The sequence below is a fragment of the Zeugodacus cucurbitae genome, chromosome 6 (assembly GCF_028554725.1).
Source record: "Zeugodacus cucurbitae isolate PBARC_wt_2022May chromosome 6, idZeuCucr1.2, whole genome shotgun sequence".
NCBI lineage: Eukaryota > Metazoa > Arthropoda > Insecta > Diptera > Tephritidae > Zeugodacus > Zeugodacus cucurbitae.
In genome coordinates this window covers 55,520,263-55,592,351 of record NC_071671.1, presented here as the reverse complement: position 1 = coordinate 55,592,351, position 72,089 = coordinate 55,520,263, and the positions used below count along the sequence as shown (strand labels likewise).

At 34.8% G+C, this 72,089-nt stretch overlaps 1 protein-coding gene and 1 long non-coding RNA gene across 2 annotated transcripts; both read left to right on the top strand.

The window, feature by feature from the left end:
• Positions 1 to 34,939: 34,939 nt before the first annotated feature.
• Positions 34,940 to 43,261, top strand: LOC105217300 (SET domain-containing protein SmydA-8). The gene is made up of 7 exons (XM_011192233.3): positions 34,940 to 35,149; positions 39,160 to 39,467; positions 41,519 to 42,089; positions 42,160 to 42,332; positions 42,398 to 42,520; positions 42,672 to 42,865; positions 43,025 to 43,261. Exons 1-7 carry the CDS (start codon positions 35,132 to 35,134, stop codon positions 43,243 to 43,245), a joined length of 1,608 nt encoding a protein of 535 aa, XP_011190535.2. The 5' UTR covers positions 34,940 to 35,131; the 3' UTR covers positions 43,246 to 43,261.
• Positions 43,262 to 43,266: 5 nt separating this feature from the next.
• LOC128922772 (uncharacterized) lies at positions 43,267 to 45,564 on the top strand. The gene is made up of 2 exons (XR_008471954.1): positions 43,267 to 43,340; positions 43,399 to 45,564. It is a non-coding gene; the product is annotated as an uncharacterized LOC128922772 (long non-coding RNA).
• The last annotated feature ends 26,525 nt before the right edge of the window (positions 45,565 to 72,089 follow it).

Here is a 72,089-nt window from a genome sequence, read left to right as displayed (position 1 = left end):
CATTACTTATTTAAGTTTAGACTTCCGTTTAACAATTGCGTTCGTAAGATTTAAGGTTCGGAAAATGAATTCGATATTTGAATAGTATAATGTCAATGTATCAACATAACTCAAATGAACTTGCGTCATTTAAGGTCCTAAGGTCCGATTTTACTTAGATATTTGAGGATCATTTAACAGATCCAGAATATTTCATTATCAGATTCCATCATGAACCTTAGGTTATATCATATACATATATATCAAATAAAATCTGTTAAAATGATACCATGAAGTGTACTCTTGTTAAGGTGTACTTTCAGCGAGCTCCAAAATCCGGAGTTAGTATTGTTTTCCTGGAAGCAGAAACGAAATAGCTTCTCAGATGAAACCAGAACTGTTAAAAAAATTGTGGTCGCTTAAAAGAGGTTAGAAAAAACATGGTATGGGAACTTTTGAGAAATTCCAGCTCAACGCTAATCGATCATCAAAACGTATTTCGGGTCCTGGTCCACACTTTTTTATACTCTAGCAACAAAAGTTGCTAAGAGAGTATTATAGTTTTGTTCACCTAACGGTTGTTTGTAAGTCATAAAACTAAACGAGTTAGATATACGGTTATATATGTATATCAAAATGATCAGTATGACGAGACGAGTCAAAATCTGAAAGTCTGTCTGTCCGTGCAACGGATAACTTGAGTAAAAATTGAGATATCTTAACGAAACTTGGAACATGTATTCCTTGGCACCCTGAGGAGGTGCCTTTCGAAAATGGGAAAATCGGACCATTGCCACGCCCACAAAATGGCGAAAACCAAAAACTTATAAAGTGTCATAACTAAGCCATAAATAAAGTTATGAAAATAAAATTTGGAGCATAGGATCGTATTAGGGAGGGGCACATTTGGATGTAATTTTTTTGGAAAAGTGGACGTGACCCCGCCCTCAAATAGGTTTTTTTGTATATAACTCGCAAACCAATAAAGCTATATAAACCAAACTTTCTGCCGTCGTTTCTTTTAGCCGTTTCCTTATACAGTCCAAAAAGGAAAGAAATCGGATAATAACCACGCCCACCTCCCATACAAAGGTTAGGTTGAAAATGACTAAAAGTGGGTTAACTCATTAACGAGAAACGTCAGAAACACTAAATTTTACAGAAGAAATGGCAGAAAGAAGCTGCACTCAGATTTTTTTACAAAATGTAAAATGGGCGTGGCGTCTCCCACTTATAGGTCAAAAACCATACCTCAGGAACTACTCGACCGATTTCAATGAAATTCGGTATATAATACTTTCTTGAAACCCTGATGACGCATGTGAAAAATGGATGGAATTGGTTCATAACCACGACAACTTCCCATATAACTCAATTGTGAATTCCATCTGATTCCTTCACTTTATAATGTATACATAAGGAACCAATGAAGATAGCGGAATAAAACTTTACACAAATAGTACATATCATCTCTGCCTTCACTTGAGAAAAAATTGTCGAAAACGGACTATAACTTTTCAAGGCCCTTGTTATCGAACATGTTGAACTCCTCGCCTAAGGGTAAATTTTTACCGAAAATATGGATAAATCTCTCTGATAATTTAATGTAATTCAGAGGAAATTGTTTATTCTAATAGTGTGTCTCGGTTCTAAAAATTATTAAAATCGGATAATAAAATCTCCTAGCTCCCATATACCTAATTATAGGCTTTTCAAAAATACGGTGGGCTTTATTCCGCATATCTGTATTGGTTAATATGTTAATATGTGAGGTATCTTAGCGAAATTAAGTGAGTGTATAGTCTTGGATATAGTGTACCTTGCTGGTGAAAATGAATGAAATCGGTTCAGGAATTTCCTCAGCCTTCATACACTATATAGGACGATTTTCGTTATTCTACTAAACTTTGTGCCGAATTTATAGGTAAATTTGGGTGTTATCTTAATAAAATTTCTTCAATAAATTGCGAGAGTACAAAATGTTCGGTTACACCCGAACTTAGCCTTTTCTTGCTTGTTCTATATTAATGTTATTGAGGATGTATCAAGGATAAATGGGCTATTGGCTGACGGATTCATAGAACGAGTTTCAAAACCATCCTCACCAAAAGGGTATGTTATATCTATTTTTAGACTGGTCAGCTACTTCTCTCACAGGACCTTAGTTTATTCAGTGCTTTCTATGGGACGTATGTGACTTAGAAAAAGTGGACGTTTCGAACGATCAGTTACTGGTGGTGGTACAGCTGTTAGAATATAAAACCATACTATACATTTTATCACTGAGAAATCGACAAATCCAGCAAGTAATCTACTGATATTATTAAAAAAAAAAGATTTTATGCTGATAATAATAAAATTTTAATGGCAAAAATCATAATGAATTCTAGTTTGTAATAACACTTATCACATAAACATATCATACAAAGTTGACTTAAGCATCTATGAAATCATAGCGATTTCACTTCAGAATACATATTTGTATAATTATGATTTTTTTCCTATATAACGCCATAAAACAAAACAAAGATATTAAAATTGCCACTTTTGATTAAATTGAAAGTCATAAAGCACCGTATAAAGAAACAAGAAAATTATTAAACAAACAAAAAACACAAACAACAAACACTTTAAGAAATCGTTGAAAATCATTGCAAAATCATAATAAGTGATTGTTTTTGCTTTTGGTACAATGAAAACAATTCCATAAGAACAAAACAAAGTGTATGGAAGAAAAAACGGAATAATGTAAATAATTCTGAATCAAAAGTGTGTTCAGTAATCTTTTCGCACTTAGAACCTGAAAGTCGTTGAGTTGCTGAGTATGATTTAATAACTTAAAGAACAATAACATGAAAACCAATTGCAAGTGTTTTTGAAATCTCCAGCTGAAGTGATGGGCAGCTTATGTAAATCGTAAAATGCCGAAATAAAATGGGAATTAAAAATGAATTTATGGTGCTAAAAATAAACATGTTTTTGTGATGAAGTTAGGGGGACTCATAGTTTTGAAGCTCTCTCTCAGTATTCAATTCATATCATTACATTGTTTGATTTTTACTCAGACCCTTACTTCTAATTACGTCCAACTTAACAATCTTCTTCCTGCTCATTTTATCATTTGAAAGCGAAATCGTAGCCCTCTGACCATCAATACATCATTCCTGAGAAGGTCACAGAGAGTATCCCAATATGTCAATTGTCCCTCTCTTCTCTTCAGTTCGAAATGAGAAAAAATTCTCTCTTTGTAAAGAACTCTATAATTTTCAGATATACCGTTATATCTTACTTCTAATAAAAATAATATTTTGTTTTTGGGAAATTCTATAAATAAATTTCTTAATTAAAAGATTTTCCAAAACAAAAAAGCCGATGAGCGAAACTAGTTTTCTCTTCACTTTTAATTTTTTCCTCAAATGAGGAAATGTAAACCTAAATGTCTAAATCGCAGAGTTTTATTTGAATTCAGTGGATTTAGAAAAAACTTACAGCTGCTTAATTGCACATATAAGGAAATATTCATACGAAAACTAGCTTGAGGCTATATAAAATACCTGTACGGAGCACTATAAAGACATGTTCATTTGTAAGACTCATCCAAACAGTTGAAATGTATATCAGTGTAATTTATCTTCGAGAATTTAACAGAGTTCTATTGTTTATATGTATGTCGATATGAGAGTTTGAAATCGTATGCGCATTAATGCTTATTTTTAATCTACACGTGCACATGATATTGTAATTTATTTTATATTGCCATTATTAAGTTAAATGCGCGCAAACACACACACGAACACACACAGACACACCTTCATAAGGCTAAAAACTCATTGTTTATGCCGAAAAAGCGTAGAGAAAAAGGTGTCATGTCAGTGGGTATCAAGTGGAATGAGTCGATAATTCGCAACATGAGTAGATGATGTGGCTAATTGATTAACATACACACAAACACACATTCCTACATACACACCGTGAATGAATTGGTCAGTTTTGCGAAAGCGTGTGATTTATACACTTTTTTCACACAATGCTTTTAGCCACAGTCAAAGTAATTCTGGCAATTAAATTATGAACACAAGTACATGGATACAAACATGAATCTGTATGTATTTATAAATATAAATGAGCGTATGTATGCAAACTCAGATTGTTTGTGCGTAGAGTGCGTGTCTTGGATAGACAATTACATTAAGTACTCGAATGCCACTTGAAACTCAAAACTTACGAAACTTATGAGGCCAATAAAAAGTTCTACGTCGTTCTTTATCCGTTAATTAACCCTTCGAGTAGTTGAAAATTAATACTTTTTAATTTTTTTGTAATTATTAGTGACTTTCAAAATCATTAGTTATTTAAAGAAGATTTTATTTTGTTTTATGTTATTTTAGTTTATTTTATTTTATTTTATTTTATTTTATTTTCTTTTCTTTTATTTTATTTTATTTTATTTTATTTTAGTTTATTTTATTTTATTTTATTTTATCTTATTTTATTTTATTTTATTTTATTTTATTTTATTTTATATATTCATTTTATATTATATATTCATTTTATATATTTTATTTTATTTTATTTTATTTTATTTTAATTTATTTTATATTATTTTATTTTATTTTATTTTATTTTATTTTATTTTATTTTATTTTATTTTATTTTATTTTATTTTATTTTATTTTATTTTATTTTATTTTATTTTATTTTATTTTATTTTATTTTATTTTATTTTATTTTATTTTATTTTATTTTATTTTATTTTATTTTATTTTATTTTATTTTATTTTATTTTATTTTATTTTATTTTATTTTATTTTATTTTATTTTATTTTATTTTATTTTATTTTATTTTATTTTATTTTATTTTATTTTATTTTATTTTATTTTATTTTATTTTATTTTATTTTATTTTATTTTATTTTATTTCATTTTATTTTATTTTGTTTTAATCCAAATATGTTTCAACATTCTGAAAACCCATATTCCGTCATTTTTATTTGCGACACATCATTCCGACTGACAGCTTGTCAAAATAAAATAAATAAATAATTGACATTACTGTTTAAAGGTGTAACGGGCGAACGTTCCGTTACATGTTGATCATTTTAAGTGCTTAGATGCAACAGTACGTGCGATATTTATATGATTTTCCTATTACCCATTAATTATATATAGAATATTATTTACTTTATTATTGAATATTTTATAAATATGTAGTTTATATGTATTAATCATAAGTGTTAATAATAAAATTGTGTTCTATTTTTTATACTTTATTTATAACATGAACCATTCATTAAAATTCTGACATTCAATTGACTGATTTTTGAAAAATTTGCGAAGCAATTAGTCTAATAGTTTCAGAAATATTTATTAATCCTATTTAAACTCAAGTCTGCGAAAAAGTATTCTAACAATATAACCATTCCATTTCCTCGAAATTAGTCTATGTGGATCTCAATTTTAATTCAAGAAACCTCATATACCAATCCCATTTATTTTGCAAACATTACGAAAGCTTCCAATTCTTTATCACATGAATATTATTGTCACAACTTTCTTAAATTAAAGATTTTTAACTGATCACCAGAACTGGGAAAAAATAACCTTTGTAGAATTACAGAATATTCATTGTGGTTTGAAACAAGAATTAGATGCAGTTTGGAATATGCAATTCCTAGTCTAACAGAAAGGAAACTCTGTCTCGTTTATCGTTATATTTGTCTCTCCATTATTATATTTTAAACGAGGTTTCTAGTAAAATATCTCCGCAAGAAAATAATATGTGTTTATGATTTAATTAATAGCTATTGTAGGGATAGATATTTGCATCGGAATCCTTACCTAAATTTCAGATTTTTTTTTCAACATTTCTTTAGTTATTGGATCTGCTTTTATAAAGCCTAACAATCTTAAATCTATTTAAAATCTAGACAAGCTCAATTATTGAGCTGGCTAGGTGACACGTAGCTCTTTAGTATGCAGGCATATCTCTTCTTCAGATGACGATAAAATTCTTCAATAAAATAATTTTTCAGATTTTTATATGGAGATCCAAAGGATTACATTAACTCTATCGGTATATCAGCTCCTTAGAATGCCGAGAAGATATCTAAGTAAACCTCGCTTGGATTTGCTCTAAATTAGATAAAAAATATATAACATTTTGGTGCCAAGTCAGAATAATAGACTTTGACTTTGATTTCAACTGTAGATATAAATAATAACATTAGACAAATGGGAGAACTGTTCGTGCATATTTTATAAAAAATAGTTAATGGTATATGTTTCTGAAAACATTTGAATGTCAAATTAAAATATATTTAAAAGTGTTTTTAAATAGTAATTAGAACATATAACAGTATTTTAACGGCATCGCTACTGTAAGTCGGAACGCCTACACCTTCTAATTAAGAATAGCTAAAACAGTTGAAAGCGATACAAATTTTACTGTACTCTATACTTGTTGGATTTTGCGAAAATACTTAAAAACTGGCAAATAAATAAATCACTGAAGAGTTAGGGTAATAAATTTCTCAAAACATTGTTTAGATTTATACTGCAACTCACTGATTTATTCAACAACTAACTGAACAACTGAGTCACAGATGACAAGGGCGCGTGAGTAGTCAGCTGACGGAGGGTGTGTTGTGCGCAGCAGGTGTGCTGGAAGAGGACAAAAGTGAATGACTTCTAAACTATCTGCTAAATGACCGCAGAGTAGTGATACGTTTATGCATAAATATATGGAAAAACTATAAAATAGGTAAAGTAGTTAGCTGGCGTATGAAGTAAGCAAGTAAGGTTATTAGATTAGGAAGTCAGCGGCTATTTGGTTAATTGGCAAAAATATAAGAGAAGAAGTAGTGACAAAGCTGCACACCTACATTTCAGTTTCTTCCGCTTTTAATTAAATTGCCAACGCGTGACACACAGACCCAGACTACTACTAACACACTGAAGACACGATATCAGAGAAGTTGCGCGTAACCACGCCTAGAAATGCGAAAAATGCCGGTATTGGGTTTGGTCCTAAGAGTGAAACAGTGAATGCCTCGTTTTTTATGCGAAATACATAAATAAATGAATCGCGAAACTCCCTGGGATTACGTAAGTCTTTACCAAGAGCGTGCGAGTAGTTGACTTCTACAAGAACAATACACACACACCCACAAATAATAATAAATATACAACAATATATGCAAATTTATTCTCTATCCAATAGTATTGTTGTCACTGACCAGCCGTTTGCTGGCGCTATCACTTCGAAGCGCCTCCATGGAGGAGTTGCTGTCTCTGATGTTGATGGATGTGTTGCGCATGTTGGTGGCACATGCAAATCGCTTATAAAATACAAAAGCAATATTTATATTAATGATTTCATAGTGTTTTTATAGTTGTTCTAGAAGGATGTGATTTTAGCGCTGTCTCCAAGGACATCCATTGCCTTGGGGGTGTGTATGTGTGAAGGAATGAAAAATGAAGTCAGGAAAAAAAGCGGAAAATTAAAAGTGAAAAATTACAAATCGTGCATGTGGTTAGATTTTATCACAACGAATCACATTTAATGAAGAATTGATAGTACTTCTGTTATTAATTACAATGTTACAGAAGAAAGGATTAACTGTAACTAACTTTTTCTCTCGTTTAGTCACTTTGACTACAGTATGATTTTATTGTTGGATAACGAAACGGTTGTCTCAATTTTACATTATTTATTTGATTACTCGTCTCTAAAGGTTAAGAAAATGATAATGATATCCTGATAGCCCAACTACGAAAAATCAGTTGGAAACGGAAATGTGACCCATTATGGACTTAGGTTGTGAAATTAGATCCGCAGAATGATCTTCTAAGATGCAGTCGAAAATAACTAATATACGAAATGCTATAAAGAAATCAAATCAAAATCCTTCCAATCCGTCTCTCTTTAAACACACAACAACTTATTTATCCTATCTTTAATACAGTGGAACTTCTCTAACTCGAATCACCACGATCCACGAAAAGACTTCGAGTTATAGAATTTTTATTAAAACATATAGATTTACTCACAGTTTTAGTCATTTACTTCGCATAAGGTTTTATATACATCCGTTAAAACTTGTATTCTGCATTTTTCTTTGTTGTAATTTGCTATTGTATCCCATGCCTTTGTTACATGATTTATGCAATCCAAAAGTGTAATATCATATTTTTTGTTCGCCTTCGTACGATATAGAGGGACCCTTATAAGATTCTGCGTCGATAGTAAAATTTTAAATTTTTTATTATGCCCTGACCAAAAACTTCGATTTATGGAAGGAGATTTATATGAAATTTGAGATCAATTGCCAATTCAAGTGTTCGAGTTATGGAGATCTTCGAGTTATAGAAGTTCGAGTTCCACTGTATTTATCATATCCTTTATCTAAATTTAATATATGAAATAGAAAGATAAAGACGGGTCTAGGGAGCTCTTTTGCTCTACAAATTTGTCATATTATATTTGATTGAAAAAATATTATTTTCAATAGCGTGTTACTTAAAATGATGGAAAGTTCGCTAAACAGCTTATGTGGGAAACCAACAATTTTATTCCTCAACTCTACAAATTTAAAACTTTTTATTTCGTACACAGTATTATTTTCTTGTTTTCTTGCAAGAAGAATCATTTAATATAATATATTATATACTATTTATTTCCTGGGCGGCAGCGGGTTAATCGCATCTGCTTTCAGTGATATTCAAAATGTATGGCACATATGTGAATTCAACAGTTTGAAAATTACTGTACATTGTCTCTCACATTTAGTTGCGGTTGTGAACTTTACTAATAGTGTCTTTACTTAATTGTGTTAACTTAAATAAATTGCTGCTTCGCTTTCTGACACACAGAGGGCGCCATATGCAGTTTTCATATAATGCTGCGAACTGGATATTGCCAAGTTTATAAAAAATAATTAATGATTTAAATTACAATTTTAAAATAAAAATATTACAAAAACAATTATTAAGTTTCATATCATTTAAACTCGACTGTCTGTTTGGAATTAGTTATTACATGAAAACGACTTTTTCAGTCGGGTCTTTGTAATAATTTGCCATTTATGGATTTTTATCTGGCCAAAGGCCGAATTCACATACAACAACAACAATCACATATCATGGAATTAATTTTATGTAACACAAAAAACCGCCACCGTTTTCAAAAATAGTTTTCTGAACAGTTACCTTTGAGACATGTGAAGAAAGTGGTTTCGCCAGTTACGTCACTGGTTCCCCCCATATGCCAAAAATAAAAAAAAATGATATCAAAATATGTTGACAAAATGTAAACGAATTGTCTTTAAAATGACCAAAATTGTATACAGTAAAACAGTTAAAAAACAGTTTTTTTTAAAGTGCCTTAATTCAGTAAGCAAAACCACCAGAAAACTTAAATTTTATCGTAAAGATGGTATGGAAAAGCTGCATTAAACTTGGCATAAAAAAATGGAAAATGGGCGTGGCGACGCCCACTTATGGGTTAAAAACCATATCTCAGGAACTACTTGACCAATTCCAACGAAATTCAGTTCATAATTTAATACTATATTTAGAGTGTGGCATCGCCGGTGTAAAGATCGCCGTAATCGGACTATAACCTTTCAAGGCCCCAGATATAAAACATGAGGGCCTCAGTGTTTTTGGCTAATTCGGTAAATCTTTCAGATACGAACCTTCCTTACTTGTTTTTAATTTTTTTATTAAATATCTGATTATAATGTGTTATTAACAATCCGTTTATATATAGATAATATATATATCTTATTATATTAAGAATTTGTATATGAATATATGTAAAGAAGTTGGCGGGCGAGAGGTAACCACGCCTTATTTTCCTCCATATATTAATATCTCTGTTATTACAATAAAATGAGACAGTTTAAAACCGAAAATAACAAAATTATTATATTTTTTTCCCAAGGGAGCTATAGGATGTGGCCAATTTGTTTGTAATATATTTAAACTATTTTTCTAGATTTTTGGTGAAAATTGTATAACGACATCTCAACGGGAGCCTCCAGCTCTTGTCAATGCATTATTATTATAATTTATATACATTTGAACATTCGATATTTTCAACGGAGAAATTTTTACACATCTTACCAGAAGATATTTTAGGGATTATAAAAAAAATATAATAACATCTTTTAGGGGGTTAAGGTCGGTTTCAGCTTGAAATCTTTTTAACGTTTTTTTTTTTAATTTATACAAACATATATTACATTTAAATAATTCAGCATATCAAAGATACGTATTTAAATAGTATTTTGGGAAATTTTTATTTACAAATTCAGAAAACTCAGCTGTTGGTACTTCATCTCCCACGGCGTGTCAAAAAAAAGGTCTTGCCATGGACAGCATAACTCATCATTGGTCCATCCAAAAAAAAACAACGAAAATATGTCGATATACATTATAAAACTAGTGATTGAACGAAGGAAAAGTGAAAATATTGAAATTTGAATTTTTAACAGAATTTTAGCCAAAAAACTCACTTTTTTGTCAAATTTTAGCCATATATTGGTTCAAAAAAAAAAAAAAAAAAATGTTACAATAAAGATATAAAAAAATTCTTCTTTCATTAACTAGATAATGTTATTCAAAAGAGGTGTGCACAATTTGAACAAAATCGCTTCATAACTTTCGAGATATCGTCCAAAGTGTATAAATCTTAGAATATTACTCGGGTCGATTTTATATTTTGGGATAATAATTTAAACAAATGTATATTAATGTATTAAAAAGTAATAAGGCAAACAAATTTTAAATTTTGAAACCGCCCTAACCCTAGGAATGAAATTGGCAGTATTTTATGTTTTGAATAATACCATTTCTTTTTGCCTTTAGAATCTTTGGATTATATTCATCTATACTACTATTGTTGTATTATAAATAGGCAAGATTTGTATGTATGTTTGTATTGATTAAACTCAAAAACTTGCGTGCCGATTTCAAAAATTCTTTCACCATTGAAAGCTACATTCACCCCGAGTAATATAGGATATATTTTTTGCTAGAATCTCAACTTTAATATATGTGTATGGGAGAGTGTGTAAAAACTCATCACTTTTAGAAGTGCGAAGCCGGAGCGGTCTGCTAATATGTAATAAAATGATAGATTGAATCATTGGTAGAGTGCAGATTCTGCATGGTAGATATATAGAAATCAGTTTATTTTCATTGAATTGTAATTGGTCAATGATAAATAGGCTTCCCTGGAGTAAATTTAACTTAATTTAAAATTATAGAATTTATCGATATACTATATTTAATATTATTCGGAAGTACTGCGACCTATGGATCTCTTAAGACTATTTTAGCAGTATACAAGTTCCCTAAATATACATAAGTTGAACAATGCTATAATAAGAATTTCTGCACATTTTATTGAAATAAACAACTTGAACAAATTCAAATCCAGACGTATTTACTTTATCACAAACACATTCAGCATTCAACTGTTCACACATTGATAACAAAGCGCATATTTTATTTGTACTTTTGCTCATCATCCCCCTCAAAGCTGCTACTCGCACGCAAATTAACCTCCTAATGTTTCTCGGCATTATTGTTCCTCAAAATCCACTTTTATTAATCACTGTCTTATATCACTTTTCCAATTATGTTGAGCTATTGTTTGCATTACCGTTATGCGGGAGACATTTCGAGCAGAAGTGGATGCTTTTGAGAAGAGAAGTGGAGACTCAAAGGATTTTGGCCTGCTTTGATTTTACGTAAGCAGTCAACAGCTGCCACCCAGTCCAATAGTTGTCACAAGTGAAAGAGGGAAGGGGGAGGAAACAGTGTCACTCAATGTTGTTGACACGAACACTTAAGCCCGTCGTTGACGCTTTATGACACGTGTAATGCGATACAAAGTATGCAATTAAACAAAAACTTTTGGCTTAACACACTCACGATTGCGAGAGACTGTGTGTGTGGCCCGGTGTACCACGGGGGTGGGGTAATGTCTTACATTCATTTTAAATGAAATGAGTAAATATTACAGAGAGGTGGTAGGAGTGTGCTGGAGTCTCCGTCGCTGTCAAATTGACGTTGCATGCAACAGTCGAGTTAACGACAAAAATATTCAAATAATCGCTATAAAAGCGAGCAGGTCGCAAAGTGTGATGGAGATGAGGAGAGAAGAGGAGTGGATTTTGTGCAACAGCAGTCAAGTCATCTTAAGCAACATTTTGAACTCTTACAAACACAGCGTTTCTGCTGCTAGACAAAGTTGGTTGAGTTGGTGAAAAAAATCAGCGCTGACAGACACCAGACTGTGGCCTCAACCAAATTTTGTTTATTTGTATGTTGTTGTATTGTTACACATATGTACTAATACATATATATTTATATCCACTTATTTTGGTATGAATGAGATTCATTAAGCATAACTTTTTAAAATGACACCAAACAAAAGTGTAAACAACAAAAATACAACAACAAAAGTACTTATGACAAGCAACAAAAAATAAAATATGTTTGTATAGAAAGACAATGCCTCAAATGAAAAGGAACAACTTTTTGAGTACATATGTATGTATTTGTAAGGATATATAAAATATATACACATATCCGACAAGGAAAGTCTGCCACATACGCAGTGGAGCATCTTAACTGATGCTTACCTCAGAAATGTGTAGCTCAGTTTAAGACACTTTGCGGGGTTAGAGGTAGTCAGGATTTTCAAAACATCAATTTTTTCAATATCTTACAAATATTCTCTGAAAATTTGAAGTTGATCGGATAATTACTTTTCGAGTTATTCGTCAGATAACAAAGAGCGTTCGGGCACTCCAACACGCTAGAGTGAAACTTTAAATACGTTTTTTCTCAATAATATGTTTTTTGAACTGGTAACAACTGTAACTCGAAAACCGCTCAGTAGATTTTAAAGAAATTTCTACAACTTTTACAATACATAATTATCCAGGGCCGGACCGAAGCTTTTATTTTTTTAATCGATTTTTTAAGACCAACTGTCGAGTTTTTTCTTGAGGCGACCTCATTTTGTTAATTTTTGGTTGAAAGAAAAGAGCTCCGATCCTGCCCAGGATTATCTATTTATAAAACAATTTTTTTTTATCCGACTACAAGGACTTATGATTGTCACCGCAAGCATCTTTACAAACAGCTATAGCTTTAGAAATTACAGAATTGACAAGTTTTTGTTTCCAGAAAAATACTCCTTGAAATGCCGGACTTTGGACTGGGATAGTTGCCTTATAAGCCAAATGATTGACACCCGGATTCATAGATAATGAAAAAGTTCCATTTATAGTTAAATCTCGCTTTTATTATGGCTATGTTATCTTTTTGTTAGGACCACCATTTATATTTCGAATAATTTTATTGTATAATTTTCAAAAACTAAATGTTTGCAATTTTGTAAACATTTTGAGTAATAGTTTAGTTTCAATATACTCCGGATTTGATACAGAAACCTAAACAAATCAGTTTGTTTTACAAATACACTTAAGAACCTTCTGTAAGTAGTGTATGCAACTTGAAAATAGTCAGAGAGGTTAGTAAATCAGCAAAATTAAAAAAAAAATCCATTATTATACTCTCGCAACAAAGTTGCTAGAGAGTATTATAGTTTTGTTCACATAACGGTTGTTTGTAACACCCAAAACTAAACGAGTTAGAAATAGGGTTATATATACCAAAGTGATCAGGGTGAAGAGTGGAGTTCAAATCCGAATGTCTGTCTGTCCGTCCGTCCGTCCGTCCGTCCATCTGTGCAAGCTGTAACTAGAGTAAAAATTAAGATATCTTGATGAAACTTGGCACACTTGTTTCTTGGCACCATAGGAAGGTTGCTTTGAGCAAAATCGGACCACTGCCACGCCCACAAAATGGCGAAAACCGTAAACACATAAAATGTCATAACTAAGCCATAAATAAAGCTATGGAAATAAAATTTGGTATGAAGGATCGCACTATGAAGGGTCATATTTGGTTTTTTTTTTTTGGGGAGGTGGGCGTGGCCCCGCCACCAATAGGTTTTTGTAGACGTTTTTTTAGACACTTCTTAACACAGTCCAAAAATGAAAGAAATCGGATAATAACCGCGCCCACCTCCCATACAAAGGTTAGGTTGAAAATTACTTAAAGTGGGTTAACTCACTCGAAAAGCGTTAGAAACACTAAATTTCACGTAAGAAATGGCAGATTGAAGCTGCACTCAGATTTTTTTTGCAAAATAGAAAATGGGCGTGGTGTCGCCCACTTATGGGTCAAAAACCATATCTCAGGAACTACTCGACCGATTTCAATGAAACTTGGTTTGTAATAGTTTCCTTACATCTCAATTATATGTTGTGAAAATATATCTTATATACCAGAACTTTGAAGACGATCTGAATCGTTTACATTACAATATATAAAGTAAGCACTAGTGAAGATATCGGTGCAGAACTTTGCACAAATACTATGTTTATTGTGTGGCAGCCCCATTCTAAAAATCGCCGAAATCGGACCATAGGTTTTTAAGGCCCCTTATATCGAACACGAGGACCTCGGTGCTTCTAACCTAATATTATGGTTTCCAACTTTCAATGGACTTTATACAATATATATGACGAATATGTGGGTCAAATTGTGTATTATATAATATAAATAAAGTTAAATAAATAAATTGCGAGAGTATAAAATGTTCGGTTACACCCGAACTTTGTCCTTCCTTACTTGTTTTTCATAAATTTTAATTCAGTTTCTTAAGTTCACGCTTCAGTGCTTCCTATTCTATAATTTATTCTACTTTAAAATAAGACTTATCGAATACGATCTTCAATATGTTTCGACCAAGGAATCGATAATATTTTAAGATGTTGTAATAGAGATATATGAATTTCATCTCAAGTTCAAAGCAGTAAAAAATCGCTATTTTACTGTGCTATGTCAAAATGTGGTTTACTGTTTTGAAAGGATTGGCGATTTAAAGTAAAAAATTGATATCAAATTTATCGTCTGAGTCTTCTTAGAAATTTTAAGGAATTATTTAAATTGTTTTAATCCCTCTACTTTTTCTAAACATTTTTATATCACATCATTTCAAAACTGCTTGCCAGTATTTAATTATACTAATACTATTATACTTCTTCCTTCTGACTTTGGAGACATTTAATAATTACTATTATATTGGACCAATTATTTTATATTTAATTGTACTTTTTCGAAAAAAGTATGGCTTATAACGAATCTACCGTATATTTTCCAGAAAATTTGTGAAAGTAGTCTCTTATCTAAATACTTCTTGTAAGACATTTATTTAGCTTCGGAGTCTATAGTTAAAAAAGTAATGGTTATTGGCGAAAAAATCGTAAATCTAAATGAAATTATCAACTATATAAATAATATATATTACATCTTTAAAAGCGTTTTCACACAGCCAAATTAATTGTTCAATTAAAATTTTTATTGAGAACCCCGTTTTTGCTTTTTATACTGTCGGCTACTCGATTACCGATCAGCCGTTATACATTTTTGTTTTTGCTTTGCATAAGAAGTTGGTAAGTTTCATCAGCTGATTGATATTTTTAGCAGCGACATCTACCGTATCAAAAAATTCAGCCAATCGCAGATAAAGAACGTATATCGTACGTCTTTGTCGCAGAGTTGCATCTGATTATCAAGTCGATTAAAATTCAATTTACTTTGTATTGTAAATCGACCTTCATAAGCATTTTAATCGAGCAGAGGCCGGTTAATTGATCAATTAGCTCCTGTCTTAAAACGCTATATGGACGTCCTGACCATACCCAGTAGACAAAACTATTCACACTTAATACATATTATTTTAGGGTGTTTTGAGTGACATTTCCGCGCTTGCGTCAATAAGATTTTAATCAAACGGCAGCAATCTGATTGAAAAAATATACTCATACATCCATATAAATAAATATACATAATATGTTGTTATGTAAGGCCTACATCTTGGCGCAACAATTAAATGTGAATTGCTTGCTGTTGTTGGTATTGTATGCTTGCTGGCAAGACGCATAAAAGTGGTAAGTGACGTGCGTTTGACCTCCCACACAAACTAGTGAAACCTTTGATAGTCTTGTAAATGTAGTGCACTGTGGGGAGTCATCAACAGAGACAGGGTTTTCCTTTGTTCATCAGCTTCCCATTTCTCCTGCTAAGCTTTGCTGTTAAATGTAACCGCTACTTACAAGCATTTGCTTGTGACCTTTCTTACTTTTGTCTTCGTTTGTCGGATACAATAATGCTATACAACCGACAATTGTTGACAATTTCAAAGCGTTGAGAGTGTTGCAGAAATAAATGCACTGAGAAAAATATTTACTTATACTATTTTCAGTAATTTCAGTCTTTATATCAATATTTAGGACTATCAGAGTAGCCCAGTCGAAGGCTATATGCGAGAGAGTAATATCATCAACATTTGAAATAGACGAGAGGTATGATTACAGATAACGAGGACTTATTATGGTATTTATAATATGAGACGACAGCTTTGATGATGTGGAAGGCATTTTCCACCCCTCCTCCGATAAAAAAATAAATATATATACATATGAAGAAAATCTGTTGATCTTTATTTATAAATTTAGAAGTAAAGTATCTCGAATATGATCGGAAGGCCCTATTCTATTATAATTCCAATTAAAACAAGGAAAACTAATGTTTTAATATCAACTTCACTATGGGAAGATCTGGATCTATAAGAGATGTTGATGGATCTTATGGAATTCTTATACTCACTTTACTGTTGACCTATTAACTGGTGAAGGCGGTCAACTATGGTAAGTATAAATTACTGAGGCTGAATTTCTAAGACGTGCTCAGACCAACCATACATATGTGGCAAGTCACAGCAAGATGGAATATCTAATTCAGTGGAATGTGGACAGCGAAGCCAATATCGGACCTCAGAAAATAGATTAAGGGAAAATATGAACCTGAACGGGAAATTGACAAACTCAGAGTGAATCAAGTAAAAATAATTGGAAGGATGTAGTCAACTTCGAGGAATACTTTGTTAAAAAGTTACCGAAGAGTAAAATAATTCGAAATTTTTTCAGAATGCCGTTTTCGGTCTCCTGTCCCGAAGTAATAAGATAGTGAGGATGACGATCCTTATATGCGAAAGCATTTCAATAATGATTCAATTAGCTCTTTAGGACCTCTTTTTATTTGAAGCAGGCAAATGAAGCAGTTTGTTCAAGCTTGTTAGTAAATATATATATTTTTTAAGATTTTTGAATGAATTTGAGAGCATTTGGAGGAAATAATCCAACATATTTTAAATATAAGACCCTTCATGATTTTTCCAGTGCACTCAGTGGCATTAGTGGAACTTCATTTAAATGCAATCAACAGGGTTAACAAAAACAAAAAAGGAAATCACCAGACACTGTGTAGCCGGCAAAGTGTGGCCCGAGTGCTTTTCATCAAAGCTCAACGACGCGCCGCACACACATTGTTAAATGGGATGACAGGGAGCTTCCTGTTTAGTTTTGTTGAACATACACCCATCGAGATATAACTAAATACAAATTTTGCCACTTTGTTGTTTCATTTATTTGCGCTTTGTTTTGTTGCAATAATAGTTAATAGTCCGCGATAGGGCGAGCACAGCGTGTGAGGCGGACGAACGGTTGGGTGGACTGACGACAAAATGGGTGAGCGGCCTGTTGGAGTGACACAAAAGATTTTCGCTGCTGTTACGAGTGATGGATTAGTGTGTTGACACGCTGTTGCTGTGGTTCAACTTGGCGTATGCCATTGTTGTTGTCTTTGTTATTGCTTTTTAGTTTCACTACTTGTTGTGTAGTTCCAATATCATGTCAGTGGGTGTTGGTTGGTGTTTTTGTTTCATGTCCACCCACTGACGACTTGTTAAAGGATTAGTTTGACATTGGTTGTGTCGTCTCTCAGCGCTTGATGATGAGGGTAACCCAGGCGCATTTTGTTGTTGGTGCGGCATTAAAATAGCCTCAAATGTGTCAGCAACTAGTTGCATGCGAAGATGAATAGTTTTGGTTGTGAGATGATGAAATTGGTGTGGGAAAGTTGTTTATTTTTACTTGGAAATAATGCGTGTCAATCAATAACCATATTAAAAATTCATATTAAATTTATGATTTTCACTAAACACGCTGCTTCTTCCAGCCATTTTATCCACTCATTTGCATGTGTGCTTGCATAGTTCCGGGTCACCTAGCCAGCCGCCACAAAATGCATAGCAAACATTTACTAAAAGCCTGGCATTGCTTTCAATTATCTCGCAATAACGCTTGGCATTTGTTTGTTTGTGTAATTTACTGTTAGTTGCACACACACACACATTTCAGTTAATGTGGCAAAATACACAAAATTTCCACGTTAAATGCTCCATTTACCTAATTCGACGTTGGCAATAAAATTTACCGCCGCTCGAGCGCTTGTAATGCGTTTGGATGCGTTCATTCAGCTCATTACATGGAATTTTTGCTTTTCGAATAATTTTCATGTTTATGCGTATGTTATGCGAAAGCATGCGTTCGGACCTACACTTAATTTATCTTTTACCAGCAACGAAATTCCAGCGTTGTTATTTTTAGTATGTGTGGGTGATAGTAACAATTTCTATCGATTACGATACATTTTGCTCATAATGTACCGTAATTACATTCTGATTTTTTGCTGTTTGGGTTCAGGGACTAAAATTGACTATTATATATCAAACGAACTTTGATAAACGATTTTAAATTAGGATAATTCGACTATGGAAATGGCAACAATTTACGGCATTAGAGCTTTAGACGTTGAAAGCTCTGTGCTGAGCACATGTGAAAGCTCTATATTATGTGAAAAGCTTTCGCTTTAAATAGTGACATTCTATAAAATCAAAACAAAATTATTTGACATATTCCATTACTTGTGTTAATATTTCTGCAAAATCTTAGATGAGGTTGTGCCATAGCATTGAATTCTGTGAATCCTAGACTTCTATAACAAGACCTATTACGTATTTAATGTCTTTGTTTATTTTCTCTGGTCTCAGTTTAGGTGAAATGAAAAGTTGGAAATTCATTTCTAAGAGAAATATGTTGTTTAGATCTATCCAGAGTCTGGAGCTTTTGCCAAAATAAAATCAATGTTTTCTTTCTTGAGCGTTCAAATATTATAGCCGACTTATAATTTCGCAGTCATGAAAGAGTTTTTCAGCAAAATTAGAAGTCTGAAAATTTGTTTTAAGGATCTCAATTTCTTAGTAAAGGCAAATATTACAAATTAACGGAACTAGATGTCAGGAAAGTTGTAATGGTCAACCGGAAATGTTTGTCTAAATTTGTTCTCATTTGTTAGGAACAAAATCTAGAAAGAACGTTGAGCTACTCGGAAACCATAATCTTAAAGAAACAAGTTAGGTTCTTCAAATGATCCCATGAGATCCTAATGTTGATCCAGTTTTTATAAAATATGTTTTGGGTGTTTGTGACTGAACTTCAAGAAACCAACCATATCGATTCAAATCATCTTTGGAATGATGATAAGATAATATTATAGTCTTCGATTTACATGCTTTTTGTCGAAAGTATAGACATGATTTTATAAAATATTAGAATATTCCGGTTCTGATTGAAAAAAACTCTCGTACTTATAGATAATATAGAATTAGAACTAGACAAATTTGTCATTTTTAGGATACACTATATGTTGGAGTGGAAACTGTCGAGAGTTCTTTAAGATCCCAAAGGTTTTCATGAGAGGTTTATAGTATCTATTAGGTAAAATTGATGGGCAAGAATGCTGAGACTTATCGGACAGACCGTATTCTTATGAAAAAATTCTTTAAGTAAAATATACCAGTTTGAAGATATATAAATTTTGGTTTTATTTTAAACTGCTTTTCCCGTAAAACTATTAGGGATATAATTCTGGATTTAGTTTTCATTGGGATAGCACAAAATATATTTTTCAAAACGGATATTATATGTATTTTGAAGTATTTGAGAACGTTACCAATATTAACATATTTATATTTTAACTCGACTCAAGCTATCTTTACCATACGATCTATATATTATACAGTCGACGTTATAAAGCGATTGAAAGCTTGAGTTGAAGGTTCAATACCCATCAGTCAACGTCTCGATATAAAAAAATCAATATTTCAGCCGAAAAATGTGCGGATTAATTTCAAAAATAATTTTGAAAAGTCAGTAAGGATATGGAACAACTTTCAAGCACCCCAAAACTACCATGCGCTCCTTTGCAAATTCACCAGCGCCGAAATGGGTCGCTCCCCACACTAAACGATTATTTTGTTAGAAAAGTGAAAGTACAAATGTACAAACACATGTAAATGAGAGAACATACGAGTACATGAGTACAACATTGTCGAACACGAGCCACAGTCATAACAACACCGTATTACACGTTGCGGTCATGTGGCGCTTAATGAGTTTTTTGTTGCGGTTTTTAACCGATTTTTGTGCGGTTTTCAGTTTGGTATTTGTTTTTGTGGCCGCGGTTCGCTACAGTTACATACGTATTTTTTGAATTTTCGAACAAAATTGGTTTTGATTTTGAGCGCACAAAGTTTTTAAGCCTCATCACTGCGTGGGCGGGTGGGGGCGTCAGGCAGGAAAGGAGGAAGTGAGCAATGTGAAGCGGTCAAAAACTAATCACATAGAATTTACACAATTGCCCACAAATGTAGCCGCAATATGCGTGGCATATTGTTGTTGTAATTGTATATATGTTCGGTTATATTATGAACGTCAGTGTTTTGGCAGCGGCTGCCACGAGCAAAGCAAATTTAAATAAATCTAGGAGGGTGGATAGTACGGTGGGTGAGAGGTTGTGCCGCGGCTCAAGTGTTTGTTTGTTGCTTTATTTGTGTCACGTTGTGACCGAAACTGTGCCTAATTATCGGTTGGCGTTTCGAGTCGGGACTTATGTAATGTGAAATATGGTAAGTATTGGGATTTTGTTAGTATTTATGGATGCTACACGAGATTGGGTATACAGAGTCATTCAACAAGGAAACAAAGCCATCGTATTGTCGGACATATATTTGCATCGGAGAACGTATCCCTATAATTAGATTTTTTAAGTAACTAGACCACAGCACTACCTATTGGGCGCCAGATCTTTGGGTATTACTTAGCAGATGCGTGTTTTCTGAAAGAATGAAGAAAGTCGAAGCATAAATATGTAATCTATAATTAGCTCGAATACTGTGCCATCTAGCGAACTGACTAGTTGTAAATAGATTGATCGTCATAATTCAGAGTTGGATCGGTTTGATGTGTAGTATACCATTGAAACTGCATTTTAATAGAATGTTGGACTTATCGATTCATCAATATGGCGTATTATAGGCAAGTTCTCTATAAATAAAATGGCTTCACAAAAACTCATATTCGGTCGAAATTTCAATGAAAGCGGTTCCCCATCACCTATAGTTCTTGGATTCGCCAACCAGTCATCTTTTTTCTGAAGCTAAGAGTATGTTCGCTGGAAAGAAATTAAGACACAAAGAAGAGGCGGAGAGAACTGACACCGAAGACTGGTCAACCATAAATTTGGGCAAAAAAAGTTTGATTGTGAATCGATTTTCCACAAATATGTATTTCTTTAAAGCGATACGTAGGTTTGTCTGGTATATTCTTTACTTTAGCTATTCCACAGTTCCAAAACGTTAGTTCGTCTTCAGTAGTTGTTTTTCCCAGTGCAGAGTGGCGCTGCCGGGATCAGAGAACCCCTATTACCTTTACCGCAGATTTGGACTACATCGATGCCGAAAAAGTTATAGGGGTAATAGGAAATCAACCGTAAACGATGATTCTAAATATCTAGCGACCTCTATATCGTCGTATACGTAGAGTTCATCGTCTTCTTCAACAGCTTCTGTAGCTGTAGCGTGCCAATGTTTTCAGAAAGAGATTTCTTCTCTATTTTGGGATTACTATAATGATGAATTGCAAGACTAGAACTCAGTAGGTCATGAGTGAGTAGTAGTGAATTGTAAGAATGCTTACTTATGGATAAAGCTTCTTCAAATAGTGATACAGAAAGGAAAAGTGATTCATGACTAAATACCTAGCAATGATTAAGACCCAATTTAAAAGAGGAACGATTGAGTTTGATTAATTTCTCAAATGAATTTGTAATCAGACTGATTTTTGATCTCTAGAACCATTAACCTTAAAATCTTGAAACCGCGCTTTAGTTTACAAAATAGCTTATATATGTATGAAACTCACTCTAATCTTCATTATTTGCTCCACATCCCAAACGTAAAGGTGTAAATTGTGCAATCATCGGCAAGCTTTACTTCCGCGTTGGCTTCACATAAAATGCAAAACCAGAGTGCAATCCATTGTAATGCGCCTATTTTTTACACTCCATGCTGCATTGTTTCATTTGTATTATTGTTGTTGGTGTTGTTGTTATTTGTATTGCTGCGGTTGTGCTCTACATTCCGCACAACGGCCACCTTAATTAGGTTAACGCCTCAACCAAATGATCAGGTTTACGCTTTGTCTCTGTTGTCTCTGGCTACGCGGCGGCTATTGGCTATTGACTGCTGTTGTTGCTATTATTGTTATTGTTGTACAACTCCCGCATTCTCCTGCCAACTAATGTAATTTTGTTGCGGATGTGTGCGGCAGTGCCGGCGTTGTTTGTGGTGCGGCATTGCAATTGTAATGCATTTGTGTAGTGGTTGTTGTCGTTGTATTCATTGTTGTTGCTTCGGTTCGGTCCATTCATGTGGCGGCATTCAATTTAAATGCAATTATTCAGCAGTTTAAACTAATTTTGCCGCGTTCATGTTGTTTGGCGTTAATCGATTTTTAAGTGGCCACATTTTATTGCCGCCATGTTGTGGAAAATGCGCTTACATTTCTCCATTCACCGTTTAACGCGGCAAAGTGGCGAGAAATATGCGCAAGGCAGGTAAGTAACTGACCAAATGGATTTGCGTTAAAGATAATAGCGAATAGAGTGGAAAATGAAGTAATAATCGGAAAATAAAGTTATTAAAGAAAATAAAAATTTATAAACAGGACATAACGGTAGAACTGCATATACAGTACTGCCAACTGTGATAAGCCAATTTTTTCGGATGAAAATCATTGAACTTCCTTACTGGACAATTGCATTATTGAGTCCAGGGCTTTTAAATTGGTCTCTCTAAGGGATAATTCAGCAAAGATCTTTTCGTGAGATCTAAGTCTCTCTCCATGGAGTGATTTTAACAAAACTATCAACAATGAAATTCTTTTGTTGCTCGCTTTTCACAGAATTTCTTCAGTAAATAGCAGATATATTTTGTGTTCCTAATGTGATATTGTAAAGGACTACCAGGAACTACTGACTTAAACTTCAAGAAGTTTCAAATTTGCTTGTCTATTCGTAGAAATCAAAGAAATGTGATGTGATTATATTCTTAAATGAAGGCTTCAAATCACTTGGTCGAACCATAGATTATATGGTGATATAGTTTTAAGATCGCTGTTTTCCGCAATAATTAATGGTAATACTTAACCCTAGAAAAATAGTCAAATAATAATAACATAATTGTTACCTTACAAGGTGGCCTAAAAAATAAGCGGTTTCAAATGAATCATGTAATCTTTTGACCAACCTTTCTAAACAATAACAACAATTTTAATGAGGCGTTAAGTATCTTCAGTGATATTTTATCCGAGTTGAATTTTTTTTATGTAGTTGTTTAAATAATATCAGATCCAGTCAAAATGACGGGGCTCTAGAATTCTGGCATGTGAATAATAATAAAAAAACTATAATCATTCAAACATTAGTTTCCATAAACTCCCTAACATTCACATTACTCGGATACATACATAAATATATGTAAATGGTTTCTCAATAGTAGATCGATAGGGGCAGTAAACAACGCCATATTTTTTCCGCTCTTTTGATCTTTCTCTTCAGTAAGATTTGCTATCTCATCATGGAAAGATATACGATCCAACAACGAGCCGAAATTATTAAAATTTACTACCGAAATTCGGAGTTAGTGGCCTCAACTTCAAGACTACAAGACTGGTTGGCTCAGTTCTTGCTGAATGGCTTCGTCAATAAGCAAATTATGTGTTGTAGGTCAGGCAGAAAACCACACGTACTCCATGAGTCACCATTTCATCCCAAAAGAAATACGGTTTGGTGTGGTTTAATGGGCCGGCGGCGTCATTAGGCCGTACTTCTTCCATGATGATCAAGACCGGCACGTTACTGTGAATCGGAATCGTTATCGCTCAATGATAATATTTTTGAAATTGCAGCAGTATCGGCCGATTTATGCTTGAAAACCGTCGAAATTTGGGTTCAGTGTCTGGACTTCTGCAAGCGTGCCCGTGGCGGCCATGCAAAACAATCGAGTTCTATACAGAATGATATCGAATGTACTTTCACAAGAAGGATGAATTTCATTAATATTTGTTTTATTTAAAATGCCCTTTATTTATGTATATTTGTATAGCATTTTAGCATTCCCACTTCTAAATAAAGAATGGGTATAACGATTTATTGAGCTTTGTGTTTATTTAGGTGAATAAGATATTTTTCAATCGTCAAGGTAGCTTAAGTAAGAGAGTTTAAAATTACATTCTTAAATATTTTAAAAACTTAATGAGCGTTTTTTAATGCTATATGAGAAAAATAAAGAAAATTCAACAGACAGTTATAAATTATTGACATAACAGACCTAACTAGCCAACTGAAGACACATAAAAGTCGCCACAAGTATTTACTCTCCGGTCAATCAATGTCATTTAGATGTGCTATGTCCTTAACCGTCAATATTCATTTAAGCAAGCAATGAAAGTACAAAGGAAGTTAAACCAAAGGAAAAATAATTGCGGTTTTTTTTTTCAAACTGTAAACGTAACCAGCAATTTAGAAAAAAGTGGGAAACAAAAAAGAGACACGAAGACTTAGAAGGCGGGTGAAGCAGCAAATAGTTTGAGTTGTCTATGAAATGTGTAAAGTATGCGTTGGAGTAGAAGTATTGCATACTCACAGGCGTCATTAGCGCATAATTTAGCATTTGTCGATAAGCGATGCAAGCGTCTTTGTCCACAACAGACAACAACTAAGTGATTGCATGACTACTAATTTGTGTGCGTGTGTGTGGAATTGCAAATATTACAAATTCAACTGCAAGCAAGTGGTCAGCGCTCGAGTTGGGGCTGTGGGGGCGGGTAAGGCAGCTAGACGTCTTGTTGATTTATTATTTATGCACAGCTGACAGGCGTTGTAAGCAAGTGTCCTTGGCTGTGTAATCACGCAGCGACAAAGGAGAAGGAAATGTTACAATACCAACAACAACAACAACAGCAAGTAGTAAGAGTTAATGGTTGGCCATAAAATGCAACTGTGCTTTTAGTGCTTTGAGTTGTTAAACGCTGTCATTTGGTTGAGTTGTTAAGTTGCTTTACGAAATTTTCGCTGCATTTCTTGCAGTTCGTAATTTATTTTCGCTTTATTTCAGCTCTTCAAAGTGACACTCAATGTCATTTATGAAAGCTCTTTGATTATTAAATACGAACCAAAACAACCAACCACTCAATCTAATCGCATTGATGACGTCAAGTGCGCTAACGGTAACTGAAAATACTAACGGTAACTGACAATACTAACGGTAAATGCTCTCTAACTTCAAACTCTCAAAATTACACACATCAAGCGAGTATAAATACACAACAGCAACAATAACAAACAATCTTCGTTGGCTCTTGTCCGTTATGAATATACTACCTTTTGTGTGTATATATGTATATGTCTATCTGTATAACTGTATCTATATATTTCTCTATATGTAGGTGTGTGTATGTGTAGTGTCGAAATGACATTGTCGATATTTGACGCGATTACTGGGAAATTTTCAAGTGAAATTTCATGGCGACGTTAACATGTAACTGCACTTTTAAGTACTGTTATAAAGGAGTCACAGTCATGAAATTGATATCCTTTGTTTGACTTGTCATTGCATCTATTTGCGGTCTCACACATGAGGCTGAGTGAGTGACGGTTTGGCTGGAAAGGCAAACAGATAGACAGACATACATGCACAACACATATCTACTATATAAATAACGGTAAATATATGTATATAGTTTCACTATTAAAGGAAATTGCTGCACATAACCTCACGCACATAGGGGTTCTACACACACATATATATGGACAACAAAATGTCAGACTCGTAAACAAGCATATCATGGTTTGTATGCATGTATGTGTATATACATATATTTTTATATGTATAAATATAACGGTGTTTACTTGCATTTAAGTTGTGTACTTTAACCAATTATGAACACGATATTGAAAACTCATAACAAAATTTAAAAAAAAAAATACAAAAAAAGTTGAAAAAAAAACAACAACAACAAAAAAATGAAAAAAAAACAACAACAACAAACAAATAACACATTACAACAACAAAAACAACCAAAGTTTGGCGGTGACGACAAGCGTATGAGTGATTGGGCGTTAAATGGCGGCGGCGACAGCGTAGCAAAGTGCTGATGCGTCAAATTTGTAACCGCAACGTTACTCAATATGTGGTTTTTGAAAAATTCCTAGCTGTTGTGCCATCATTAATAATTTATCGTTGAAAATTATGTGGTAGTACGGTCTTCATTGGAAAATGGAATGGATATTTAATGGCGGTAAAGCGTTGAAATATATACTTTGATGGCATTTTAAATGCTCACAAATTATCCATGCTTTATAATTTCACATTTCACATACAATACATGTGTATATTTGTAAAAGTTTTAAAAATCATTTAACAATTCATGCGTATGGTAGTGAGTTGGCGTGTTTTGAGCGTTGATGGTTAGGAGGCGCTGCAGTTGTGGTCTGTGGTTGCATATTGTTTGTTGTAATGTATAGATACATATAATTTATTATTGTTATTGAAATATTTAACTGCATTGTCTGGTCGACGATTTATTAATATTCGCAGGACTTTAATTAGTTAGAAAATATTGTGAGACACTTTATATGAAATAATTATTGAAATCAAGGTTTGTTGGAACAAAATATACCTCATACAAATATTTAAATGTGCCTTTTTGTTATTGTTTATATTTCTTGTTTAATTTTATTTTTTGAATTTCGGTAAATGTAGAATAAAAGGTTGATATGTTGCCGTTACTATGCAACGAAAATTGGTTCATACTTTTCTAGTTCGTTGTACCGATACATTAAGAATGTATTTGTGAATTGGGTACTGCATAGTAAATATTTATATGTGCAAAATCAGTTTGGCTGGCGTTTCTTGCTGATAGTGTCGGGGCAAAATCTTTTTGCATGAAATTTTTTTTAATACTATTGTAGGTGTATTAATTTAATAAATTATTAGAGAGTTGATCAGATTCATTTAACTTTAGCAATATCGAAAATGTATATCAAAACTTCTTAAAAACCCCACTAATTATGGTAAAGAGCAGTGGACGGAAACAACATTGATGATAGGTGCAAAAGGATGATTCGACGGCTAGCAGCAGCGGTCAAATAAGGACTTCACAATAAATATAATTTTTCCAATTATACATAAAAATCGGTCTCTTAAACATACCTCCATGGTACCTAAACCAACGCTAAAAAAAGGCACAATAAAGCACATTTCAGGTTTGCAAATAAATACCAATTCTGGGCCGATGAGTGATAGAATATATTCTTCAGTGACGAAAACAGATTAAATTTGGTCGGCTCAGATCATTGCAAGAAATATTGGAGAGATTCGCATCGCGAACGACGATCCTGCTACAAGCGATGCAACATTCTGCTGCAGTGGAAAATGACTGCTAGTATTTATGTAGATCTTTTGGACAGAGAGTTGATAAAATTTGCTGGCAATATTTATGGCCTATAACTGGACATATCAGCAGGATAACGCTTCAATCGACATGAAGGACATCTTTAATGACCTTAAAACTCCCTTATTACAATGTGCAGCATTGAGTTCGAACCTAAATCTTATTTATGATATCTGGAGGATCCTCTCTGCTACTGTTTTTCCAAAACGGAAAGCAGTTTGAGACAATACAACACCTAAAATTAGCCATAGAGCAAGAATTGGTCAATATTTACATAACCATTATACAGTTATTAGTTAATTTTCTGATTAAGCGGCTTAATTTAATTTTAAAATATAAGGACAATTCTACTGACTATTAAAATTATTCATCGATGTACTTTATTATATTGTTACATAATTTTAAAAAAAAAAATTATATGGAATTAAGTGAAAAACTCACTATTGTCTGAAGACCAGATCGATTTCTGACGCATTATTCTAAAATTTTCAAATAACTATGAGTCTGAATATTTTAGTTGTGAAATTATAGCGTGCTGAAATTTATAAATTTTGGAATAAAATATATATAGAATAAGTTGGATAGTTCGGCATTACATTTGCTTTGAAACCTGGAATGAGCAGATTTTGATCTTAGGCTTTAGATTATTTATCAAAATTTGAACTAACTGTTTGATGTTATTTTTGAAGATAGGAACAATCAAAGTGCTTATTAAATTGTACAATTTCTTTAGAATACTGTACTCAAAGTCGATCTTATTAATAGTTTGGAAATACAGTCAGAAGAATAATTTCTTTTTAACTCAATACTATTTAAAACAAGTAAGGAAAGACTAAGTTCGGGTATAACCGAACAATTAATACTCTTGCAATTTATAGTATGTGTTGGGCTGAGGCACTTCTTGAACCGATTTCACAAATTTTCACCACCAAGGTATATTATATCCAAGACTGTACGCTTACTTAATTGTGCTAAGATATCTCACATATTAACCGATATGTGCAGAATAAAGACCACCGTATTTTTGAAAAACCTATAATTAGGTATATGGGAGATAGGGAAAGTTCTGTCCCGATTTTAATCAATTAATTATTAGATGGAATTAAAAATTTGATTTTAAGGGAAATAGGTGTGATTGTGAACCAATTTCGACCATATTCCGTGCATGTCATCTAGGTGTTAATAAAATATTATTAGGGTGGAAAATATCTCTCTCTTCCGCTTTTTTGATTTTTATTGAATGCTTTATAAAAAGTGTTACAGTGATCGGATTTAGTTCAAATATGCGCCGTTTCGTTCGATAATCTTTTTCCATCTAGACGGCAACTTCATAATACCCGTAGGAGCCACCCTCCTTATTTGCGAAGAACTCGGACAGCCACTTTCCACAAGCTTCTTTTGAGTTTAACTTTACACCATCAAGGGCGTTCGCCATGGACAGGAACAGATGGTAATTACTTGTGTATGCGATAAAACCTCGCATCCGAGCTCCCGTAGCTTCTGTTGAGTCATCAACGAAGTGTGTGGTCTGGCGTTGTCCTGGTGGAACACTACACCGTTCCTGTTGGCCAATTCGATAACCTGCTTCAAGCGGTCCAGTTGTTCGCAGTAGATGGTAGAATTAAGAGTACGGCCATATAGGAGCAGTTCATAGTCCCTTCCAATCACACCAAACTCACAGCAAAGCCTTCCTGTCCGTCAATCCCGGCTTGGCCACTGTTTGGGACGATACACCTGACTTCGACCACGACTGTTTTTGCTTGATATTCTCGTATGTGATCCATTTTTCGTCGCCAGTCACTATCCGCTTCGAAAATGAGTCGAGTTCGTTCCGTTTCAGCAGCATATCGAAGGCGTTGATTTGGTCCGGAAGTTTTTTTTGCGTCAAATCATGCGGCACCCAAACATCAAGCTTTTTTGTGTATCCAATCTTCTGTAGATGGTTTAAAATGGTTTGGTGACTAACTTCCATCTTCTGGGCGTTGTCACGAGATGCCACATGCCGGTCTAACTCGATGTTTTCCATGATTTGATCGGTATTCGTCGTCACAGGTCTTCCGCCGGCTGGCTTATCCAAGATGTCGTTTTCACCCGCTCTGAATGGTCGAAACCATTCCTTCGCAATTTGAAGTGAAGAAGTACCATCCCCCAAAACACCATTAATCTCACGGAATGTTTCTCTAGCGGATTTTTAATGAACTCCATGTTTACACGTCTATAACTGTTGAACGCAATATCCAAGCTAAGCATACTTTCCCAACAACTATGTTGCGAGAGTATAACAAAGGTTCACTGACAATGATGTCACAATATAATATTCAATAATCAAACAATAATAAATCTTCACAAGCATATTCTAGTTGGAAAGAGAACATAATTTCTAGGTCAACAAAATAAAATTTAGACCAGATTTTAAGCACAGCTATGACTTAGAATTTTTATCAGCGAATAAAAAGACAGCGGCTACGCTGGCTAGGTCATGTTGTACGGATGGAAGAAAACACTCCAGCTCTGAAAGTATTCGATGCAGTACCGCCAATTGACCAAATGAGAGAATGAACATGTACATATAAGATACATTTTCTAAACTTATTTATAGATAAGTCATATTCAAGCAATCATCACTTCATTAATCACTATTATACTCTTCTTCCAACGCACATTTATGCAAATTTAATTGTATCTAACTTATTGTGGAAGCTTCAAAATTGACAAGAAATAAATGCTAAGGGATATATAGAATAACAATTAATTCTAAAATAAGAAATATTTTGGTGTAAATAAATTATAAGACTATCTATAACAGTTCTCATATATTCATATCATGCCAGTAAATGTTACGTATACGCCCAGGTAACCAATGATATGCAAAATATTAATTTACAAATATTGTAAACTAAGCAAAAATATCTCTTACTAAAAATTATTGGTAGTAGTATTCACTAACTACACACTTTAACAAATCTAATAACACAACCAAATTGCCCATATCGCATAGCACCAGCCAGACACCAAGCGTTGCAGCACACATCACCATGAATGCCATGTATTTTATAGAGATGGATGCATTTCGTTTATCGCCAATCGCAATGCACAAGCATTTTAAGAGTGAAAATAAACCGGTCATTTACGCTTTATTTGCCAGCTAATCGAAACTAAACAAGCGGCAATTTTACGGTGAGTGAACGGCGAGGGAGGCGTCACACTGTGCGGTGGGAAATGAAGTGAAATTGAGGCGCGAACGACGCGACTAGTGGTGAGGGTGGGTTGCGAATGTAATTTAAATGATTACAAGTAATAACTTTTATGTGTTTACACATACACATATGTGGCTTGAGTACACAAAGAGGAAATTCAAAATATAGTAAACAACTACAATAAAGTTTATATAATAAAATACAAAAGCAAGTGGCAGTCGTATGCAAACGCGTCAAAAGGTGAAAAGCAAGCAACAACAATAAAAAGCAACAACAAAAATAGCAACTGCAGGTCGGAAATAAAAATGTGGCATGGAAATGGCAAATGTCGGAGCTAATATTTAATATGGACTGTAAAGAAGGAGTTAATTTTTGTTTGTGCATTTGCATGGCTAATAAAAATGTTATTTGAACTAATGGTGTCTATAAAGTGTGCGCTACATCAACTAGTGGCACGATTTGTTTTTGCTACAACAATGCTGAGCGCTGGTCAGCCGACAAAGGCACTACAAGGGCACTATTAGGGGCCTAACGAATGTCGGTAATTGAAGGCCTCATTGACGACGCTGCGCCGTGGCTCAATTATTTTACTTGCCGATAAACACGCGGTGGCCGTGCCACAGAGTTGCAAAAAAAAAAAAATAAAACAAAAAAAAATTACAAAAAAAAAAATTTTTAAAAGAAAATCAAACCAACTCTTCGACGTCTACTATAAAGATTACTACAAAATTGCAACAACAACAACTAAATTTAGGGGCTGAGGCTTCAGTTCAGTTCAGTTGTTTGCCACTCTGCATTTTTGTAATTTTTGTGTAATTGCGCTCGCATGCAACACAAAGTTGCACGCAACAATGCAAGGCCCACAAACGGAAATGCAGACGAATACTCAGCGCAAATGAAAAGAAAACAACAAAAAAAAAAAAAATAAAAAGCAAAAAAAAAAATAAATAAATCAAATGTAGTAAAATGGCAGTGGCAAATGAATGAAATGAGCGAATTGTTACTTCAGTTAAATTGTAGGCCTAACCTGCAGCGACTGCAGTTCCAAGAAATCATCAGCAATGCGACTAACTGCAATCGCATGCCACATTTTGTGACCTCTATAGTACTCAGTTGTTTTCTTCATTTCAATTCCTGCTGCAATTGCTTCAGGCAGGAATTTGTACTACAATATCCAGTAATTAAACTCATTAGTAGTGCGCTGCATTTATGGGCCATGGGCCGAACTGTTATTGCATGTTAACTGCGTTTTTATGCCGAAAAGGTGGACAAAATGCATATCAAAGTTTGATTTGCCGGGAGGAAAAACACAAAATTTCCGCTAATTATTTTAATAATTGTGTAGCTTATGAAAGGAAAGCCTTGTAATGTGTTAGTAAATTATCTATTTTATCAGCAATTTATATGATGTAATATATAATAAACTTTAATAATTAAAACACTGTTTTAATAAAAGTGTATATTTTCATTTTAATTGCAACCAGGAAGCATATTCATTCGCTTAGTTGAACAGCTGCTTAATAATAAACATCCTAATAGCTTTTTCACACTGCCAAATTAATTGATCAATTAAAATTTTGATTGAGAAACCAGTTTTTGCCCTTCACACTGCCGGGTACTCGATAACCGATCAGCTCTTCTGCATTTTTGTTTTGGCTTTTCATTAAAAGTTAGGAAGTTTCAACAGCTTATTGCTATTTTTAGCAGCGACATCTACCGTCGTGTACCGTGAACAACTCGCAGACAAAGAACGTATATAGTAATTACAAATACGATCTTTGTCGCAGAGTTGCATTTCATTTTCAAGTCGATGAAAGTTCAATGAAAAGTAAATGGAGATTTTATTTTGTATGGTAAAGCGATCTTAATAATCGTTTTAATCGAGCAGACACCAGTTAATTGATCAATTAACCCGTGTGTAAAAATGAATTATACTAATTGACTAAATTAAGGAAAATTTTTATAGATTTTATTATAGCTTTATTTAGATAATTTAGAATAAAAGTTAAAAAAATGTAAATGTGAAAAGAAATAATTTACAAATCAACAATGAGTAATAAATTAAACGAGAAAAAAATATTTATTTTATTCTTTACTTATTTTGGTTCCTATAGGTTATTTATATTTTATCTAATGAAAATTATGAACATTTAAGTGCTTCAATTTTAATCTCTGCAGTATCACAAATTGTTATAATTTAATAAAACGTAATATGGAAACAATAAATGTTGGACTACCCAAGTCCATATGGTATTCTCTAAGAAGCAAGATATCTATTTAACATTCCTCATCTGACGTCTATTTGACATTTGACAGCTAACGTCTATGTGGTATTTGACGTTTATTTGACAGTTGCTATTTGGCCTCTATCTGAAAATAGACATCAAATGTCAGAGGACAACCAGATGTCAAATTTCAAATAGATGTCAGATCTCAATAGGCGTCAGCTTATAAATGTCAGACGGCAACTGTAAAATAGGCGTCAGATATCAAATGACAAATTGGTGTAAAATGCGAAATGTCAAATAGACGTCAGACGTCAATTGAAAAATGCCAGATGGCAAATGTTAAATATACGTCAGATGTCATATGTCAGATGGAAAATTACAAAAGTCAAATGTTAGATAGACATCAGATTTGATGTCACCTGTCAGATAGAAGTCTGATGAGAAATGTCAGTTAGACGTCACATGGCAACTGTCAAATATCCGTCAGATGAAAAATGTCATATGGCAACTGTCAAATAGACAGATGAGAAATGTCAAATAGACATCAGATGGAAAAAATAATATAAGTAGTCAAATATTAGAGAAAGGTAAGGGCTAACATGTCCAGGGAATGTCGGTCCTATTTGAAACACAAACATTTTTGTTTGTTGATTTGTTCTGAAGAAATTAGTAATTTAAATGCAGCAGGATTGGTAAATATTTTCTGCGCCTATATTCTTTTAGGGATCATAAATATATATAAATTATTCTCCGGTTAAGTAATCCAAATATACAATTCTCAAATCTAAACATTTAATTAACACAAGCGACCCACAAATCAAACAACTCAAAATTTTGAACAATTTTTAAGTGGGTGTGTCTTTTTGAATATAAAAACTTAAGCAATAAAAGACTATTTATAGATTATACTGAATTTATGTCTTTGTTTACGGCTAAGATGATATTTATCAAAAAAAAAAAAAATATTTTTTATAAGCAAAGCAATAGTATTTTCAAAATTTAGAACAATAAAAATTTTATAAAATAAACGAAAAGTTGAGTTAAACTGAGAAATTTTTATTTTTTTTTAGAAACCAATTCTTTTTAGAAATTTATTTAGAATTTAGAAAAATTAAAATTATTATTACTAGTCTTAGAAGAATTTATGACGACTATAATATTCGTATTCAAAACAAAAATCGACAAAACAAATAAAATTGACAAGTACAATATATATTTTTTGGGGAACTATTTTCATTTTCAACAAATTCAACTTATGCTCTTTTTCAGAAATTAGTAAATCATTTTAAAATTAAAAGTAAAAATACAAAAGTGTCTATGAAAATCGAATCTTTCAAATCAACTGTTGCGCACTGCAGAAGGCGGGTGTACAATAGAAATTCTAATAATACACTGAATTTAGAGACGCCAAGTGTATATATATATCTAAGTATATACGCTAGAATAAATGCAGTTGTGAGCACTGCTCTTGAAAGCAGCGTAGAAGAGTGATGTGCTTTCAAAAAAAAAAAATATATTAAATGCTCAGTGCTTTGGCAGCCACTGGCTAAGTAAGATGATTTGTTGTATGTTTTTGACACAAAAACGAAACGGTTCGCGTTCCCAACGCACTCAGCATATACATACATACAAGAATATATTGACTGTGTGAAGACGAGAACGTGTGGCACAGCGTGAAAATTAGAAAAAAAGAAATAATGAAAAGAGTTTATACATATGAGTTGCTATGAAATTCGGGCGGCTGCTGTATGTGATCGTTACCAAATGTGCCGCCGGCAGTTGCATATGAAAAGGCTGTGAGAAATGAGCTTGTGATATACGTATTTTGTGACGAGTGATTTTTAGTGAATTTTTAAGTGGAATTTGTGGAATTTTTAGCAGCAAAATGCCGCCACGAAAACATGTAAAGTGAACAAGTCAAAATAATTGGTTTTTTGCATACAGTTTTGTGTGTTAATAAAGCGAAAAATTATAATGTTTATGCATATGGGAATTTCTCTGCGGTTCTATGCTATGTTATGTCATGTTATGCTATGCTATGCGATGTTAAATTATGTTGTGTGGTGTTATGTTATGTTATGTGAGGTTGTGTTATGTTAACTATGCTATGTTGTGCTATGTTATACTACGTTGTGCTGTGTTTTGCTCTGCAATATGACATTATATTATGTTCTCTGGTGTTGTGTTACGCTATATTATGTTGTTTGTGTTATGTTATGCTATCTTAAGTCGAAATTATAAAACCGGTTCTTACATATATTTCAAATGTGTGTATGAAAATGAATTTTATTGTTTCAAATCAAATGCAAAACTCATCAAAAATTATAACTTCTGTCAAAATCGAATAATTTTCGCTTGTAAACTTATGGCACATAAGAATTTCCGTTCAATAATAATTTCAAAACCCAATATTCTTCATTCGAAAATTAACAAAATTTACTCCCGTGAAAATCATCATAAAAATCAAAACCACACATGCTAATAAATATATCTGAAATATCTCTCTCGCATGCTATGTTTACAATAAACTATTTGAACCAAAAAGCTTAATGCGAAATGCCATAATCACGCCGAAACACTAACATTTTAATGAATTTGCCATATGCCTGTGAGAATCGAATAACAATTTTCAACTGTTAAATACACAACTGTTAAATACACAACAAATAACTTCTGTCAAAATCGAATAATTTTCGCTTGTAAACTTATGGCACATAAGAATTTCCGTTCAATAATAATTTCAAAACCCAATATTCTTCATTCGAAAATTAACAAAATTTACTCCCGTGAAAATCATCATAAAAATCAAAACCACACATGCTAATAAATATATCTGAAATATCTCTCTCGCATGCTATGTTTACAATAAACTATTTGAACCAAAAAGCTTAATGCGAAATGCCATAATCACGCCGAAACACTAACATTTTAATGAATTTGCCATATGCCTGTGAGAATCGAATAACAATTTTCAACTGTTAAATACACAAAAATCGTGAAATGAAATTTATGCCATATTCATTACAATACGAATTTATTACGTATACGCCGCGGTCGCCCGGGAGCCAACTACATACAATGAGTTAATGTGCAGCGCCACGCGTATATGAGCGATCATGCATATAGATTAATGTGTGTATGTGTGCACCAAAGCGTCTACATATCACTTAGCAGCTAAAGCAAAAGCCAACAAACATCACAACAACAACGTTTCATTGGATGCTAAAAATAATTGGAAATAAAGAAGAATAAAGGAAAACAAACAAAGAGCGATGCTCAAAATTTTGTTGGCAGCGTGGAGATGAATTAGCACAACGCTTGATAACTAGCTGAACGCTAGCGTGCGAGTATATTGAAAGCGTTCATATGCCGAGAGTGATATGAAGTATATGATATATAGTCTTGTGTGAGTGAAATTTGTTGCTTTTCGGTTTAAAAAGTAAAATGAAATGAAATGAGATGTTTAGATAAATAAATTAAATATTTTATGGTTTTTTAATTCGAAAAATAATAATTTTGAGATATTAATGAATACAAAATATTGAAAATTCGATTTCTTCATTAATTTTATAGAAGTAATTTGGTCGACTTTTGGCTTATACTCTGTTCACATTATACAATTTAGAGTTTGTTCTTAGTTATGCACAAATCAAGTATAAATTAAGTTATTTTGTCATGAAAAATATGTCAATAAATGGAAAATGAGGCCCTAAATTTGTCATAAATCATGGATTAAATAAAAAAGAAAATGTTTTGGCTTAAATTACACTGTGATAGCTCTTTTAAAAAAAAAAAAAAAAAACAAGACCAAATTCGACGGTTTCCCCTTATTTCAGGTCCTACGAATCGAACTGCATCATTACTTTTTTGAGTTACAATCATGGTTTCATACAAAAATTTTTGTTGAAGTTTTTCATCAAAGTGGCCCATTGTAAGAGAAAGACACATTTTTCTTCGGTCTCTAACTTTTTTAATGTTGACTTTTTCGGTAAACTTTCTTTGTCAAAGCTTCTCAGAATAAGTCCGTCTTTAAGTTCCTAGATGACTGTAAACCCCAAAATCAATGTTTTTTGTGTCCTTATAGCCAATATGTCGAAAAGACTGAAATTTAATCCATTTTTTTTAATGTTTTTTCCCTCACGTTTCGTCAATATTTTAATTTACCCTTTGATACTTATACATTAAGTTAATTGAGATATATTAATGAAATTTGGAACACGTATTCCTTGGCACCCTGAGGAAGTTGGTATTGAAAATGGGCGATATCGGACCACTGCCACGCCCACAAAATGGCGAAAACCGAAAACATATAAAGTGACACACCTAAGCCATAAATAAAGTTATAAAAGAACAAAGGATTTTACTATGAAGGAGCATATTTGGATATAATTTTTTTGGAAAAGTGGGCGCTTCCGATTAAGTTTTTTGTATATATCTCGTAAACTACTAAAGTTATAAAAACCAACTCCTTTCTTTTAGCCACTTTCTTATACAGTAAAAATAATCGAAGAAATCGAATTGTAACCAAGCCCACCTCCCATACAAAGGTTATGTTGAAAACTACAAAAATGCTTTAAGTCAGTAAGGAAACCAGAATTTTTAATGGTAAAGATGGTACAGAACAGATGCAATCAAATTGGTATACAACATTTTAAATGGGCATGGCTCCGCCCATTTATGGGTCATATCTCCGAAACTGATATGTTTTGAAAATGGGCCAGGTTCACAACCACGCCTACTTTCTATATATCAGATCTTTGAAGTCGATCTGAATCATTTTCTTTACAATATTTAAAGTAAGCACTAGTGAAGACATCGGAACAGAGCTTTGCACAAATACTGCATTTATAGTGTGGCATCGCTCTTATAAAAATCGGATCATAAGTATTCAAGGTCCCATATATCGAGCATGAGGACCACAAAACTTCGAATAAATTTTGTATCGAAAATATTAGTAAGTCTTTTTTTTAATAATATGTTTCCGTTCTTATAATAATGTGTCGCCGTGCCAAAAGTTAGTGAAATCAGGTCAAACCTTCCCTAGCTCCCATATACTTAATATTAGGATTTTCAAACTTTCAATGGACTTTATACCATATATACGCTGAATATGTGGGTCAAATTGTTTGTTATACTAATAAAATTAAATAAATAAATTGCGAGAGTGTAAAATGTACGGTTACAACCGAACTTAGCCCTTACTTACTTGTTAAATTTTATTATGAATCATAATTTATGATTGTCATCCTTAATATCATACTTATATGTATTTGAAACAAAATACAAAATTCTCTTTCGAATACACTAAGCATACCCATTAACTCTCTCGACTGAAATCAAGTTTTTACTCTCTCAATTTAAGTTTATTTTTACTCTCTTATCGCTACTCATATGCACACTCTCGCTCATTATATTTCACCCTACTTATATGTAGTTGTCTGTGTTTGACATAAAGACCCACTTTTCTCAAAATATCACCGCACGCTCATTTATTCTTCTATGCTTTGTTGTTGTACGCCGTTTTTGTTTTGCTAACACAATACTTTCTTGTTTTTACGAATAACACCGAACGCGTGCCAAACAAATGTTGTTTACAAAGCATGAAACACATTTATCGATGACATGAATAATGCGCGGAGAAACTATGTACTATGTATGTACTTTTTTCCGATCGATCGCCGGCTAATTGAGCATCTGTTCATTTTGGCGCTCACAAGCAATTAACAAGATGAACGGCGTTTTTTTATGAATGAATGAAAAACGTGAAAAATGCAATGATATTGCTTAGCTGATTGCTATTAAAAAATAGTTGAAAGTATATAGCTTTGAAAGTGCATCGTTAAGCAGCTCGCTTAAATTGATTATTCTCTTTAAATCATACAATATTTTATAAACATTCTCTCATCAATTTAGAAAAACAAAAAGAAGCATCACCAACAACAGCAGCAGCAACAACAACAGTCGTCGGCGAAATCTAACAATAAAAGCTCTCCATCCGAAATTGAAAACGCGAATGAGTCTTGTGATTCAACATCCAAGCAGCTTCCCTATAGAATTGAAAAGTCAACCATATTGGGTCGCTACTTGGTAGCGAATCGCGACTTAAAAGCCGGTGAGTTGCTCATTACCGAGGAACCTTTAGCCATTGGGCCGTGTGTTTCAGCGGATGCCGTGTGCTTGGGTTGTTATATGCCCGTGGAGCTGCAGGCAACACAATATCGGTAAGAATATATGCTATAATGATAATATGCATCCAGACAAAGTAATACTTACTTAAAGAATGGATCTGAGATTTTATCAAGAAGTGACATTTCCAGTTGAGAATAAGTTTTGGATGAAAAAAGATCTCTACAAATATTTTGTTGGGTGAATGTTGACACAAATGTCCAAAAACGATATAAAAAAATCGATTTGATCGACCAGTGCTTGACCCTAGAGACATCTATTGGAAAACGGCGGAAGCAAAGTGGTAGACCTAATATTTCCGGGAAGGTGTTTTTTGAGAGCTCCTGATCAGCTATCTGATAGAACTTTCTAGAAAAACTAGAAATACTAAAACAACTAGAAATTTCTATCAGATAGCTGATCAGGTGACATAACATAGTTTAGGGAAGCTTATATGAAGGTCTTCAAAAGTACTGTAGTGAATATGTTTTGAAACTTATTAGTTTATAGTATAGCTAAGCTAGATATTTAAAGGGTTTTCATCCCATATGGGATGTTCTAGTAGGTTCTCATATATAGAGTTTAATTTTAGTTCGGATGATAACTGTCTCAATAATATTATTAACAGTACGGATGAAGGTTATACGATGGTTTCCAAATGAATTAGTTTCCTAATTAAATTGCATTCCAGTAGACAATTTAAGGATGAATGAAGAATCAAATATCTTTCCTTTCTGGAGAAATTTTGATGAAAAACTGTATAAGGTCGTGACATTTAGAACGAAAGAGGGGTAATTTATTCTCAATAACTATTCTCTGACAATGCTTTCATTTATGAGATGGCAGGTTGCAATCTCTGAAATCTATTATTCGTAAACAAAAACATAATTTGATGCCAAAAAAAAAAAAACGACGAAATCACCTTCCACACAGTCCTCTAGCACTCATACACCAAATAACTAGGTCTTCCTTCTACTTTTCATCTTGCAGAGTATATATGTATATATACTTTTCGAAAACTTCTTAATGCCTTTGGCAGTTGTCGAAAAAATATGTTGTCGCCTACTTAATTAGCCCACATTGCTCTAAAACCTATTAAAAAACTAAAACACTAAATTATGAGAAAGAAAAGTACTTTGTCACCCAGAGATAGTTCACAATAACACTACTTAATCGGTTTAGAACTGTTTCTATGCGTGCTTTCTACCACCCACCTGTACAAAACAACAACTGTGGAACTATAAATTAATATATTTTTAAAGTGTTTGTTGTTTTTGCTATATAATTTTTAAAATTCGTTGAAAATATAAAAATAATCCGACAAAAGGTGACAGCTGTGAAGGTTAATGAAGTAAAAAATAAAAATTAAACAAAAACAAAACAATATTTTATATTTGTTTTGAAATTGACTCAAAGACACGCCCACCAATTTTTGAAAAATTAAAAATTAGAATTTTGTTTTGAACACACAGCTGTACATACATATGTATATTTGTTTACTTACATGCATCATTTGAATGCGAACGTCGCGATGAAACATCTAATTTTGTTTTGAAAAGCTATTTTTATGAAGAAATTTTGATATTTGCAGCTATTTTTAGCGATTTTTATTGAGTTTACGATTTTGTTTTGGTGCGGCTGCAGTTTGTGTTTTCGAGCACGTAGATCGAAATGCGGAACTATTAATAAAAATTATATTTCGGCTACAAAAACAACGAAACGTGAATAAATTTGTGGATCGATGAATATACTAGATATATATATGTATATGTATTTAGCTATAGTTTTTTACAAGTTTTTAAGTATGAGCAATCGAAAGTATGAGTTTCGAAACTGTACCAGATGGCCTTTAAAAAGGCGATCGCTAAGTGTGGCACTTCAGTCATGCCGTGACGGTGCTTCAATACGGAACAGAACTGAAATAGTTTGAGAATTTACAATTTTTCGAAAACGGCTAAAATATTGGAAAGGATTAATAGAAAAATATAATTTGTGAATTTCGGATTCTAGAATTTTTCAAAAATGTATAGCGTATCTTATAAGGTTGCAGCGAGGAATCAAAAATATATATTTCCTATATTAACTTCCTCTCGTCCCACTCCAACAGCTGCCCGTCCTGCAAATGGCCTATGTGTGGACCGAAATGCCGTGGATTGCAACAGCCCACCGGACACACCGCTGCGGAATGTGAACTGCTGCGTACGCACAATTTGGGCGCAGCACTCACCGCCGTTGCGGATAAACCCGATTTGGTCAAGAACTACTATGAACTCATACTGATTGTACGCATCTTCCTGCTCAAGCAACATGCGCCCGATAAATACGATAACATCCTGAAAATGGAATCACACACGGAGCTGCGTAAAAACAACATCGAATTGTGGCAATACTACGAGCAGAATGTGGTGCAACGGCTGCAGCGGGATTGGGGTATGGCGGCGTTCACAGTCGAGGAGATACACAACATTTGCGGCATTCTGGATGTGAATTGCTTTGAGATCGGTCAGAACTCGGCTAAAGCGCGTTGTCTGTACACGAGCGCCTTTTTGTTGGCGCACGATTGCTGTCCGAACACAGCGCATACCGATGATCCGCACAGTTATGCGATTATTTTGCGCACATCCCGTGCGATACGTAAGGACGATGGGATTACGCTGAGCTATGCTTATACGCTGCAGGTGAGTCGGCGAGTCGGAGGAGGGTTCTAGAAGTTTCACTAAATGGTTTTAATTTCTTTTTCACGCGCAGGGCACCTTGAAGCGTCGTGAATTCATGCATGCTGGGAAATTATTCTGGTGTTGCTGTCAACGTTGCGCCGATCCGAAGGAGCTCGGCACGGACTGTAGCGCATTGATGTGTCCGAAGTGTAAGAGTGGGTCGGTGCGTTCGGTGGAGCCGTTGAATCAGACGGCGGCGTGGAAGTACATAACTTTTACTGGTAGAAACAACGAAATCTCTAAAAATTATATATTCCTTTTAAAACTAGATGTGATCGCTGTGAGTATACACTCAAATCGACGGAGATTGTTAAACTATTAGACGCAATAAATATGAATTTGGAGAGCATAGATGCACATAATATACCAGGACTGGAGGGTTTTTTGAAAAAGTGAGTACTATTCTTTCGGATCACACATATTTGAGGTCTTTGATATAATGAAAAAGTGAGGATATGTGGTCTCCGATATTGACTTTAAAAAATATCTTGAAACGCGTGCTATTAGCGCCGATATATAATAAAAAATATATTTATTTAATAGATATGAGCGTGTTCTGGGACCTAATCACTATCTCCTACTCTCAGCGAAATACTCTCTCTGCCAAATCTATGGTCGCATTGAAGGTTATCTGCTACATACAATGCCGCTGGAAAATGTAGAGAAGAAAGAAAACTATTGTCGCCACTTCTTGAGTATGATAAATGTGCTGGAACCAGGGCTAACGCGTTTGAGAGGTGAGTGAAACAGGACTATTATGAAATATATTAATATCAGAGAAAAAATAAAATAAAAATTAAAAAAAAAACAATCAGACAACCTTCTAAAAATACGAAAATAATATAAAAACATCTAAATATCTATAAATATGAACTATGGATTATTTTCTCTCTTAGGTCTCATTTTATACGAACTACATGGTGCCATAATGATGCGTTCACAGCGTTTGATGATGACTGGTGGCATAAGTGAAGCAGAATTTAAGCGTAACATTAAAGAGGTCGTGAGATGTTTGCAAGAGAGTCGCGATATTCTGCTGTTAGAGCCGATTGGTTCGAATGAACATGAAATGGGCGTGGCAGCGGCGGGAGCACTAGCGGAAATGGGTGTAAAGTGAAGAGGACACGATCGCTTCCATTCGTTTTTAATGAAACATACATTCTCGTATGAACCTTTCTTCGATTTTTCACATAGCAGTTGATTTCGTACGAGGTAAGGTAATTGGCACTATAAATATAGGACTTTACGTTCAACTTAACTATGTTCCTAGGTGCCGTAATTTTTGGCTGTTATATCGAAATTAGTTCCATTAAAACCACAGCATCAACACATTCGCATGCACAAAATCACATTATCACACAGTTTCTACTATACATATATACATCTCGACACACCAAACACCTCAGTTTTGCATGACTACACACAAAAACTACATTCTACTCTTTGAAGAACATCATCTACATTGCCAACATTATATTCTGTCATTATTTGCTATACACTTGCATGTATCCATATACAAATAAAATACTTCATAACATTTTATTTTGTTTTGAAGCGTTTCATATATCACTTCAGAAATATTCGGTAAGTAATCATGAACATAGATCATACATCATTTTTTATGAGAATTATACTCGACGAATTCGGGAGGCATGCATCTTTCATTATCAATCTCAAAACTCATTCTACAATCATTTCACATCATCAGCCATGTATCTTCAATCACAAATCAGAAATCACGGATCATTATTCCTCACATGAATAAAGAATCACATACCATTAGTCATTAATCGAAAATCATTGATCACATATTGTAAAGCATTGACCATAAATCATAGTACATGAAAAAAATACCATTAATCGTAAATCAATAATCATAAGTCATAAACCATTCATCATAAAATTCAATTCATTGACGGCAAGTTATAATTCATATATCCGAAGTCATATGCATTATTTCATATTCATCCTTAAGAATTTCAATTTTAAGAATGTTTCGCTGATCTGCACATCTCTTTATTCATTGTTTTACATTTTACAGAACTATTTATTTCGCATGATTTATTCATGAGCCATAGTATTCGATGATCACTGCCATTAAGCATGCATTATACATTCATCAATCATTATGCATGGTTCTTGATTCATATCATTCATTTGTCATTTCAGAATTTATTTTTTCAGTCATCAGTCATTATGCATGATTCTTAATTTATCTCAACAGTTCGTTCACTTGTCATACAACATATATTTTTCATTAATCAATCATTATGCATGGTTCTTCTTCATTTCATAAGTTCATTCACTTGTCATTTCTGCATTTATTTTTCAGTCTTCAATCAGTATGCATGATTCTTAATTTATCTCAATATGCAACATTTATTTTTCATTCACCAATCATTGCGCATGGTTTATTCATAATTCATTTTTTTCAATTCATGCATGAGACTCATTTTCACTTCATTTCATATATGATTATAGTTTAAATTTGATATTCAATCATCGATCATCATTCATTGATCGTTCTTTATTCATTGCACCCGCAGTACATTATTCATCCCATATTTGTTTGCATGATTCAAAGATTACTTATTCAAAATTTTAGCAAAATATTTCAAATAATTCATCAAAAATCATGTTGTTTCAACTATTCGCTATCACAATTTCCAATAAGTCATTAAAATTTTTCACTCATTATTCATTTTGATCAGTTGTCATTTATTGCATGCCACATTTATTCCCATATAGGATAAACATTCATAGAAGTTTTACATGTTGAGTACTTAAAAACAGAGCATGAAAATCAATATCAGTCATAATTCTCAATTAGTCATTGAAAAATCACTTTGAATCATGTTTTCATTATTCATGAAAATCATCTGCCATCAAAGTCAGTCAACGAATCTCATTATATTTGCATGTTCATAAAAATTTTGCATGTTGAATGCTTGAAAAAATGTATCAATCTTTACACATCAATCATAAATCATTTATTTATTCATTTGCTGCATGCCATATTCAATCAAACTTCATCCATCATTATTATTTAATCATACTTATCACTTTTCTATATGAGGAGTTCATTGATAATTCATCATTGTTCACATCATATATCATCTGATATTTGTCATATTCCATCCATTATCAATAATATTTCATATATCATTTTTCATATACAGTCCGTCATATACAAATTAGAATCAATCATCTGTCAACAGGCGTTTATTACTCGTCAATTATCTATCATCTTTCATTATATTCTATCGATCACAGAGATAGATCATCTGTCATTTATTATCTGCAGATATTCCATTTGTCACTTATTATCTACCATCTTGTCATATTTGTCACTTTTCATATATCAGCCATTATTTATTCAGAATGCATATTATTTATCATCTTCATCTATTATCTGTCACCTGTCATACATCAACTGTCATCTATCATTTGCATGTTTCATTTATGCAAATCAGAATCATAATCATATCTCACAGAAATCAAATATTATCTACCATTATCTAGCATGTTATCTTAGAAGTCGTCGATCACTCATTTAGCATTATCTACACTGAGTCACATTCTTCGGCATACATAGTAACTGGACTAGATAATTTGGAGCTGATATCATCAGAACCGGCTATACATGCGCCGCGGGAAAAACGGGAAATTAATTATTGTTCTCTTCATGTTTGTAATATTTTTTCAAAACATATGTGAAAGTAAATATAAGAATTTGTGTACGAGTTTATATAATATTTGGTATTCTCTCTAAGTAATCAAAAAAAGTTTAATGCTAGTAATTAAAACAATTTGTGGCCGTAGCGTGGTATAATAACAGATAACCGCAAAAAAATCATCATATTGACGTCAACACAATTAATTTATACTTGCAACATTTGTTGCATGTTGAATGAGAATATAAACCGCAGACCTTCGTTGGAAAATATAACACTCGAACGAGTCGTGTTTTTTTTATTTGTATAAGAGTTTATGACATGTGGCATCTCATATGGCTGTGTGGCGCCACTATGGTCGCTAATTATAAAATAAATACTAAAAAAACACCGTCAAAAGAATACCATATGCATCGTCAGACACGAATGTATCAGAAAATGAGCCTTTGCTGCTGGAAGACTGAGAAAATTCTTAAGTATCAAAATCAGGAAATATAAAATGGGTAATGTATATTCAATACAATTTAAGATAATTGATAATACTCAAAAAAATCTTTCATTCTCCAAAAGTAAAATCAAAAACAACTAAATCTCGCATTTGGAATTCTTTGAAAATAAAAGTTACTAAATAGAGACTACAACCTCAGATGATATATAGAAGTAAGCTACAAACTTAAGAATAAGTTCTTCAGGCTGATAGTATGGACATTGTAGAATGAGCTAAGTGAACCTTAACATTCCAATAAAATTGCCTGAAGAGCGGTCCAGTATTCATCGGCCTTCAATTTTCAGCCAACCAACTAAGGCATAATGAAGCTTTCAAGTTAAATTAAGAATAAAAATGACTGTAGTATCATCTATTTCAAATAATTAATATAGCAACCAGACCATTAAAGAATGAGTGTCTTTTGAGTTTAGAAGACACCTTTTCGAACGGTATTAATAACTGGTAGCAGACTAATGTGGATTAGTCTAAGTTTGCAATTACGAAAAACGACTGCCCTTCTTCAAAAGCTTGGAAAAATACTTAATTGTTATCTGTAAGAATTAAAAAAAAAATTATGCAGTCTCTAATAATAATAAATGATATTGGGTTGGAAAATATCTGCCTTTCGCTTTTTTGCTCTTCATTCAATGCTTTGCGCTATGTCCGGGCTATATGGTGGATGCGATAAAACCTCCCATACGATCTCCCGTAACTTCGGACGTGTAATCAACGAAGTGTGTGGTCTGGCGTTGTCCTGGTGAAACACTACCCCCTTCCTGTTGTCCAATTCAGGACGCTTCTGGTCAATCGCCTACTTTAAGCGGTCCAGTTGTTCGCAGCAGATGGTACAAATAAGCATCTGGCCATAGGGGAGCAGCTCATAGTGGATAATTCCCTTCCAATCCCACCAAATACACAGCAAAACTTTCCTGACCGTCAATTCCGGCTTGACCACTGTTTGGGACGGCTTTTGGATTCACCGGCCATGACCGTTTTCGGTTGATATTGTCGTATGTGATCCATTTTTCCAGACGTTGATCCGGTTCAGAAGGACAGTTAAATCATGCGGCACTCAACCATCAAGCTTTTTTGTGTATCCAGCCTTCTGCAGATGGTTTCAAATGGTTTGGTGACTAACTCGCATCCGGTCTAACTCGATGTTTTCCATGATTTGATCGGTATTCGTCGTCACAGGTCTTCCGTCGGCTGGCTTATCCATGGCGTCGTTTTCAGCCGCTGTGAATCGTCGAAACCATTCCTCCGCAGTTCGAAGTGATAGAGTACCATCCCTGAAAATACCATTAATCTCACGGAACATTTCTCTAGCGGATTTGCCTTTAACGAAGTAAAACTTTCAATTGCGCAAATTTCGACGTTAGTGAACTCCATATTTACACGTCTATAATTGTTGAACGCAATATCCAATTTAATCATGTATACCGTCGTTTTGTAGGTTATGTCAAGACCTTTCAAAGATATATAGTATAGCCAGACACGAGCTCTGTAGTGCTTTATACATAGCCACGAAATTCAAAATACAAAAAGGCCGAAGGGAGATATTTGACAACATAATTATTATGACTTTCTCTATGGGGTCACCACATCTTTTCAAACTTCCAGTTCACACTATGCTAAGTTGAATAGTATTTCTACTCAGATTAGTTGTAGGTTGATGATCTATTACTTGCAGGAATTTGAATGAAACCTTAAATCATGTATAGAAGAAAGTTTTCAAATTATGCGCCTAAAAGTATACTTCAAAAATGTATAATTATGTAAGTTTTATGTGAAATTACCAGAAATTTTCCTAGGTGGTCATCACAACAGCAGCACTACAGTCAACTTGGTGACAGAGATAAATACAACTGCCAAGCCGTAAATAGTAGACGGCTGTAACGGTACGTACGCAACGTAAGTTGAACGTGTGAGATTACAAAAAAAAAAAAAAATGTGTGCAAATGAACATACATAGTGCAACTAACTGTAAATATGTATATCACTAACCAAAGGGCATTTCGTGTGAATGCCATGCCATTTACGGTTACAATTCGGATGCTTCCGTTTCCGGCGCTGTTACCGCTGCCAACAACAGGCAACCGAAATCACACAACATCGCTACGTTGGCTGACAAGATGTGTCATAGCGGCCGTTGATGTCGTTCTCGTTGTTGCTATTGTTGTTGTTATTACTGTTATTACTGTTGATTACTTCCATTTGCGGAGAACAACAACGCACGTATTACGACGCGCCTATAACTATATACAAATGTAAAGCTGAGCACAAATGAATGCGTGTGAACTGTTGTGGATTGCTGCAGCAACACGTTAATAAGTTCCTGCAGCCACAATGAAAATACCAAAAATAAAAATAAAAAAATATATATTTTGAAATATGCGGTAAGTGCTGTCGTGCGCATTTTTCACCATCTCTCTCTCTCTCTCTGTGAGTCGCTCGCTCAAAATGGCCTGATTCGCTGCAGTTCGCCCAGCGCGACATGCCATTCACTCACTCAAATGATATACAAAAGAATTCGCGGAATTTGCGGAGTGAAATGAACTTACCGCAACATTTACTGCATGCAATGGCAATGGCATGACAAGGCATCGCATCGCATGTTAGCCAGTGCATGCGCCTAGCGCTATGCTACAATTTATTTGCACTTCAACAGATTATACAGTTGTCTGTGCGCTGTTCGCAGTTATGAGTGAGTGTGTGTTCGTGAGTGCGTGTTTTCGCTTGGCGTGCGCGCTTTTTTTCTGTTCTGTGGCACAAATTAGTAGTTAGCCGCATGTGTAGTAACTTAATTGTGGCACATCATATTTTCAAATAGCTCACTAACTATTTTTTGCAGATTTTTTTCCAATTTTTTTTTCAATTATTTACATGTTTTCTGTGTGTTTTGATTGAAATTAATGCATTCTCTAATGAATTTAAACATAAAGCGCGTTAATTTATTTACCGCCGACTTCATCACCGCCTCTTCCATCAGCCTCGCCACCTTCTGTGCCTTAGCGGCCTTCGCTATAATTGTGCCGCTCAAATTATGGAAAATTACATTTACGCCACAAACATATCAGATTTCATGGGAATTGCATTTGAAAATCGCCCTCCAGGTAATTGGCGTGGCGGCGCGGCGGCACGGCTGCATGTGGCGTGTTGTTGGCTATTCTACGAATTCAAGTGGTCTTCTAATTGCAATGCAAATATTTGTGTGGCTGTATGTGTGTGTGTGTGTTGTATACTTGTGTTTAGCTATAAATTAAGTCATAATGAATTGTTTGTCATTGCAGCTATTGACGTAATTTAATTTTAATAAACTCAAAGCATTGAAGGATATATGATTTATTTGCGCAACTTGTGTCTTTTAAACCGAAATAAATTGAGATTTAGATTTTAGTAATTGCGAAAGCTTTAATAGCATGTTTAATTAAATTTTTGAGCACTTAAGTACTCGAAGGGAAATTGAATTTATTGCCTGCAGTGGTCATAGATTTATACTTGTGTGTATAAAATATATTTTCGGTAAATTTAAGTGTTTTGGGTTATGTATACATATGTATGTACATAAGTATGATGTGGTTCCGACTTATCAAGGTCTCAAAAACATTTTTTAGTATAGCTGTTAAAATATTGACGTATTTCAAGCGTTATTCGAAGTTTGACTCCACGTGACTCCTAGCTTGACACCCAGAAAAAGCTAAACAACTAAGTCCGTGCTTCTTTAAATCCTTAGCTTGACTCTTGCGACGGCAGATTCGATATTAAAGTTCATCCAATATTGAGACTTTGGAGACTTAAGTACTAATCTCTTCTCAGACTAAACGACTGGGGTCGTGACGTTAAGTATTAATGACTATTTAAGTGTCGTATGAGTAGAACTCAATATGAGCGTGTAAGACTGATGATATGCATGTCCAACAAAATGAGTTATGGATTTTGGCTATATCTGTGTGATTTTTAGTTTACATATCTTCGTTCACCGACTATTATTGTACCTATAGTCATATCATATATATAGAACCTATACTAAATCTTTCCCTTGCAAGTTCTGAAAACTGAGATCTTGGGTAGCTTGATTTACAGAATGAAGATCTATTAATTAAAGCGGTCTTCAGAAATGTTTAATTCAATTACAAATAGAAAAAAAGTTATGAACTTCTCAACGTGCTATAGAAAGCATAATTAGGAGTGTCTCATGCAAGATACTACAACTTTTCCTATGGGGTCTCTATAAAAGCAGTATGATAAGGCTCAGGCCTGACATCCCATGATCTTTAGTTTGACCTCACGGAGCACCTAACTTGATGTCCTCAAAAAATATAAACAAAGGTACTTAAGCTCCACAACAGTAGGATGGTACGTTTCAGCCCTGAACTCCCCTGATCCTTAGTTTAAACTCACGGAACTCCTAGCTTGACCTCCTAAAAATATAAACGATATAACTTTATCTCCATAACACCAGGGTGGTACGTCTCCGGCCTGAGCTCCGATGATACGACCTCACGGAACCCCTAGCTTGATGCATTGACAGTATATAAAATGGTCCATGACCACTGTAACAGCAAGATGGTATGCCTCGGAATTCTTTCTTTGTTCTCTTGAAAATATAAACAGTGGAATCTGTCTTCTATGGCTTTTTACGAGGGATCGAGGGACTCTTGGTTTAATCCATGTGACTGATTAGATAGCTTTTTCTCTTGAAACATTTAAACAATCAAATTTAAGTTCAGATGAAACCCGTAGCATATCCTCAAGAGACTCTTCGGGACTTTTTCAAGATCAAATCAAGAAGTAAATCATTGACCACATGAGGCCAAGAAAAATGTAAAATGAAGCATAGTTCTTTAGGTTCTTAACTGTCTTCCTAAAAAAAAAAATTATAAGCTCCCTAAATTGTAAAATTCAGGACTCTTTTTAGCAGTGCTCTATTTTAGATAATGAGCTATCATAACATATGCGTCTTATATTATATCCCTTTACATTTACTTATTAATCAAAAAGCAACATTTGACCCCTAATTAAGCAAATTATCACTCCACCGCATATTTTCAAGCGCATTTAAAACCATTCACTCTAGAGAGTGAAATCTTCTTATCTACCGCAATGGCTGCCATAATCGGCCACAGCTTGTCGGCAAGTAAGATAATAAGCTTAAAAACAGCTCAATTTATTTCAACTAACATAGCTTTCCTGCGAGCTACTCGTTGCAATTGACTCAAATATAAACATTACTGTAGTTGTTGTAGTTGTTTTGGCAAATAACTTGAGTTGGTTAGGTCGACAGTGACACTGAATGAAACAAAATATTTAAAAACACGAAGATACTTTGAAGTGGCTGGAAGCAAACGAAAACTGAAAGGACATCATAACAGTGAGAGCTACTCAACAAACAACGGTAAATATGGAAAGGAGTAGTTACATAGCTAACTGTGCTTATTTTAGCTTACGGCACTGTGTGGAGTGGTTGTCTCTGACACAAGCAAACGCTTGCCCATTTACGAGATTGTCGTAAGTTGTTGTGGCAGGTTGCCAACGCAGAAAGACCGCAATGTCGTGCCATGTCCTGAGATATCCGCAAATGCTTGGCAGTCTCTCCTCACGCCCTTCTCCTCCTACTCCTCCACTGAGTAGCGAAATGACTATGCTAGTGGGCCAAACCGACTCTGATCCATACAGGTTTAGGAGGCGCCTCCATAATGTCAGCACACGACTTTGGTTAGGACATTTTGGTGTAGTGAAAGCAATTAGCACTTAGGTCGGTTGCCGCTGGCAGGCTGACTGGCTAGCCAAGAGTGTGCGGCCAGCGGCCAACGGCGTGCCAAGCCATAGACATACCGTAACTGCGAATGAGTAGCGTTCCGCATACTACTTAACCGTTTGTCCGTACTAGCGCACAATGCAACAAGCAACAACAAATGCAATGGCGAGCCAAGCATTCACAAACTGCTAGCGACTCTGGTTGACACTCGGCGGTCGGGCATATCCAAAGCTGGCTGTGCATGCAACAAACAGGCAAATGTCATAATGGAAAATGGAGCAGTCAGTTTACTGAGTTGGGCGTGAGACAGCTTGCAGTGTTGCTGGTTGCTTGGCGTAAAGGTTAAAAATATATGAGAAATGAAGTGTGACAAAAACCGCAACCGTCTGTTTCTTCCAACAACAGAAATGTCTCGGTGACAACAACAATTTCTTAAGTCAGTACTGGCTGCTTTTTGTAAGATCTTCATTTTGCTATTTAAAAAGTGGTATGGTGAAGAGAGTTGTCAGACCTCAAATTTGTATGACACCGAGTGAGGCTTTTAATATTAGAAAATTAAATGGTGGAAAGTACCGTTATCATTATTCTATTGTAGAAAGTAAAGTCTGACAAGGTCAAATATAATAGAAATAAAACTCGTAAATTGTGGATTGATTTCGTCGGAATCAAAGAATCCTAATTTTAACATATCGACCAATTGATCGATATATCTCATATGCTGCCCTATAAATACGGAATAAAGTCGAACGAAGCGACGCAGATCATTACATATAGTAAATACGACCTTGAATAAGACTCAGGCGCTGCCTTCCGCAGCTGTCCAAGATTATTCAGTTCCCTCTTAAGCTTCGAAGCTTAAGACAATGAATGCTAGAGGAACACCTTGGGTCATGGAACCATTGACAATCTCACTTCTGAAGCCACACATTCAAAACCAAGTAAAGAGGAAGCGGCATGTGCGGAGTATGATGAGACGCCAGGGAAACCTTCCACGGCTCCCAATATTTCAGTAAGGGAAATTGGGCACATAGGATGGAATAATCTAATCATCAAAATTACCATGTTATTAGTTGTCGCTTAATAGGATATGTATATCGTGGGATCACAATGGGCCTAATTATGGATTTGGTGCGGCGCATGAGGCCAGAAGCTTTTCGCTCCCCTCTTCAGCCAACCAACCAACCATAAGCAACATGTTGTAAAATATTAGAAATTTATATTTCTAGATTTCCGTAATTCAATAAAAGTTATAGAACTTCAAGATCTTAAATTAATACAAAAATAGTTAGAAAATACCACAAAAATCGTGACAAGCTTTAAATGTTCGCCACTCAATATTTTCCTTTAAATTTGACATTTAACCTCTTCAAACTAAAGTAACTGCTTCAACTGAAATAGGAGCATTTCAAGTATAAAATAATAAAGCCACAGCGACCAACTAACCGACCTACCGAACAACAAAGCAAACAACAATAAAACCCTGCTAAGCTTCGTACAAAAAACCTAGAAAATCATTGCCGATAATCTTGGCCATTAATGTTGATGTTGCTGTTGTACATAACTGCTTTTCAAACCATACTCATATGTGTAAGTACTCGTATGTATGTATGTAAGTAGAATGTCAGAGAGATGAGCAGCAGTAGATGACACTTTGACCCTCATTTTTGACAACAGTGTTGCCTTGCATTGGAGTTGATTCGTTTGTTGTTGTTATTGCTACTGTTAACGATATGATTATGTTATAGACAAGACTTACAATAACAACAATAGTGTTTGAAGCATAATGGTAATGGGAGTGCAGTAAAAATAACAAGCAGCGTTTGAAAGCCCGAAGAATCAAAGCCATGCATATAATAATATAGAAGGAAGGTAGTTTAAGGGCATGCGAAGAAGAGTGTGTATTTGCTGCAATATAATATTTACTTGAAATCAAAGTGCGGCGCACCGCAAAACTACTCGACCATCAGCGTGCTCAACAACGAGCATTCCATTCTGTGAACTGATATGGCAACCACAGCAACAAAGTGTTTCAATTACAAGTAGGGTAGGGCTGAGAACGGGTGAAATCTTCCATTTTATATTTTATATAATTTAGAGAACTTAAAGAGTATTAGATATGGTGATTTGATAATCTTTAGTTCCTAGTCAGTCAGTCCGTTGTCAATACGATGTCTCCGTGTATACCGCCTGATGAGAAATCGGAGTGACAGTCAAAAGTTCTAAGTAGTTGCTAAGATTAAAGAGAAGAAGAAAAGGTCTCATGGACAAAGGTCATTCCTAGGAACAATTCGATCAAGGACTGTCAACTCAACACCATTTTCCAAATTATTCGGTAAATATTATCTGTCGCTACAAGAACAATAAGTTCAAAGTAGATTCACGAGAGAAGAATGTCTCCTACCTTATACGAACTCCAGTAAAATTAGATTTCCACCAATGTCTAGAATTGGAATTATAACTAAAAGGAATCAGTTTTCATTTTAAGGGGTGGAATTTGTACTAGTAGAGATCAACTTCTAGTTCGATAGATGGAAGATCTCTCCGGGTTATTCTTCACCGAATATGAAGCTCTAGCAATACCAAGTTAAAGTTATCAGCGTAGACAAGCGTTCCGTGCAGACCTTTCGGTCTTCCCTTACTTTGAGATGGTGGACTCTTAGTAAGTACCGATCCAAGCATAGGCGTTCGGTCAACGTTGGATAACAACCAATACTAGTGAAGTTGAGAGATCTTTTTGGTCAGCAATGAAGCGTAATAGGTCCTTTGAATTACTTTCTCTAAGCAAGGATCATCTGATGGCAATCAAAGGAGTGCTGGCTGGTCACTAGTCACGGTGAAACTAAAGATCTTGCGGGATGCAAATTAGTAAGGCTACATGGTGGAGGAAGAGGTGTAATCATCTAGTCACATTCCTTTGTAATGTCCAGCATTCGCCAGACTCGAGGTTGAATCACCTTGACAGAATTGATATTAGCTGAATTAAGGAATATGTGAAAGATACGCACGATGGAGATTTTTTTGAGTGGTTGTTGTGGTTGAATTTAAGAAGAAGAAACCATGATTATTCATCCATAAACTATTTTGGTTTTCTGTAGTTCAGTGGTCAGATCTCATGGTAAAGACAGTGGAGCGATAGGAATAGATGGATAAACCACGATTAAAAAAATGCTCCTCTTGTTCCTAACATGTTAATGTTCACATATAAATCTATATATGACTCGACTTTACTATTCTTCTACAAAAATAGCCTTTAATGTCAACCAATCAATTATACCACTTTCACAACATGTTACGCTTGGCTCAAAAATATTGTGCCGAAGACCAAGCAAACAACAGTTACTAGTTTGTTATTGTTGTTGTAATAGTAAAGGGCAACCAGAGACAAGGATTATGGCTTTTTATGAACATTGAACTAATAACAGTAAGAGTTTCTCATTGGAAAAATAGCTTGTGTACAAAACAAAATAGCCAACTGCAAGAGCTGGATCTCGAATAAGTATTATTAGAATAAGTGGATGAGTTAGTTAAATAATAGAAGATGAAAAGCAGCAGATTTGCTACGCCACAGGCTACAAAGGTTAAAGAGCGAGTTATTGAGCCAGCACCAGATAATAAGGGCTAAGACACATGGAAAAGCGTTCACAAGGATTATGCTTGCAATATAAAATCTAAACTATGCGCGTTACTAAGTAAGTTGTGAGTTGCAGTTGAAGATGCTATCCGCCTCAATGTTTAGCTTTTAAGTGTGTGTGTAAAAGCGTTTCACTATTTTTCCGCATGGTTTATTGTGATTTATATATTTACATAAAGACAACTTGAAGAAAACTATAAATTCGCCGCCACGTGTGCGTGGGTGTAATAAAACCGCTGAGCTATGACTGCATTGAACTCGCCAAATGCATTGAACCTCAAGCGGCTATAACACAACGGTACCAGCTTTACTTAACTTCAGTGACCGCACACAAACTATGCGAGTCATTTTTAGTGACTCCGCCGCCACTTGTACACCAGCAGTTCACCGAGTCACTTGGTGTCTGTGGCTGTGGCAATTCTTGGGGGTTAAATTTAATGAAGCGCGAATTATCGGTTCAATGAAATACATACATGAGACCACGAAATGGACCAAGAAAGTGCAGTAGTTCTAGTAGACTGTCTGCTTGCATTGTTGTTGCTTTTTGCCGATGGTGACGATGAGTTTGCTTTGGCTCTTTGGCTTAAACTGTTGATAGCAACATATTAATACAAGCTTGTAACATGACTGGCTGGCTGACCAACCGTTATTGTAACTAAAAAGATGAACATGTGAGTGGTACACCTTGCAGAGTGTTATAGAGTATTTTTGACTGAAGTCGGAATGAATTGAATTTTTCCTTTTGGCGAGACACTGAAAAAACTCTATTTGGCGATGCATCGAAGCCTTGTAAAGAATTCTAATATATATTTATATCGCTATATAATCGAAGTTGGCAAAGAATTGCTTATTATCTAAAATTTTTAGAGAAGGGATCGGTAAAACACTACATTTCTTAAAACCATACCTGGGCAGATCTGTTGTATATTAGTGGACGCCTTCGATAATGTATTTGAGAAATTAATTTAATGGTAAAATATTCTTGAGAGTTCTCTTGCCGTATCTAGCAAGCATATGGTGAGCCTATCATATCCTCTAGCGCTTCGAAGTATTTTTTGTTAAAATCTTTCGAGTAATTGATAAAGCCTTTCTCCTAAACTTCATCAATAGCGAATAAAAGTGTCTAGTAGAGATGAATGAACTAGTCGAAAAATTAGCCCAAATAATAGACATTTATTTTTAAGAGCTTAAAGCTATCACCATCTTAATGGTCAATTAAAACATACACCACTATGGCTTAATTATATTAAAATTTACTATGCAAAAATAAATTAAATAATTAATATATTTGTGACTTACCCTCTATGCAGCTCGGTGTTTGGATAAATAATCTCTCCACCTAAAAAAACAGAGAAAATTCAATACAATGAAATAATTAAATAAATAATGAAGTTAATGCAAAATACTTAAGGACTAAATTAAGTCGCTTTCTAATATCAAAGCTAAACATACTCCTAATTGAGCTATAAAGTTAAATTTCGAAATTTAAGACCAAATTGTTTTCAATTCTATAAACATGAGATCAATTGCAAGAAACTAATTGTTTCATTAGTGTTTAATTAACAATAAATTATTAAAATAATCAAAACGCCTTGTTACTTGTTCAGATAATCATATTTAATTGAGTGTGTATGTGAACTGAAAAGTCCATGAATCAATTTACAACTTAATTAATTCAGTTAAGAAAATCTTGACGTCTAATACTCACTAAGAAGCAACGTTACGAAAACTATTTATGAATGTACAGTTGAACTTCCACAACTCAAACTTCCTTAACTCGAACTCTTGAATTGGCAATAGAAGTCAAATTTCATAAAAATTTCCTTTCATAAATCGAACATTGTGATCAGGACATTATAGCAAATTTAAAACTTTTCTAACGAGGGAGAATTTTAAAAGAGTCCCGATATCGTATGGAGGCTAACAAAAAATAATATTACTCTTATGCATTGCATAAAACATGTAACAAAGGCATGGGATACAGACGTCGAGAGTAAAAAAAAAACAAAATTTCAAGCGGAGGTGTTTGCAATTGGAAAAGCCGCTGAGCTATTCTTAAGCGCACCAAAAGGATACTCTAAAATAAACATATACGTAGACAGTCAGGCGGCAATCAAGGCAATATCCTCATTCAGCGTATCGGCCAAAAGTGTCTTAAGTGGTAGGGCAGCAGTGGATGATGTCGCCAGAAATAGGCGACTTCAATTCTACTGGGTGCCAGACCACAAGGGCATAGAAGGTAACGAGATAGTGGACGAGATTGCCAAACGAGGCGTAAAACTGTCATCCGAAAATATGATGAACGTAGATAGACCTATACACTGTCTATATGATGATCTAGACAGAAACTTGGTAAAAAAGTTCAAAACGCGCTGGAAGAATATACCGGGATGCAAAACCGCAAACGTTATGTGCAAGGCGGTAGATAAGAAGTATACGAAATTTCTATTGGCGCTCAATAGAAGCAAATGTAGGAATATGGTCGGCATACTCACTGATCACTGTCTTGTGGCGGCGCACGCCTACAAGATGGGGCTGATAGATCGTGAAGACTGCAGGAAATGTCAAGAGCAAGGCACCAGAGAAACAATGGATCACCTCTTCTGTGAATGTCCTGCATTATCAAGACAACGGCTTCAGCATTTGGGGGCAGCACATTACGTTAATCTGGAAGAGACTTCGTTGGTAAAGCCACAAAGCCTTTTGAAATTCGCAACAAGCGCTGGCATCCTAAAGGATGACTACTCCTCATTAACCAAATGACGGTACTCCATCTGGTTTCACAAAGGACCAAAACTGGTCTATGTGTGGCGTTGTAGCCTGCCAGAGTAACCTAACCTAACCTTAGTCTGCGAGTTGTTGTTCATGCTACACGACGATAGCAATCAGTTACTTTTATAAAACTGAACATATTAGAGTCAAAACCTTTTCGTTGTTAATTGAGTTTGTGAACACAAGATTAAGTGACTCAATTAACAACTTAATTACGTAACTAATTGAGGTATTTGAGTAAATAAAAGTATATAATTGCAAGCTTTTAAGAAACTTGTTTGATAAGGTTCAATTCAATTTCCAAAGACTGAACTACTGTTAATTGCAGCCATATGTTAAATTAAAACTCCATTAACATTTCATAATTTTTGCCAGTGTCTTTTCTTCCACCTCAAAGAAACCCCACCACTTTCGAAGTAAAAGCACTTTAAGCTCAAAGTCAAAGCCAACTTGCAACTGATAAAATTCAATATTTCCCGTTATAATGCATTTTGGCTTGAAATATTACTTATACTCCTGTATATATAGGTATGCATGCGGCACCATGTTTATTCGGAACTAATTTATTGGTACGTAAACTCATGTAAGTGCACGCTGCTGCCAACCAAGCAAGGAAAAGGCACATTTTATTACTTTGTTGAAGCGCCATAAAGGAAAGTAAAGGACACACACCAACCAACTTTTAAAAATATTTCTTGAATTTTTTTCAATTTTATTTTATTTTTAATGTTTACCAGATATTGGACACTTTTCACTTTTACCACAAGTAAAATGTATTTTGGTCGACCACATTTTGGCCTTTCACTACTACATATACACGTATGTATAGAACAGACATTTCAACATTTCACAAACTCAAGCAAAGTGCTTCGGTCACTGCTTCTGGTTTGAGTGCACGAGCGCTGTCTATGCGAAGCGCTTGAGGCACTGGCGGAACAACACACGCTCCTGTGTGCAGAGTGGATCTGCTGTAAGGCTAGCAGCAACTGCTTGAAATGCTTGTTGCAGTGCTTGTTTGTTGTGGTTGTTGTTGCCTGTTTGCAGTACTTTAACTTTTTAATGTTGTTGTTGCTGTCGTTGAATTTTCGACATGCTCGAGCAATTTCAACAATTTTCATGAGTTGCGCTTTTGCCACAGCCCAATACACACGCACACACTCAGAGGAACGAAGGACTTCACGTATGTGCCGTTAGTTATCTGCCGCTGCATACTCACTCATGCAATTGCTGGCTACACATGTGTGGCATATGTGTGTTGCTTGCTTGCCCTGGCCTGCATCATGTTGCCGGCGTTTCGGGCACTTTGCCGCTGCAGAGGATTTATGTGTTGCCGTTGAAGATTTATGCGCTATCAACTGGCCAATGCGGCTGGCCGAAAAGGATGTGTGTGTGTGTGTGTGCTTGATTGTTGTTGTAGACTGCTGCTGGCATATCAAAGCTTAACAACAACAACAAAAAAAATGATAATAACAACAACAACTAAAGAAATTACAACAACAAAAAAACTGATAACAACAACAATAATAATAACAACAAAAACTACAACAACCACAAACAATTAAAACAAAAACAACAACAACAACATCATGTAGCAGCATTACAAGAAAGCTTGCCGCGAGCAGTGTGTCTTTCTTGTTGTTGTTGTTGTTGCAAAAGTTGTGTCTCGTTTGTGTTTCCTGTCCCGCCGCTGGCCATTGTCGCTCCACACGTCATCCTGTAGTATTGCTGCCCTTCACTATAGAAGAGTAGCGTGTCTTCAATAGCTTCACTGGCTGCGGCTGCCCTTTTAGGTGCCCTCAGCACCCTCAGCACCGACAGAATCGGCTGTGGTTGTGGCGAGGTTTCTTTTCAATAATTGATTTGTTTGGCGCGCGTGTGTGTGTGTGTGTGGTCGCTTTATGTGTGGCATGTGTGGCATGCAGCAATCACTTACACACATCTACATGTGTGTGTTCTTTACAAAGTTGGCGTACGGCATTTTTGATGCCAACAATCTTGAAGATATACTCAAAGTTGCTTGCTCAAGTAAAAGTTCTTTGCAATTGATTAATTGCGGCTATCGGTTGGTGGCTGGCTGGCTGTTGGCTGCAATAAGCAATTGAACAGCAATAATTTTCGAACAAGACATGTATGTATATAAACAAAAGTGTATACTTGTTTATGAATATAGTGTTGTTGTTGTTGTTTTTGTATTCATTAGTTTATACTACGTGTAGTTTCGCACAAGTGCTGCCAAGTGAATACAAAGTGCAAAGTAAAGTTTTTGCGAGAAAAAAACTCGCAAAAATCATATTCACCAAAAAAAAAAAAAAAAAAAACGAAAATCCACCGCTGAAATTGCTGTCGATAGCTGCTCGTTAAACGTTTAAAAACTTCATAACTACTTTGCAACAACAAGAACAACATATCAGAAACTTGCGTCTGCTGCTTCAGCGTAATTTTAGTGCAACACTTGCAACAAACACTCACAATGCAACATATACGATAATATGTATAACGGCATTCGCCGGCAAATGCCCACAATGTGTTGCCAGCAACACAATTAAGTGTTGCAACAAAATATTTTCGCACATTCACTCGACAAAGTAAGCGATTAGATGCATACAACATACAACGCCCAACTACTTAGTACACTTAGTTGTAATAGCAGCACACACAGCCAATGGTGTACACATATACACACACATACACTCGAATGAAAATATGCTCCTGGTGGCCACAATGCGCGCGTCGTTCGCACAATAGACTAAACTCGCTTAATAAATTTGTCAGCTGGCCGAAAATAAGTCGCACTCGCTTTAGTTGTTCGTGTTGTTAGTGTTGTTGTTGTAAGTTGTGATAATGAATGGCTGCTGCCAGACGGCTGGCTAGTGTTGTTAGTCGCGCTGTTGTAATGCACTTAACTGTAAGCATACATACAAACATATTAGATTTAATGAAGCTCTGTGCGAGAGCACAATTTTCGACAACAGCTGCCAAAATCACGCTGATGCACACTATATAGTATAAACATACATATAGATACAAATATGTCCATAGTGAAATGCTTTAAAATGTAGTTGCTGACAGCCGTTACTTTCTCCAACTTAATTTCTGCTAACCCCCATCTAATATACCTCTTCTCTACAACTCTCTTTCTCCTTCTCCCTCACTCTCTCTTCTGCGGTATTAAGCTCATTATGCAAATTTAATGCGCAAGTTGCAACAATTTTAATTGCAATGCTATTGTCCGTGGAAGCTTTTTACAATCTGTTTGCGTAAACTTGCAACATAGTCTATGTGTTGCAATGTGGTTTGTCGCAAAAATCGATTCGATGAAAATTAGTACGGGAGTACTAAGAACTAGTGCGCGTTTAAATTAAGGCTAAATAGGATATATAATGTATTAAAAAAGGAAAACTATTAAATTAAAAAAAAAACAGTAAGAAAAGACTAAGCTCGAGTGCAACCGAATATTTTATACTCTGGCAAATTTTTGCTATATGTTTATTAAGACAACACACAATTTTTCCGATATATTCTGCATAAAGTCCAATAGAATAACGAAAATCATCATATATATTTTACGATGGCTGAACCAATTTCACTGATTTTCACCATCAAGGTACTTCTTCTTCTTGACTGGCGTAGACACCGCTTACGCGGTTATAGCCGGGTCCACAACACCGCGCCACGCATCTCTCCTTTTGGCAGTTTGGCGCCAATTGGTAATACCAAGTGAAGACAGGTCCTTCTCCACCTGGTCCTTCCATCGGAGTAGAGGTCTCCCTCTTCCTCGGCTTCCACCAGCGGGTACTGCATGGAAAACTTTCAGAGCTGGCGCACTTTCGTCCATTCGAACAACATGACCTAGTCAGCGTAACTATTCCATTATATATATTCCAAGATTATATGCTCACTTAATTTAATTTAATTTAATTTGCTAAGATATATCATATATTAACCGATTTATAAGCTATTAAGCCCACCGTTTTTTGAAAAATCTATAATTAAGTATATGGAGCTATGGGAAGTGATTACCCGATTTTCACCATTCCTGGTACACAGATACACTATTAGAAGAAAAAAATTGTTCTGAATTACATAAAAATATCGGAGAGATTTACAGATATTTTCGGTGAAAAATTATCCTAAGGCAATGGATGGAATTCAAAATTGAACTAAATGGAAAGTGGGCGTGCTTGCGAACGGATTTCCCCCATTTTCCACATGTGTCATCATGGTGTCAAGAAAGTATTATGTACCGAATATCATTGAAATTTGTAGAGTAGTTCCTAAGATATGGTTTTTGACTCATAAGTGAGCGACGCCACGCCCATTTTCCAATTTTAAAAAATCTGATTTCGCCCATTTTCCATAGCAACCCTCTCACGTTTTCAAGGTACATATGTACCAAGTTATGTCAAGATATGTTAATATTTATTCAAGTTATTCGTTGCACGGATGGACGGACAGATCAACATTCGGATTTTGACTCGTCCCGTCATCATGATAATTTGGGTATAGATAACCCTATATGTAACTAAGAACTCGAAAACAGATCAGATAACTTCTCCACCCATTTATAGAGTTTCGTTAAATGTAGAAATTTTGAGAGGTACTCGATCAAAGTACCATTAAAAGAAAAGCTTATTTTTATCATCTTGCATATTTCTTGAACTAATTTCGAGAAATAACTTGTTTAGTCTCCGAGATATAATATTAAAACCAAAACAAGTAAGGAAGGGCTAAGTCCGGGTGTAACCAAACATTTTATACTCTCGCAATTTATTTATTTAACTTAATTAATATTATATAATACACAATTTGACTCTCATATTCATCATATATATAAAGTTCATTGAAAGTTGGAAACCCTAATATTAGGTTAGAAGCACCGAGGTCCTCATATGGGGCCTTGAACATCTATGGTCCGATTTTGGCGATTTTTAGAATGGGGCTGCCACACTATAACGTAGTATTTGTGCAAAGTTCTGCACCGATATCTTCACTAGTACTTACTTTATATATTGTAAAGTAAACGATTCAGATTGTCTTCAAAGTTCTGGTATATAGGAAGTAGGCGTGGTTGTGAACCGATTTGGCCAATTTTCACAACATATCATTGGGATTACAAACCAAGTTTCATTGAAATCGGTCGAGTAGTTCCTGAGATATGGTTTTTGATCCATTTTTTTGATTCCATTTTGTAAAAAAATCTGAGTGCAGCTTTCATCTGCCATTTCTTATGTGAAATTTAGTGTTTCTGACGTTTTCGGTTAATGAGTTAACCCACTTTTAGTAATTTTCAACCTAACTTTTTTATGTGAGGTGGGCGTGGTTATTATCCGATTTGAACTATTTTCATGGTGTGTGGTGGGGTACGTAAGAGAATCGGCTGCAGAAAATTTGGTTTATATAGCTTCATTGGTTTGTGTGATATATATATGGGGCCACGCCCACTTTACCAAAAATATTACATCCATGTATGCCCCTTCCTAGTGCGATCCTTTATTCCAAATTTTACTGTTATAACTTTATTTATGGCTTAGTTATGACACTTTATGTGTTTTTGGTTTCGCCATTTTGTGGGCGTGGAAGTGGACCGATTTTGCCCATTTTCGAAAGCAACCCTCTCACGGTCCCAAGGATCATGTGTTCCAAGTTTCATTAAGATATCTCAATTTTTACTCAAGTTATCACTTGCACGGACGCACGGACGGACGGACGGACAGACGGACAGACGGATTTCAACTCCACTCGTCATCCTGATCATTTATATATATAACCCCATATCTAACTCTTTTATTTCTTGGTGACACAAACAACCGTTATGTGAACAAAAATATAATACTCTGTGCAACATGTCGCGAGAGCATAAAAATTGTGGAATAATAGATAGCCCTTATGCTCTTTCTTTCAAAAATAAATGAGAAAAATATTTCGTCGTACATTTTCGAGCAGATTTTTTGTACTTCAGCCATTATTTTAAACTTTGTTTAATAACACAGAAAATTAACACAACAAAATTAAAAAAAATAAAATTAAAAAAATCAACACATTAAAAGTTCACAATTCCACAAACAACTCATTTTCACTGAGTACTGAGAATAACAGGGCATAAGACCCATTAACTGGTGAGCAACCAATTGTCTAGTTGGCAGTTGCCAATTTCAATACATTTACACCGTTACGACTGCAAGTGGCTTCCGCCACCTACATCCTCGTACATATATACGGCAATAAAATGCAACAACAATAAAAATAGCAAGAATAAGGACAACTTATATGGCATACCAGCCGTCGGCAGTCAGCAATGAACAGTCAACAGTCAACCGTAGTCAATTGGCCACGAAATGTGTCGGGGTTAAAAGGAAAGGAAAAGCGCATTGCAAGCAGTTTCGCGCCTAAAAGTATGCCGCTGTCACCACGTACTTTCAGGCTAACGCATACATACACACATGCATATTTATATGAACATTCGTACGCTTATGATCTACGTCGTAGGCAGTTTCATATATGCACTTGGCCGCATGCCACAGCAACTGTGTGTGCACGAAATATATATTCGAGGATGTGTGTGTTTGCCTTCAAGTGTTGCTCTGCGGTTGAAAGAAAAATAAATCAATGTCTTGACATCTGATTTTTATTTACGCTACAAAACTGTCATGAACTGCTTTAAATTAATTAAAGCATTACAAATAAACAACCAAGCAGCCGCCTTTTGAGCGCCTACAGTTATGTTATGGGACACAGTGCACAGCGATATTTCATGTACACATTGTCGTGGACAAAGGAATACGAAGAATAGTGCTTGATAATGTTATAAAGGGGCTTTATGTGGAGTTTTTATATAGTTGTTGCTGTTATTGTTTGTTGGAAGACTAACAAGTAAAATATCGATATTTAATATTAAAAAATTTTGAAAAAAAAATCACAATAAATTTTGGACAGTTTTGGATATTTTTTTTGATAAATTATATTAATTTTTTTCGACCAGTGTTATTGAAATATATCGGACTCAGTATCGAGAGCCCCACGATTTTATCACTGAGAAACTCTTTAAAGTATTTGAAAATGGAAACATGTTCTGATTTTAAACTGGACTAGGGAAAAAAACGGTCTAAAGTGGAGAATTATCATTCCGATATCGATTGATTGAATCGAAATACCATCTTTCAAAGTCTTCAAATCTTTCAAGCTTATTGCGCAATTATTTTATTTGTATTAAAATGTCCAAATACATAATTCTGTTAATTTATATGTTATAGCCTTTTCACACAGCCAAATTAATTGATCAATTAAAATTTTGATTGAGAAACCAGTTTTGCCCTTCACACTGCCTGCTACTCGGTAATCGATCAGCTGTTATACATTTTCGATTTGTCTTTTCATAAAATGTTGGTAAGTTTCACCAGCTGTTTGCTATTTTTAGCAGCGACACCTACCGTCGTGTAGCGGGAACAACAACTCGCAGACAAATAACGTATATATAATAACGGTCTTTGTCGCAGAGTTGAATTTGATTTTCAAGTCGATTGAAATCCAATTAAAAGTAAACCGAAATTTTATTTTGTATGGTAAATCGATCTTAATCAGTATTTTAATCGAGCAGATGCCGGTTAATTGAGCAATTAGCTCATGTGTGAAAAGGCTATTAGCATAGGTGTTCTGTATATTTATATATACATTTTTAAAATCTAAAATTTTGATCGAGTTTCAACCACTAAATTTTATAATTTCAAAGCAATTTACTATTCGCTCCTCTACAACATCATCTGTGACTTTATAAATGCGTAAGCCTGCTGCTTGACAATATGATTAATTGCGATTGACTGCAAAATGTCACTGCACACGCCACCAAATTAATGTTCGGCTGCATTGATATACAAGTTTAAAGTTTCCAATTCGAAAATGTTTCGAATATGACGCAGTTACGAAAACGTTTACGCACGACTCTACAAGACTTGTGGCGCGGGGGAATGATAAACTCAAAACTGGCGATGTTAAGTAACTGTCGCATTGCGGAAGCTGAAAGCAATAAAGTGACTTAAATTGCATGGAATTGGCACACGCCTACATCATTTCTCAGATGCACTTTCTTCATTGGTTTTGACTGCCGCGCATATTTATATATATAGTATATATATGTGTGGTTGTGTGTGACTGATGAAACGATAAGAAGTCTACGCACTTTCAGTAGACATCAACAAATGACACAACAAACCGCACTGGTGAAGAGGGTGGTGGTAATGCGTAAGTGCGAGGGTGCACTGTTCAAATCTTGCAAGTGTGGCATGCAACAGAGGTTGGTTTTCACAAAAACATGGAATCAATGAGAAGGAGTAAATGAAAAACGAGAGTTGATAAATTGAAATTGGCTGATGAATGAAGTCGGTGCTTAAGTTTTATATGGGTTTATCGAAAAGCAATTAAATTAGATTACAGGACAGAACAATATTTAGATCGTCATAAATGAGATAAGGCTTTAAAGCGTATCATAACAAATTTGTCAATCAATCATTTATTATTGAATGAAAAACATTATTCAAACGAGACTAAGCTCTGAACTAAAAAGGAGACAATGATACCTTCTCACTGATTTCACAGAACTCAGCATAACTTCTCTGATCCCAATCTCTATCCAACTCTGATCTCAAAGTACTCAGTATCTCATCTGTTTTGAAGTCATATAGCACCCTAGTGAATGTTCTAAATAAATATAGGACTTTTAGAAAATACCAGGATATAATATTTATTATATTGACAATCTATATATAACTAGTATTTTCGATAATTAACACATTCAGACAAAATCTTTAAAACAGTTATAAAAGTCGAAGACAGCTTTTGAAAGCTATCTAAATTGAACTCTTCACGTTTCAGTTAGCACATAGTTGGCGGGGAAGGTTTTGGCAAAAGTTTATTATCGGGAGCTTTTCATGAACTCTGGTTTCATTCTTCATTTCGGACCTTTGTAGTCGCAACGGATTTATTACTTCGGAGAAGAAAAGAAATGCTTATGCATTTTGACAAGCTTAAGTACGCCAGTCTCACTTACAGTAGAACGAGAACAAGTAGGAGCACCACTATCCAGTTTGGCTTACTGCATGATGGATTGGATACAACTGAATTAAGCAAGCCCCGCACAGTCACTAGCACTTGCGCTGTCGCGAGATCTCTCTGGCTCAAGGTAAATCGATCGAGAGATCTAGAGAACTTTTCGTCCTCAGTAAATCCAATATTTTCGTAGTCATAGGGAGTATAACTTGACACTGTCCTATCGGGATACACGCGATCGAACTAAAAAAACCTTGACCTGCTTTTATCTAGGTCAAACTTTCTTGGATCTCATTTTTGGTGAGTAAAAAACCTCTGTAAATTTGTAGTAGGTTCTAGGCGCTTTGTCAGTTTCAGAAAATCCTATAACCACCGCTTGATTCGAAATTAGAGTCTGTTCGGAAAAAGGTAATAAGTGTTCCCAGTAACTGCAAAATGTTTTCTGGCTCATGAGAATATACTGAGAAGACTGTGTCCTGTCATAAAAACTCATCAATCTAGTTAATTTAAAAATAATCGATGTCATCTATAGAGATATCAGGCAATCCTCAAGTAAATTCGGTTTAGAAGAAACGATGCAAAAGATCTGAACTTCTGAGTAATAACTTGTTCCTTATATTAGGTTGGTCGTTGTCCCGGTGGAACACTACACTCTTCCAGTTGGCCAATTCTGGACGCTTCTGGTCTATCGCCTGCTTCAAGCGGTCCAGTTGTTCGCAGTAGATGGTAGAATTAAGCGTCTGGCCATAAGGGAGCAGCTCATAGTAAATGATTCCCTTTCAATCCCTCCAAACACACAGCAAAACCGTCCTGACCGTCAATCCCGGCATTGGTCACTGTTTTGGACGATTCACCGGCCTTCGACCACGACCGTTTTCGCTTGATATTGTCGTATATGATCCATTTTTCGTCGCCAGTCACCATCCGCTTCAAACATGGGTCGAGTTCGTTCCGTTTCAGCAGCTTATCGCAGGCGTTGATTCGGTCCAGCATGTTTTTTGCGTCGAATCATGCGGCACCCAAACATCAAGATTTTTTGTATCCATGGTTATTTTGTATCATGGTTTATGGTTTGGGCGATGTCATGAGATGCACCATGCCGGTCTAACTCGATGTTTTCTATGATTTGATCGGTATTCGTCGTCACAGGTCTTCCGCCGGCTGGCGGTGTCGTTTTCACCCGCTCTGAATCGTCGAAACCATTCGTCCGCAGTTCGAAGTGATAGAGTACCATTCCCCAAAACAGCATTGATCTCACGGAACGCTTTTTAGCGGATTTGCCTTTAACGAAGGAAAACTTTAAAATAGCGCGAATTTCGGCGTTAGTGAACTCCATATTTACACGTCTATAACTGTTGAACGCAATATCCAAACTAATCATGCATAGCGTCGTTTTTTAGGTTATGTCCAAACATTTCCAAAAGCTCTGTAGCGCTTTATACAGAGCCGCGAAATCCAAAAGACAAAAAAGCGGAAGGGAGTCGCTTTAAATGTTTGTAGACTTTGTCTTCGAAGTCAAATTATCAGTCGCATTCAGCAAAATGCCACTTAAACTCATACCCAATTAATCGAAACTACCAAATTAGAGATTCAAGTTCTTCCAATGCGCTGTTCTGATATGAAAATGTGAACAAACTTTCACAAGAAGAAGCAACAAAGAAGAAACTAAAATATGTAAATAAAGCAAAAAACTAAAAACAACGAAAAATCCCGACATACTGCACTTACGATAACACCGATAACAAACACTAACTCTTTCAGTCAACAGGCGAAAACAACAACGAAAACAAAAAGTACCCAATGTTCACATCACTTTTAACTTTTCAGCATTTACTTTGTATAAAAGCTTTTATCCGCGCGCTTACAAACACTTTTGACACTTGTCTGCTAACACCAGTGCAACAAAAGCAACAACAACAACACCTTACATACATACACAGACATGAAATCACGCAGCGCCTTTTAATACAATGGATTGTTGTTGTATGTGTTTATATGTTGCTAATGGCTGACTTTGTTGTTGTTGTTGTTTTTTGCTATTTTTGTTGTTATCCATTGTTGCTGTTTGTTACTTGCTGTTACTACACATGTTCTGTTTGGTGGTTGTTGTTGTTCGCTGCCATCGCTTTGTTGTTATGCTGCTCTTGACTTTAGACTGCCACCCGCAGAGTTGCACTTTTATTGCGGGAATAAATACGCACACACACATAACACACACAAGCACACAGTAGCATATTGTTGCATACTAAGCGACAATGAGCGAAAATTTTTCTTAACAACGTGTCAAAAAGTTGCCAACAAACTGCAAAAAGATTTGTTTAACACATTGTTGTTGCTGTTGTTGGAGTTACCAAGTCTGTGGTTTTGGCCAACGGAATTCATGTTGCAGTTGCAAAGCATATTGACACCATCCAACAACAACAACAACAACAGTAGCAATAGTGACACCCACAGAATGCAGCTATTATTTTGTAGTTTATGAAGTTCGCCTGCGAGTGTGTGTGTAAGCAAAGAAAGCGGGTAATAATGCTATATTGTCAAAATCACTGGCACCCCGAAGGCGAACCCCCGCTGCTGCCGTTGTTGTTGTCAACTGTTTGTAATGGGTCAATTGTATCGCTATTATTGCGAGATTTTGCTTTAATTTTGTTGGTGGATGAGATTGAGGGGGTGAAAAGGAATGTTTTAACAAGCTTATTTTGCCAAGATTGCACCTTTCTACGAGGCTACATTGATGCTGACCCGAAGTTTAATGTGTGATTATGAGCTCTTTGATAAAAGTGATCAAAAGCAACAACTTAAAAGAAACACCATGAGAACACCGCTTTGCTTGCTCAAACTTCAATAAAACGGAAGCGAACTCCATTGTCCTCTCATGTTCTAGCGCTGGATTTATGGACCTCGCATAAGCTCGCTTAGCTCCGGTCAACAACTGGTTCTTATGTGGTTGCGAGAACTTCCGGTCTCCGAGTGGAACGAAAGAGGTCCTCTGAACTACTCTTGTCAATGTTCATCTTATTGCAAAAGTTCTAACTGGACACTGTACAATAATGCGAGGAGCCTAAAAACTTTACTGCAAGCAAGTTAGCAAGGTATTTTCGTCTTCATTGTCCAGTTTTCGTTAGACTGAGATCACAAGGTCGCAGTAACAATTCCTTCGGCGAATCTATCGAATTGGCTGTAGTTGATTATAGCCGCTTTAAGAAATTTGTGATAGGCTCAAAGTGATTCGTCGAAATATTAGTGCCTTTATCTAGGATAAGATCCTAAGTGACCTTCGGAGTCAGTTACGTTTCTTTATTCCTTCAATGATCTTCATTTGTATGCCGTCTTTGACCTTAATGAATATAGCAAATAATAACATTTCCAGGTCTGGGCTTGGTTTCTCTTCAACTTGCGATGTCCACTTTGGCGTTATTAAACAAATTTAGGATTCTACCACTTTCAGGCCGCCTTCACAGTTATAATATGTTTTAGAAAAAGTCGGAATCTTTAAAAAAACACGCCTGGAAGCGGTCCTGATTTTGTCGACTACTTATTAAAAAAAAAATTGTTAGGATTAGTCGAAAACTGAGAACGAACCCAGCTATTCCTACGAAGATACTTTCTTTCCATTAAATATACTTTGAGATCTAAGCCTTATCCGACACTGAGACTGTAGAAATAATTAAAATTTGCTGTTTGCATTGAGTTTCAAACTAACTGAAAATACATTCAATGGAAGCCAAATTGGAACAAGATTACTTTTTTATAAGTATTTGTTAAGCTTTTCTTTTTATTCATCATTGTACAAGTTTCAATAGAGATGTTCTGATACAATTGGCCAGTTGAAAGGTCCAACGACTGAAGAATGTGGCCTCACTTCAATCTATTGTGCTCTTTATACTCATTTGAAGGAAGTTTGTAGGTCAAATAGCCATATTTCAAATTGACTTGGAACTCCTTATAAATCGTTGCAAGTCAAGGAAAGCTTTTAAACACAATTTTTTATATGGGAACACATCAACAACTTTGCGACAAAAATCAGATGAATTGTTGTTGTTCATAGTTCGCTTAAAAGCTATTTTATATTCTTAATTTAAAGTTACTATTTGCAATATATTACAATAAGGCCTCGAATTGAAGGCTGAGGGCCTATTACTACAATAAGACGAACTAAATACCCACAAGAATTTATGAAAAAAGCAACAAAACTACTTTCAAGCAAACTATTTTGATAATAATTACAGGCGACTGCATGTTGCAAGTGTGTGCCAACCCCCAATTTCGCTAACCACTTGAGCCTCAGCCATCTGATTGTGGCGATGTCAAGTGGCTGTGCGCATAAAAACTGCAGAAAAAAGTAAGAAAGAAAGCAAAATACTTTCAACGGATGTCCTGCACTAGTTGTTGAGTGAGTCATTCATGGGAGGTACATATTGACTTTGTCTTCGCATTTCAGTTAAGTGAAAGTGAAAGTCCAAATAGCAAAAGCATTGTTTGTGAAATCACTTCTTGAGTTTTTTTCTTTCTATTAGCTACCCTCCTCTGCATCCGTTCGATGTTTAGAGATTATTGCACAAAGTTTTTTTTGCTCCCCTCTACACTGGCAGGCAGTGCT

What these genes read in the sequence shown, in the direction of transcription:
- LOC105217300 (XM_011192233.3), top strand. An exon ending in CTGCAGGCAACACAATATCG is followed by an intron (nt 39,468 to 41,518) that starts GTAAGAATATAT and finishes CCACTCCAACAG; the next exon opens with CTGCCCGTCCTGCAAATGGC. An exon ending in CTGGAGGGTTTTTTGAAAAA is followed by an intron (nt 42,521 to 42,671) that starts GTGAGTACTATT and finishes TTTATTTAATAG; the next exon opens with ATATGAGCGTGTTCTGGGAC.